Source organism: Haemaphysalis longicornis, unplaced genomic scaffold, assembly GCF_048455015.1.
Source record: "Haemaphysalis longicornis isolate Haplotype H1 unplaced genomic scaffold, Haemaphysalis longicornis Haplotype H1 scaffold_12, whole genome shotgun sequence".
NCBI classification, from domain to species: Eukaryota; Metazoa; Arthropoda; class Arachnida; order Ixodida; family Ixodidae; genus Haemaphysalis; species Haemaphysalis longicornis.
Window position 1 is genome coordinate 11020077 of NW_027526225.1, and position 72089 is coordinate 11092165.

At 47.4% G+C, this 72089-nt stretch overlaps 1 protein-coding gene and 2 pseudogenes across 1 annotated transcript; 2 read left to right on the forward strand and 1 right to left on the reverse strand.

The window, feature by feature from the left end:
• The first annotated feature begins 10536 nt into the window (after nt 1-10536).
• On the forward strand, nt 10537-24243 carry LOC144161868 (uncharacterized; annotated as a pseudogene).
• A 6280-nt stretch (nt 24244-30523) lies between these two features.
• LOC144162237 (uncharacterized) lies at nt 30524-43669 on the forward strand (annotated as a pseudogene).
• A 3426-nt stretch (nt 43670-47095) lies between these two features.
• LOC144162238 (uncharacterized) lies at nt 47096-49477 on the reverse strand. The gene is made up of 4 exons (XM_077692699.1): nt 49473-49477; nt 48385-48596; nt 47706-47858; nt 47096-47343 (listed from the first exon to the last, which is right to left on the reverse strand). Exons 1-4 carry the CDS (start codon nt 49475-49477, stop codon nt 47096-47098), a joined length of 618 nt encoding a protein of 205 aa, XP_077548825.1.
• Nucleotides 49478-72089: the final 22612 nt, after the last annotated feature.

Genomic DNA, 72089 nt, shown 5'->3' on the forward strand with positions numbered 1-72089 from the left:
GGCGCTTGCGCTCGGCCCCCGCAGCCCACCGCCTCGCCGCCTTCTCTTCCATCTCTTCCATCGGGTTTGTAGTATCACGTGTACACCACGCAGTTATCAAGCCGCTATAACGCCGCTGAGTCGCCAACGCACGCCGCTGACGACGTAGTTTGAATGCGTTAAAGATATAAGGCGCGTCACTAACACTGATATCACCGTCGCGTCCGTGGCTTGGTCGGTAGAGCGTCGCGCTGCGGCCGCAAAGTCCGCGGATCGAAACCTGGCGCCGGATGCTGTTTCTTTATAGAGGAGCACTGCGGACGCCGACGCCGCCGACGCCGGCGGTGGATGGTTTGGGGTCGCTTATAAAGTCGCACTTAAAACGGCCTGGCGCTTCTGGCGGCCCGCGGGGAGCCCGAGATTGCTCGACCCGAGAAAATCGAAGACAATCTGGCATGCGCCGGGAGTGACGTCGCGCTCCCCGAGAAAAACGAACGACCGGCTCTCGCCTCTGGCAGCCCGCGGGGAGCCAGAAGTGGAAAATCGAAGAGGCCCCACAACTACAACTACCACCGCCAACTACCACAACCTACGCCACGTGACCACCCCCAACGCTCTGCATTTACTCGTGTCCCTCGCGCGGGGGCATGCGACGGAGGATTTTTTTTTACAATGCCAAACGCATCAGCCCGGACCGGCCAACCAAGCCCTCTCCCTCTACTCCGGCCACTCTCCCCCAATCGCCAGCCTTCCCAGTGCTTTATTCACGTGACCGGTTCATCTTGGGCGACGCGTGGTGGAAAACGGCAACCAAGCTATTTTGTTCTGCCACTTCTCATAAGGGGCGCTGCAGTGTTCACATTTTTTTTGTATGAATGTCAGATTGCTGTTTCGAACCCCGCCATACCGGCAATACTGCTGTCGTCCGCCAACAGTGGCCGTAGACTCGGTGGATGCGCTTCAGGCCGTTGCAACGTGACGCGGCGCATCCATCGCCTCCGCTTGTTTGTTTTTTAAGTGCGAATGCACTTTATAAGCGACCCCAAACCATCCACCGCCGGCGGCGGCGGCGGGGGCGTCCGCAGTGCTCCTCTGTATTTAAAAAAGAAACAGCATCCGGCGCCAGGTTTCGATCCGAGGACTTTGCGGCCGCAGCGCGACGCTCTACCGACCAAGCCACGGACGCGACGGTGATATCAGTGTTAGTGACGCGCCTTATATCTTTAACGCATTCAAACTACGTCGTCAGCGGCGTGCGTTGGCGACTCAGCGGCGTTATAGCGGCTTGATAACTGCGTGGTGTACACGTGGTACTACAAACCCGATGGAAGAGATGGAAGAGAAGGCGGCGAGGCGGTGGGCTGCGGGGGCCGAGCGCAAGCGCCGCAAGCGGGCCGACAACCGTGCATTCGCACTTTCACATTCTCCCCCTCGGGGAAATGCGGGGGAATTTCTGGCCGACCTGTCTCCTTGATAGCAGCCAAGGCTAAAAATGACTGCTGGTAAAGTTGATTTAAGCACGGCTCGCGCTGTCGGCGGCTCATGTTGTCGTCGTCCTTCGTCGTCATATTCTCATGTGGTCCGCGGTAATAAAACACCAGGACACTCGTTTTCTAACGCCTCGCGCTAGAAATGTTTCATGTACGTGGGTAAAACGCGTCGCAGAACAACACACCGGGACACTCGCTTTTCGTTCGCGCTTCCTTGTTTACACCTATTCCGCGCCGTAGTCGCTTTTGTCTTAAAATTTGCAGTTCTACGTTTCCAATTTCCCTTCTCCACCGTCTTCGTAATTGGGATGTCTGGCGCTGTGTGCTAAGAGAGACTTACAATCTTTGAATACATGTATACAGTGCATGCTTCGCCCCTCTCCAGATTTTGTGTTAGTGGCCAGATGGCCCGGTCATTTTTTACTCATTAGGGCCAACAAAAAAAAGTTATCAGGTAAGTCTACTAAGAACCTCTGACGAACTATACAGGGATTCAAAAATAATAATATTAATAAAAAGCGACAAACATCGTGCTCCGCAGATTTTATTCGGACTAATATTGAAGCGGTGTGGAATTCAAAAATTTAGAAGAAAGTAATAGATAAGAAAAGCGCTTCACGTTTGTTGGTTCCGCAAAACATGCATGCCTAAATCGCCTAAAATGCAGACGGCAGATGGGGTTTTGTTTTCTGGTTTGTAGAAATGAAACTAGGGCAAAGTCTAACTGAAACTTGTGGGGACCAGGTTCTGACGGCGGCCTAGCTCGATCCTCGAGATCCGGCCGCAAGGCTAGCTCCACTGAACACCGCCACGGATCGCCAACTTGGCGTATCGGCAGCGAACAGCAAGGAACACAGGACACAGAATTCGCCCACTCCGACGTTTATTGCAATGCAATAAAGGGGGCGTCGGGCGCGTCGTTCTACACCACCCAGACCACCTTAGCCAGGGCGGGAGAGACAGGCGCGAGGGCGGACAAAGGCAGGCCAAAAAGGAGCGAGTCGTACTTACGGCCGCTCCCGACGATGGTCGCATCCAAAGAGGCCCTACCTCCGTCGTCCGCCTCGGACCAGGCCGCCGGAGCTTCCGGGCAAACCTGTCACGTGAGGGGGGTCGGCCGCGCCCCCTCGCTCTCACGGGCATCCTCCCGGAGGGGGAAGCGTGCGACCGCGAAGAGAGAGGTACCCCCCTCTCGCCTCCGCGGCGGGCCGAGAGGGATAGGAAAGATGGCGGAGCTCCGCAATTCCCACAAACTTTTACACGCTATTAATTGTTGTTGCATAAACGTGTATGACACAAAGAAAAAGTATTGCACTCATTTTATAACGGTTAAAATTAGTCTACTCGTTTTCACTAAAGCTCTTACTAATGACCGGCGTTGTCAGGCATAACGTCAGATGACCCGCCGACGGAAATCGTTCGCGCAATACTCCAGCAAACAATTACGCGTTATATCATTTTTCTATTTGTACCATATATTTTTTTTTGTTTGCCTCCAATGTAAATAACCCCCTCTCGCAGCGTGTTTGCCGCGCATCGCGCTTCTTTACAGCCGCTAAAACATTCAACCAGGTCGCGCAGTTTGAAGGAAATGCAAATTGGAACTCTCGCAATACGCTGGCACGGCTATATGTCCTCGAAGCGAGATTCGTCTCGAGCGTATGCAAAAAAAAAAAAAAAAACTTAGTAAATATAACTTCTGTCGGCGAGCATTGATAGCGTCGATATAGCTTTGAAGTTAGTTTACTGCCGTTAGTCTTGGACGCGCCACGCGCACAAATAAACCAAACATGTAGTTATTGATGGGTTTGGCGTTTGCATGGTTAAATAAAAGTACTTTTTTTTAATAAGGCGGGGCATGGACGGCTGCAGGTTTAATGGGAATCATACTTTCGCGAATGTTGTACTTTATCAAAGAATCGGTTTGAGCTTATTGGTACTGCATGATCAGCAACTTCAAGCCCGAAAATTCTCGGACGCAGGACGCTACGGGCAAGGACAGCTCATGTCCTTGTCCGGAATGTCCTACGTAAGAACTTTTTCCCGCTAAAATGGTTAATCACAATTTATGTTTTTAATAACAACGGCTGCGTGAGTGTCGTTCTTAGTATTTTTACTTTATTGAGAAATAAAAATCTTTCCATGCCTACCATTGCTTGCCGAGTGCCCCCACAGCCAGTACCGTGTAACACCCTGCATTTCCACAAAAAAATGCACAACTGGCGGAAATAACCCCCGTGTTTGTTTTAATTGAGTAGATTGAGATAATTGATCGAGCATAATTATGAAAAAATAAAAAGAAACACAACACAAAAATTTAACAACAGCGAAGTGACGAAATAAAAAAAAAATGTGCGCACCCTGCGCGCTGGCACCGTTTAAAAAAGCCGCCTGTACTAAAGAGTTGTTCAGCGCCAAGCAAAAAACTTTGTCACGGCGCCTAGGCGAACTGAAGCAACCAAGAAGCCGGAGCGAAGTGAACTGGCATCAAAGAGGGGGAGGCCTTGACAGCCACGCATCGTCCGCTCTCAAGTTGACTTGTTGCCCCGCTAGCCCGCTCCCGGCCCGGTTCATCCCGCGGCCCCATCTTGTGGCGAATCAGCGAACCAGGCGTACCCGGCCACGGCCGGGCTGGAGGAGCGGCGGGCGCGCACTTTCATACGGCCTGCGCTTCGGGTATAGTTCCCACCTTTGACCGCCGCTAGTTCGTGTCGCTGCGGACCAACCCTCGCCGGTTGACCTACAGCACGCGCGGGGTAGGTAGAGCGGCGACGCGCGCGCACTTGCCACTGCTCTAGCCCTGCCGTGGCTACACGCGATACCTGTCCGTGTAAATTTACATGTGCGTCATTAAAACAGGCGACTCCTCCCCCCTTCTGAATTTTCGGTTTAATAGGGTCAAACAGCCTAATATTATCACTCAGAAGCACCTAATCAAAAAATTGAAAGAAACATTTTAACTCGAGGCACATGAAGAAAAATATGCGAGGCCTTCATATCTTATCAGCGACTGTATTATATGAAAATGGTGAGACAGGCAAATAAACACGGCACTTTCCGTGACTGAAATATCATTTCTTATTCTTTATTTTTCCTTTCGGATGATGTCTTGGTTTGCACACGCACAGGGCACGACCAGTGACGCGAATGATTTCCCGTCGAGGGAGATAGGGTTATCGCTTAGTTAACGTGATTCTGCTATTCACGCTCCGGTCGGGCTGAGCGGCCCGCCGGCAGCGAAGCGCACTGTCAAAAACACACAGCTGTTCGGCGAGAGGCGATGCGTCGACTAACAGAAAGGCGGGTTGGAAGGGCAGAGGGTTGGTTCGAAGCGCCCCCACTGTAAAGAATCTGCTGTATTGGTTCCTTCTTGGGTGCGCAGGCCGTATGAAAGTGCGCGCTCGCCGCTCCTCCAGTCCGGCCGTGACCCGGCTTTCCCATTGAGAAGCGGGCGATGTGTTTGGCATTGTAAAAATACAGGAGGCGATGTTCCTAGTTTGCACATTCTTCTCTCCCTCGGTCGCTGTTCCTTCAAGCAGCTATCACTCCCGCGGCAAAACAAGTAGCCCTTTCCTCTTTTTTTTATCGCGCACGCAGAGACGACGTTCCACTTGTCGTATCTGCTTTAATAGCTGAGGGAGTAAATACTGTTTGAAGGAACAGCGACCGAGGGAGAGTAGACTGCATAAACTAGGTCCCAGGCCCGCCGAAAATGCCCCGCGGGGGCGTTATCGTCTTTATTGGCCGAAGCTCACGCGATTACCACGGAGCGGCCTCTTTAGCATCCACCGTGGTCCCGCGTAATTTGCACCAACAGCGCCAAATCCTCCCCTAGTGGTACGTGGTGTCTCAAAAACGTTGCACTTATCGTCATGGCAACGAGTGGCGAGGGGAGAAAGGAAGTTGGTGACGTCGCGCACTCTGTGACGTCATTTTTTCCGCGGAAGCCGGGCCGCCGCGCGCCGGCCACTAAAGCCGACGGTCGCCCAACTTTCGCGCCAGCCGCCGGTCGCTGCCTCATGGGCCGCTCGGCAATGGCACAATGGCACCAGGCGCGAAAGTTGGACGAGCGGCGGCGATGAATCGAAATGGCCGCCGCCTGTCGTTTGGTATGTGCGCAGTAACGTGTTTAACAATTGAACGAAGAAACATATAGGCAATAGTGTGTTTTCTGGTGTCTAATTGTTGTCTTTGTGGTGATATTAATTGGAGCGTTACACAAACATTCTTTTTGCTTTGCGTTTATCCAAAATTGATATGAGGACGTCTTTGATTCGAAATCATGAAAACACACGTACTACACTCATATTTGCACATACATTTTGTGTACAGTGCTCACGGATTGAAACGCGACACTGCGAGCGCGTGGCTGATGATGATGATGATGATGATTGCTATTGGTTTCCCCTTTGAAGCGGGGTGATGACATGTCATCTTACCAAAAAGGACTAATATAACCATGTTTTACACTCTTGGTTTAATACTAGAGCTGCTTAGGGCAGGCACTAAAGCTTATTAGGCCCGAAATACTTTCTTTTCCCTGTTACAGGTGGTAACTGTCCTAGGCAATATTCCCCTCTCTGCTTTTCGTCCACCAGCATTCTAATCTTCTTTTCGTCCCCTCAACACCCTTGAAGTTAACTTCCCCTCTGATACCCTTAAATCCTAGGGCTTCTGGAAGCCCAATATTCCCTTCATGTAGATTTGTACGGATACCCTCACATTCTAACACTATGTGCCGCATAGTTTCTGTTTCTTTTCCGCAGACCACACATACCCCATCATTTTGTGAATACTTCCCCACAAAACTCTTAGTTCGCAGGCAACCTGCTCTAGCCTCAAAAAGCAAAGCACTGCCCTGTGAATTATCGTAGAAATTTTCCTTTCTGATGTTCATTTTCTCAGCCCTGTACATCTCTAACGACGTTTTAGCTTCCATTTTTTCCCTCCATTTATTCGTTTCAATCTGCCTTGCCTCTTTTTTGGTTACCTTGCCTGTTTTGGATTCTCCACTGTTCTTTCCGTATTTCATCGTCAGCCTTCTAGTCTTTCTTAACCACTGTGTGTCCACGCTTTTCAAGTATAGGTACCTAAAAACCTTAGCTGCCGACCTTCGTTGATCCATTGCCCTCAACCTCATCTCAAAGCATATTTTACTCTGAGCTTCTCTAACTTCAAACGACGCCCAGTCCATATCTCCCTGAACTGCTTCGTTAGTTGTTTTTCCATGCGCGCCTAAGGCCAAACGTCCTACCGTTCTCTGGTTTACTTCAAGGCCTGATAGAACGTCTGATTTTAAGCAGAGTACAGCATTCGCAAACGTGAGACCCGGAACCATTACTCCTTTCCCCATTCCTCTGACTACTTCATATTTGTTATACCCCCCCAGAGCTCTATGCTTCATTATAGCTGCGTTTCGCTTTCCCTTAACCTTAAGTTGCTCCTCGTGAGTACTTAAGTAGTTATCCCCTTCGTTTATCCACACTCCCAAATATTTATATTCCTTCACTCTAGGTCATTCGCCTTGCTGGATAGACAGTACGTCGGTGGTAGCGTCATTGAAAACCATTATTCCTGATTTTTCTGCACTGAAATTTAGCCCGAGGTCAGTGGCTTCCTGGCCGCTAATATTTATTAGCAGCTGCATATCGGTTTGGTTATCAGCTAAAAGAACAATATCGTCTGCGTATAACATTCCCGGAATATGCTGTTGTACCACTTCGCCTTGCAGCATATGGGTTAGGCTAAACCCTACTTGACTTTCTTCCAGTTTCTTTTCTAACCCTGCCATGTAAAGCATGAACAGTATTGGGCTCAGAGGGCATCCCTGTTTCAGTCCCCGATGGATGTTGACCTGCTGGGCGCATTTCTGTCCTTCCCAAGTAAGGTGCACTCTATTGTCTTTATAGATTGCTATAAGGAACTGTACAAACTCGTCATCTAATCCCTCGAGTTTCAGCATTCTCCACAGCCGTTCTCTCTTTACGTTGTCATATGCCCCTTTAATGTCCAAGAACGTAATCCATAGTGGTCTATTCTGTGCTTTCGCAATTTCAATGCATTGCGTTATCACGAACAGATTGTCATCCAGTCGCCTGTCTTGTCTAAATCCATTGTGCAGTTCCCCAAGTACTTCATTTTCTTCCATCCATGCTTGAATTTCTGATTTTATCGCCTGCATTACGAAAGTATACGCCACTGACGTTACTGTGAGTGGTCTGTATGAATGAATACTGGCTTTGTCTCCTCTGCCTTTATATATTAAATTCATCCTACTTTCTAACCAGTCCTCTGGTATTTGTTTGGTTTCTATCACCTTATCTATTGCCCTCATAAACGATTCCTTACTTTTAGGTCCAAGTAGGTTTATCAGTTGCATTGGTATTCCGTCCGGGCCCACTGCTGTCTGGGGGGAAACCTTTTGCTCTGCTTTTTTCCAGTCAAGGTTGCTCAAACTTATTTCCCTTTCCGCAGTCTTTTGTGACGCTAATGTTATCGGTGCAGGTTTCCCTACCACTATTGTCCCAAACTTCTCACTAATCACTCGATTAATATGCGCCAACGCGTGCTCTCCTTCAAAATGTTCCACCTCCTCATCAATCAGGAATTTTTGATGGTTATCGTTTTTTGAGCTTAGTGATTTTACATGGTTCCAAAACTTCTTGGATGCGCTTTTGTCCTTCTTCCGTATTTCTGCCATCCATTGTTCGCTTTTCTGCTTGGTCTTTGCTTGCACCATTTTCTGCACTTCGTTTTTTCCCACGGTAGATATCCCACTTCTCCTTCACTACCTCCGGTTCCATACCAGTTCTTTTTGCTTCTCTATGTTCTCTCGACGCCTTTCTTCGCTGGTCAATACCTCTTTTATTTCCTTATTCCACCAGCTTCTCGGCTTTCTCTTCCCTTTCCATCGGTTTCGTTCCTTTGCTTCATTCATCTTACCCTTTATGAACGCAATCATTTCGTCGTAATCCCAATTTTTGCCTGAGTATTTATTAATTTCATCTTCGAATCTATCAGCGATGATCTTTAACTGCTCATTATTCAAATTATTTCCTCCTATTGTACCTATTTCTGCATTTGTCCGGGTTGCGCCTCCAAAGTGCAAGCTAAACCGCTTGTGGTCACTTCCTAAGCTGTCTGTTCCATTTTCATCTATCCTCATTTCCCGCAGCCTTCCGTATACTGTCTCGGATACTAAACTGTAGTCTATGCTGGACTGTCTGTTACCGCTTTCCCACGTTATTTGTCCGTCACACTTGGTTTCCGTGTTTACTATTACAAGCCGGTTTTCCTGACATAGATCTATCACTAGAGAACCGTTGTGGTCTGTGTATCCATCCAAACCTTCTATAAGGGCATTCATATCTCCAACTACGATTATTTCACCCGAATCTTTGAACCGTTTATATCTCTTCTCAAACAGTTTACCATTTCCTCATTTTCCTCCCTAGCACTACTTCCAGTCCACAGATACACCACTCCTAACCACGTATTTTTCCCCTCTATGGTGCCTCTAACCCATAGATGCTCTTTACAACTTTCATGCACTCTCTGCCAGTCGGTCCCTTGTTTTATGAGCATGCCAACACCTCCCCCTTTCTTCATTCCTGTGGTCCTGTTGCAACCTTCCCAGACATAATTGTCTATGATTGGTGGGGCCTCTAGGTCCCGGAGGTGAGTCTCGGCTAAAGCGTACACGTCTATTCCTTCCCGTTCAAGTTGCTTTTGAATTTCCACCCACTTATCTGGCTTTCGGCCTCCCTGCATATTTATGTAGCTGATTAAATATTTATTGCATTTGTTTTTCCCTTTTCGCTTACGGGGTCTGTTTTTGTCTTTTACAGAATTGTTTGCTTCATTGTTTCCACTTAAATGGCTTCTGTCGACGCTCTCAGTTACGTCCGTAGGTTCTCCGGTTAGCTCTAGGCCTGGCTGCCTCCCAGCGTTGAGTGTGCATGTGTCTCTTGCTTCCCCTTTGTCTCCTAGTTTGCCTTCCTTAGCTGCGCGGGGCCCCCTAAAAAAGCTACCGCTCTCCCACCTAAGCGCCACCCCACCATGTGTCCTAGCCTGGGGCTGAAGTGAATCCCGTCCCACTGAAAAGCTTGCCTATGTCCGATGCTGCCCACTACCCTGTTCACGTCTATCACTTCAAGCCCAAGTTCCCTGCCGCACCTCACGATCTCGCTGTTAGCAGCGAGTACTGCCCGTTCGGTGTGCACGCTCTGCTTCATCACCTCCGGCACGGTGCAGACTGCAATGCGCACATTTGGGGCCGTCGCCCGCAGGTCCTTTACCCCCTTCGCTATCTCCTGGCCAAGTTTTCCCTCCTCTCCCTTTAGAACATCGTTAAGCCCCGCGGCAATCACCACCAGGTTTCTAGCTTTACTAGACAAGGCCAGCTGCCCCTTCGCTGCAGTCATCACCGTCTGCATCGTTTGACCTGGGAAACACCCCACCTTCACACGCTTCTCCCCCTTTACCCTTTACACTATGGCAGCGCTGCTCCTCTTCATGTTAGAGTCACCCGCAATGATTACCACACTATCATCTGCCACGTGCCGCTCTTTACTGGTACCTGGGTTATCGACTGGTTTTGCTGTCCTATCTTGCAGCACGTGGGAGTAGCTGTTGCCTTTCGTTGCTCCCACCCCCGGTGTCACCTCGGTGCATGCCTCCGCTTCGCTGCATGGGCCGAGGAGGTCGTCATTTGTTGGCGAAATGACGCTCCATTCTAGCTTCCTCTCAGCTGCTTCTAACTTTCCCTCAACGGCCCTCCGTTCATCGCGTTCGTTACTTAGCGCTGCCTCCAGTTCTGCAACCCGCTTAGCTAACACCGAGCAGAGTCCTTCAATTTTGTACTGGTCACGAAACTGCTCCGTAACTCAATGGGAGAGCTTCATATGCTGCGCTTGGGTGCCGCGCGGTGGCCCCACCATCTCACTGAGGTCACTCGTCGGGCTGGTCGGGCGGCGTTGCGCTGGCTCGATCGACGCTGCGAGTTGTGTTTGCTTTGGTGGGAAACGTGCATATCGTGCTGTTGTGATGTGGCGTTAGGGCAGCGACGATGCCGAACGTGTGTTGTGTCCCGGGATGTCGTTCGGGGTACAAGGGCACAACAGAAAAAGTTTCCTTGTTCTGTTTACCCAGCGACGGCGTTCTGCGCGAGAAATGGAGGCGCGCCATTCCAAGGCAAGAAACGGAAGACTTTTGCTTCGACTCTAAGTATGTGAGAGTGTGCGAGAAGCATTTCGATGACAGTGACATTGTCCGTGCAGATGAATTTGTTGTAAATGGTGAAAAAGTGTCACTTCCGCACGACAAGCTGCTTCTGAAGGCTGGTGCCATTCCAAGGAAGTTTGACGGCTTGCCAGCGTATTTGACTAAGCCGAAGCAGCGGTCACGGACCCTGACAAGAAGGCCTCCAGCGAAGCGACGTCGTGAATCGTCCTCATGTGACCGTACACCAGACGTTCACGCCAAACCAGGCACGTCGGACGCCGCGTCGTGTGATGAAGGTGAGTTTACGTCCAATGTTGTTTTAAGTTTCTTGCCCGTGCAGTGATTATATCGGTGAAATTTCGAAGCAGTGTGTGAGCTGAAAATGCGCTATTTGAAACGATTTTTCAAATCGTTTTGCAGATATTGCGCTGCCCACAGATCTTGTCGGCGAGGGGCCAACGCGCACTTCAGACTCGGCGTGCCAAACATGAATATACCAGCCCTCTCGCCGAGGTTATACTGCTGAAGTGTCAACTTCGAGCAACTAAACAGCAGCTGACCTTGTGTCAAACGAAATTGGCAAAGATGAGAGTGCAAGCGAGCAAGCACAAAAAGCTTGAAGAAAGCCTTCAAAAAATGTCGGCCCGCACGAAGTTGATTTTTGATCAGTGCGTGATGAAGGCGAACACCAAGTCTGCGAAAGCTGCGAGGTAAGTTTAGAAAACAGGCCAGCGCGTGTATGATGTTTGGGAGCAGTGTTGGTGTATTTTCGGGTCAAATTTGGTTCTGTAGATTACCCCACCATCCTTCTTCGCTGAAAATACACTTTAATGTTAACATTCCTCGGGCATGTTGAGAATATTGATTCAACAGGCCATATGCGTGTCACCACATCGATTTTGATTCAGCACCACCTATTTGTTATTACAGTCAAACCCAGCTTTAACGGACCCGGATAGAGCGAATTATGCTATATAATGCCGCGAACCATGCATTGAGTTTGTTTATTTGTGTTTTGGTTTTACCGCCCGGCTGCGCCGGTCTTTGTTATCTCTGTGCCAAGGGAAGCGCGTGTTCCATTCTTTCTTTCTGTGCCGCAAGTGTTATCTGTTCTGATAGGGAGAGCATTCCGATCTAACGTGAACAGCCCGGAATAATCTTCTTGGATATACAATGTTCTTGATGCGAATCGACGGTTCGAGAACCGCGCGCGCCGAAAGATAAAACGCCGGCAGAGCAGACGCCGGGGTATTCGATTCTGCGACGTTCGCCGACGCACGTCACTTTGTAGACCGCTGTTTCGCCGCCTCTGTATTCTTTTGAGTTGTTAGGGCAGCACAAGTTCGCTCCAATAAACTTGTTTCTTTTCCAAAACACCTGCGTCGTCCCTGGCTTCGTCACATCTGGTGAAGGTGCGGGGTAGCACCCTTCATGCCCACTACAACCTCAGAAAGCCGCCAAGCCAGTCCTTTGTTCTTTCCAGTCTCCTTTGTTCTTTCTCAAAAGTTTTCGAAAAAGTAGTACACCGTTATCTCTTGTCCAAAATCCGGCCCCTCATTCATAGTAATCAGCACGGTTTTATACCTGCCCGGTCCGTCGAATCAAACCTTGCCTGCTTTCTGAGTGACGCCAGCAAGTACATACTTTCACGTCAACAAATGGACGCCATCTACTTCGACTGCAGCAAGGCCTTCGACCGCGTAAACCATGATTTGCTCCTTCGCAAACTGTCTTCTTATGGCTTGGCTCCTGCTTTCTGCGAGTGGTTTGCAACCTACCTCAAACAGAGAACAAACTTTGTTCAGTACGCTGGTGCTAAGTCTCGCAGCTTCACTGTACCGTCCGGGGTTCCCCAGGGCTCTATTCTCGGTCCTTTATTGTTTAACTTATTTGTGAATGATGTGCAGTTAATTATAAAGCATTCATCTCTATTGCAGTTTGCAGACGACATGAAACTCTATCGCGCAGTGGGATCACAGGCGGACTGCGCCCAGCTTCAACGCGACGTACAAGCAATCTCCCTCTGGTGCAAAACTAACTACTTAGATTTGAATCCATTGAAGACCGTTACAATTACATACACTCGAAAAACCTCTCCTTTAACCTTCCCATACCAGCTCGACTCTCTGACGATAAGAAGAGTAAGCGAAACACGTGATTTGGGCGTTCTGATGGATTCGAAACTACGATTCACACCGCATGTAAACTACCTCGCACGCTCATCTCTTCGGACTTTGGGCGCTATCTCTCGTGCAACAAGGGACTTCTCAGGAGGTTCGTGTTTCCTTGCTCTGTACAAAGCCCTTGTACTCCCAAAGCTGGAGTTTGCATCGGCAGTCTGGAACTGCATGAGTGCGTCGTCGTCTTTGCGCTTGGAAAGTGTTCAGAAAAGGTTCACGCGCATCTTCTCTCGCCGCTACACCCTACACGAGAAATACGCTTACAAGGATGTCATCACCCCGCACGGGGCACCTTGAGTATTCATGGTGACGGTGTTGGCGACACCGCGGACCCCGAGCCCCCAACATAAACTGTAACCTACCGTGGTGATGTGTTTAAAGGTGAAGGGTAGAAGCCTCAAACGGTGGCCGTCGGAGCCCAGGTCAAGCTCCGGCGGATGGGCTCCCTGTCTGTTTACCAGGCAGGGAGCTCCGGGACCTCTCAGGCTATCAGGGTAAGGTTTGAGAAGAAAGTACCCCCGTCCCCTGCTTTTTTCTATGCTGTATGGAAAATTCAAAACCCCCCTCCAAACGTGATCGGTCCCTGAAAAGGGGCCGCACCGAAGTATCTTTCCCTCCACTTCCAAGCATGAGCTTCCCAAAGCCAGACAAATACTCTCGTTTCCTTGTTATCGAATCTCTTGACTCAGCTCGCCCTCTTGCTTCACAATCAGTATTTTTAATTACAAAATACCTTGATGGAATAATTGGGAAAACCTACAATGCCAAAAAACAACGCACAGGTGAAGTCCTTGTAGAAGTAAAAAACCAACAGCAGGCAACCACACTTCTTGGTCAGACGAAAATGGTCGATCTGGACATCAGGGTCACACCCCACCGCAGCCTGAATAGCTCGCAGGGTGTGATCTCTGAGGCAGATCTTCTTAATGAGACAGATGCCGACATTCTTGAAGGTCTAAAGGATCAGGGTGTCACAGCCGTGCGCCGCATTACGATGCGTAGAGATGATAAGGTAATCCCCACGAAACACATATCCTGACCTTCAACTGCTCCTCACTTCCTGACCATATCAACGCAGGGTTCATCCGATGCTCCATTCGTCCTTACATTCCAAACCCGCGCCGCTGCTTTAAGTGCCAGCGGTTCGGGCACGGAACCAACTCCTGCCGTGGTCGTCTGACCTGCGCAAAGTGCGCTCAGCATGATCATCCTTCCGATAATTGTCCATCGTCAACCCTCACCTGCGCCAACTGCCAGGGACCCCATGCCGCCTACTCTCGAACGTGCGAGAAGTTTAAGCAGGAGAAGGCGATCATTAATGTGAAGGTAACTGAGAACATCACCTTCCCAGAGGCGCGAAAGAGGTTCGCCTCTTTCCCTCTGGGGAGGTACGCAAACGCGGCTCGCCGGGGGGCGGAACGGCGTCTGGTGTCCACAGGGACCCAGTTCAGCGAGTCTGACCTGGTCCCTGCCCCGCCCCCCCCCCCCTGGGTTGCCTCTGGCAGCCCAACCCGCGACCACGCCGCTTGCTGAGGCAGCAGCGGTTGTGGTGCAAACGTCTTCCGTCGGGACCGGTGCCGCTCCCGCCTCTGTCTCCCCGTCCTCCAGTGCGTTGGAGGGTACCGAGGTGATGGACACCACGGGCCCCGCACCGGTTCCCACCGCACCGCCCGTGCCACCTCTGGCGCCCCGGACGCCCTCGGCGGTGGCGGCTCAAACGAAGGGCTCTCGAGGGGGGGCCAAGTCCGGGGGGCCCGGTCCGTCGGGCACCCCTCGGACATCCGACGACGACATGGATGTCGGGCCGTTCCTGCTTGCAACGCAGCGCAAGGAACGCGTCCCGACGCCAAAGCCTCCCGACAAGCCAAAAAAGGCGAGAGTCACAGCCCCGAAAGACGACACATAAACAAACACACACACTCCAGTAGCTCTCACACTAAATAATGGGAAGAGAAAACATAATTCAATGGAACTGTAGAGGCCTTCTTAAAAATCTTGACGATGTATACGAAATACTGCATGCTAATCAGCCAAGTGTCATGTGTCTTCAGGAGACGCATTTGAATTCCAAGCACACAAATTTCTTAAATAGGTACATGGTCTTCAGAAAGGACAGGGATGGCTGCACACACTCTTCGGGCGGTGTAGCCATAATAGCCCGGAAATCCCTAGCATGCCACCCTGTCGCTCTCAACACCGTCCTTGAGGCTGTAGCAATACGCACAATAATTTTTAATAGGTTGATAACGGTATGCTCCATATACATTCCTCCTGATGTCACACTTTTGAGCTCTGACTTCGAGGCGCTGGTCGACCAGCTGCCCGAACCCTACATCCTAACAGGCGACCTTAATGCACACAACTCTCTTTGGGGCTCCTCCAGAACGGATGCCCGAGGTCGCCTGATAGAGAAATTTCTTACATCTTCAGGAGCATGCCTTTTCAACCAAAAGCAGCCTACATACCATAACTTAGGACATAATACGTACTCATATCTCGACTTGGCTATTGGTTCTGCAATTCTCTTTCCATGTCTTGAGTGGGGCGTGGGCACGGACCCATATGGTAGTGACCACTTCCCCACATCCCTAACATACATAGGTAAAGGCCCATGCAGTCCATCTTCCCATAACAGGTTTAATGAATCAAAAGCAAACTGGAGTACATTCACAGAAACATCTAAACTACACCACACAACCATAAAACACCTACACGTTGAGGAAGCAGCCCAACTCGTCATGGCGCACATAGTCGACGCCGCCGAAAAGTCCATGCCCCAGGCCTCCAGTGCGTCCCGCAACCCAAGGAGGCCCTGGTGGAACGAGGACTGCAGGCGGGCGCGAGAGGCCCAGAACAAGGCGTGGGGTGTCCTTCGCCGGTACCCCACGTCAGATAACCTCATTTCGTTTAAACGGGCAAAGGCTCTTGGGAAGCGAGTGCGTCGTGAGGCGAAAAGGGAGAGTTGGCGCACCTTCCTCACTTCCATCACCTCATACACCGACACACACAAAGTCTGGACACGAATACGAAAACTAAAAGGACAACAGACACATAGCCTGCCCCTTGTTAGTACAACAGGGGACTCACTGGAAGACCAGGCTAACACACTTGCACAACACTTCGAACACGTGTCCAGTTCAGCACACCACACAAAAACGTTCATGAAACACAAGACATCTGTAGAAAAGAAGTCCCTGCGTGATAACAACAAGTCGCACACTTCTTACAATTCTCCTTTTTCAATTTATGAGCTGAAGGTTGCTCTGAACGCATGTAAGCCTTCAGCTCCAGGTGCAGACAAAATCACATACACCATGATACAACACCTACACCCAGACACTCTTGAAACACTCCTACATCTATACAACAACATATGGCTTTCGGGGCACATTCCTCGTTCTTGGAGAGAGGCCATAGTGGTGGCTTTCCTGAAGGAAGGAAAGGACCCTTCCTCTCCCGCTAGCTATCGGCCCATCGCCCTCACAAGCTGCCTGTGCAAGCTCCTCGAGAAGATGATAAATAGGAGACTCATGTACTTTCTTGAGTACAATGGTCTTCTCGAGAGCTGCCAGGCAGGCTTCAGGGTGGGGCGGTCCACCAACGACCAACTCGTCGCGCTCGAGTCCTATATAAAGGACGCCTTCATTCACAAGCAGTTTTGCACAACGGTATTTTTTGACCTTGAGAAGGCCTATGACACCGCTTGGCGTTACGGGATCCTCTGTGACCTAAAGTCTTTCGGTGTTTCGGGCCATGTGCTCAACACCCTTGCTAGTTATTTGTCCGAAAGAACGTTTCGCGTGAGAGTAGGTAGCACACTCTCAAGAGTTCATGTGCAAGAAAACGGCGTTCCGCAAGGTGGAGTGCTAAGCTGCACTCTGTTCATAGTTAAGATGAACTCCCTTGGGAAGGCACTGCCACCTACAATTTCTTATTCAATGTATGTAGACGACATCCAGGTATCTTTTAAATCATGTAATATGTCCAGCTGTGAGCGTCAATTCCAGCTCGGTGTCAAAAAACTTGCCAGCTGGGCAGGCAAAACGGTTTTAAACTTAACCCAGAAAAAAGTACCTGTGTTATCTTCTCCAGGAGGCGTGGGATCCATCCGGACCCAGACATTATCCTTAATGGCGTATCGATTCCTGTGAGGAAGGAACACAAGTTTTTAGGTGTGGTGTTGGATGAAAGGCTTACGTTCATCCCTCACATTAAACTATTGAAACAAATGTCTAAAGGCTCTCAACATTCTTAAAATCTTGTCCCACCAGTCGTATGGAACGGATAAGCAACTCCTGTTACGTATTTTCAGAAGCCTAGTGGGGTCTAGATTGGACTATGGGAGTGTTGTGTATGGGTCAGCCACTAAAACAGCACTTAAAATGCTCGACCCAGTGCTTCACTTGGGGCTTCGCCTCTCTTGTGGCGCATTCCGTACGAGCCCTGTACAGAGTCTTTACGCAGAGTGTGACAAATGGTGCTTATCACACCAGCGAACCTATGTTGACTTGTTATATGCCTCTAAAATTTCATCAATGGACAACCATCCTTTTAAACCGGTTTTTATTGATACATCCACATCAAAGCTCTTTTTAAATCGCCCATCCATTCCTGTTCCCTTCTCGCTCAGAGTAAGGGACGACGTTACTATTCATGAGGTCTCCTTTGTAGACACATTCAAGTCATCTATTACCGATCTTGTAGCACCATGGCATCTTCATCCTGTTGCATGTGACTTGTCGTTCTTAAAATACAATAAGAACAGGACACCAAAAAGTGTGATTTTGCAGCATTTCATGTTTATACAGGATAAATACAAGGCTGCAGAGTTTTTCAGCGATGCATCTAAAACGTCCACTGCGGTGTCCTGTGCTGCGCATGGGCCCAATTTTGAAGCATGTAGAACAATGAATGTTAATACAAGTATTTTTACGGCAGAAGGATATGGCATATTTCTGGTTGTAAGTCACATAGTTGAACATCGTATTCTTACATCCGTCATTTATACAGATTCGTTGAGCGTCGTCCGTGCATTATCATCCGGAAAGTCATCAAAAAACCATGTCATTAATCTTGTATTCAAAACAATTATGGTAGTTTATTCCTCAAACCTTGGGGTGACTGTGTGTTGGGTGCCAGGCCATTCTGGCATTGGCGGTAATGAAGTGGCGGATGAAATAGCCGCCAATGCTGCACTCCGAAACTCAGTAGACATGGCAACACTACCGTACACAGACCTCAAGCCACACATTAGACAACAACTCCGTAAAACTTGGCAAGCAGACTGGAGCGAACAGACAGACAACAAACTACACGTAATAAAACCACACTTGGGACAATACACAACTGACTCACACAACAGGCACATTGAAGTTACCTTAGCTAGATTACGGATAGGCCATACACATGTGACGCACTCGCACCTGCTCACGGGATCTCCAAGACCCCTGTGTAGCAGGTGTCGGGAGGGCCTATCCGTAGTCCACATACTCATACAATGCAAGGCACTTGACACAACACGACACAAACACTTCAGAGAACTCTACAGACAACATATTCCCCTACATCCATCGTTTTTCCTAGGTGATGATGCCATTGTTTCCGTGAAACGTGTGTTTGAGTATTTGTCAGAAGTCAAGTTTTTAAACCTCATTTCCTATCACGCATCATGAAATCTCGCCCTATACACCAGCCATGCTCATTATCTTTATTGATCTTACTATGTCCAGTTTACTCTTTTTATACCTGTCCTTTGTGGTAATCACTTCTTTTCATTAAATAACTTCTCTGGCGCTCTTTGCCCTCGTCGGCCTTGCGCCATTAAAGAAAAAAACCATCATCATCATCAAGGATGTCATCAAGCGGCTGAAGCTCGAAGAACTGCAATCTAGACGCACAAACCGCGATTTAGTGTTTTTATTCAAGTGTATCCACTCCAGATTCGACAGCCCGAAATTAGTGAGCTCTGTTCGGCTAAGGGCACCAATTCGAGCTCTCCGCCCCCACCTTTGCTTTGATGTGACCCACCTTTGCTTTGATGTGACCACCTCAGAGATGCTGTCTCCAGTGTGCCGTGTGCAACGTGTGTACAATGATGACTTTCGTGCATCTTTGGACGTCTTTTCCGGCAATGTTAACTCTTTTAAACGCGCCCTGAAAAATGCATGCATTTGAAGCCGCTGTTGCCCATTCAGTATGGTATAGAAGTTATCTCGTGTTCGTGTTTTCCGTTCCCTTCCCATTTTCTACCCTTGCACCGTTTGCCGTACACATACTCCCGTGCACCTATGTATGTGTGTCCGCAGGTGTGTGTGCATGCATGCACGTGCGCATTTGCCTGCACTTGTTCACCTTCACATGCACCCGCGTGGGCATGCGTGTATGTATGTTTTGTTTGCACTCACGAGCGTATGTGCCGTGCATACATATACATTTTGCTTTATATGTACTTATTACCAGTATCCATGTTCCCCAGTAAGTTACGAAGGTGGATCGTACTGACTTTGCGTGTATGCCAATGTACTTTGTAGTATACCTTGTCACAAGCCCTGTCTCAGCGCGTGCTAATGCACCTGACTGTAATCTTAATTCCTTAAATGTATAAATTGAGTGTGTGTGTGTGTGGGTGTGTGTGTGTGTGTGTGTGTGTGTGTGCGCGTGTGTGTGTGCGTGTGTGCGTGTGTGTGCGTGTGTGTGTGCGTGCGTGTGCGTGCGCGCATGCGAGCGTGCTTACGTGTGTGTGAGTGCGTGTGCGTGCCTGCGAGCACGCGCGTGTGCGGTGGTACTATGTACTTTGTGATCCCTGCACTTCATAACCAGTCTCCATGTTTTACCGTTTGTTTATCTGTGTGTCGCCCTATCCTTTTTGTGTGCACCACCCAAGAAGGCCTAGTGCTGTTGGTGGGCACCACCCAATAAACAACAATAAACAACAAGAGCCAGCCTCCGCCGGCAAGATTTACCACCCGAGTTCGGTCTGCTACCGGAGGAAGCGAAGAAGAAAGACGTCGAACCAGCGACATGGTTCACCAAGCCGATCGTCCCGTCGTTCTGCCGCAGCCACGGGATCCGCCATCATTCCGAGGAGCCCCCACAGAAGACCCAGAAGAATGGTTGGAGAAACTGGAGCGTGTCCGGAAATTCAACAGGTGGGAGTCCGGAAATTCAACGGACGTTCAACCCGCTTTGTCCAAAAACAAAGCGGGTGCGAAAAGGTAATCGCCTATGCCAGCCGTGGTCTGTCGAAGGAGAAGAAAAACTACTCTGCCTCTGAAAAAGAGTGCCTGGCCATTATATGGCCGATTTCAAAATTTCGCCCATACGTGTATGGAAGACCATTCAAGGTTGTGACCGACCACCACGCGCTGTGTTGGCTCGCCAATTTGAAGGACCCCTCTGGCCGTCTTGGGCGGTGGAGCTTGCGCCTGCAGGAGTTCGACGTTACAGTCGTTTATAAATCCGGCAGGAAACACTCCGACGCCGACTGCCTGTCCCGCGCCCCCGTCGAACCACCAGCACAAGACTCTGATGAAGACAGCGCGTTCTTCGGAATCGTGACGGAGAGCGACGTAGCCGCCCAGCATCGTGCCGACCCTGACTTACGCGTTATAATCGACTACCTCGAGGGATGCAACGTCACCGTACCTAGAACATTCAAACGCAGCTTACCAGCATTCAGCCTGAGAAACTCCGTCCTCGTGAAGAAGAATTTCAGCCCCGGAATGAGAACAAATTACCTTCTTGTCATCCCCGCAGACCTTCGTGACGAAATTTTGGAAGCGTGCCCCGACGACCCGTCTTCCGGACATCTCGGCATAGCCCGCACAATTGGAAAAATCAAGGCGAAGTACTACTGGCCGCGCCTTACATCCGACGTCACCCACTACGTCCGGAGCTGCCGTGACTGTCAGCGACGAAAAACGCCACCGACGAGACCCGCCGGACTTCTGCAGCCGATCGCCGTCCCATCAAGGCCCTTCCAACAAATTGGAATGGACCTTCTGGGCCCGTTCCCTACGTCACGATCTGAGAACAAATGGATTGTCGTAGCAACAGACTACATGACGCGCTACGCGGAGACCGCCGCTCTTCCGAGGGGGACTGCACAAGAAGTCGCCAAGTTTTTCATAAGACAAGTTGTGCTGCGACATGGAGCCCCTGAAGTCCTCATCACGGACCGCGGAACGGCCTTTACTGCGGAGCTGATGCAAGGAATCTTACGCTACAGCAACACGGATCACCGAAGAACGACGGCGTACCACCCCCAAACGAACGGACTAACGGAACGTTTGAACAAGACGATTGCGGATATGCTGTCCATGTACGTCGACGTTGAACATAAGACTTGGGACGAAGTGCTCCCGTATGTCACGTACGTTTGCGTACAACACGGCTATCCAAGAAACCACGCCGACGACACCGTTCGAGCTCGTCTACGGAAGACTGCCGACTACAATGCTTGACCCCATGCTGCCTCACGTAGAAGACGACGACCTGAACGCCGACGTCCAAGGATGCGCCTTCAGCGTGCAGAGGAGGCCCGCCAGCTCGCTCGAGTTCGTGTAACGGACCAGCAGTTGGTGGATGCCGGCCGCTACAACCTCCTACGCCGAGCCACCGAGTACCACCCAGGGGATCGTGTGTGGGTTTGGACTCCCATCCGACGACTGCGAACTGAGTGAGAAACTTCTGCGACGATATTTCGGACCCTACAAGATTCTACGACGTGTTGGCCAACTTACCTACGAAGTGATCCCCGATGGTGACTCCGGCACATCACGACGACACACGCGGCCCGAAGTCGTCCACGTTGTTTGCTTAAAACCTTTCTACAGACGATGGCGAACTTTTACTTTTGTCGCTTATGTTAGCATCGGGTCAATGCACTCTTAGAGGGGGGTAATGCCGCGAACCATGCATTGAGTTTGTTTATTTGTGTTTTGGTTTTACCGCCCGGCTGCGCCGGTCTTTGTTATCTCTGTGCCAAGGGAAGCGCGTGTTCCATTCTTTCTTTCTGTGCCGCAAGTGTTATCTGTTCTGATAGGGAGAGCATTCCGATCTAACGCGAACAGCCCGGAATAATCTTCTTGGATCTACAATGTTCTCGATGCGAATCGACGGTTCGAGAACCACGCGCGCCGAAAGATAAAACGCCGGCAGAGCAGACGCCGGGGTATTCGATTCTGCGACGTTCGTCGACGCACGTCACTTTGTAGACCGCTGTTTCGCCGCCTCTGTATTCTTTTGAGTTGTTAGGGGAGCACAAGTTCGCTCCAATAAACTTGTTTCTTTTCCAAAACAACTCCGTCGTCCCTGGCTTTGTGACAATATCGAACAAAAATATTCAGTTACGGATATACACGGGAAACATATTCCTTATAACGAAGTTCACATCCGATATATCGAACTCTGGGCACCTAGAATGGCCGCCGAAATGCATCATCTCGGAGCGGCGATTGAGATGGGGATTGGCCCCGACCACGGAGCAAGAGCCGCGACTGAGACATTGAGCCTCGCACGGAGCGACGTGACGCCCAATACTTTCCGGAACTGTTTCCGATGCGCGGGACTCGCGACGGAACCCGCCCAGTCAGTGAGTGCGGACCAAGAAAACAGCATCGGTGAACTGTGGGAAGAGCTCGCCAACGTTCCCAATGATGTCTCCAGTGAAATCCGTCCGACGCTTATAATGAAGCGCTTTCGGCAGTTGACGTGCTCCGCCAGTGCGTCTTTGATTTTTGAGAGAAGGCTATGCTAGTTGAAGCCGCCAAAACGAAAGTGAATACGATAATCACCGTTTTTTTCTTTTTTTCTGCAACGTGGGCCGTTAAGGCGGAAAGTAGCTTTGATACTTGCAATAAATGGGTTATTTTGGTCTGGTAATGGCTACTGTACTGTGTTCGTTTCTACATACGCGGATGGCGGAGTTGGGGAGGAGGCGGGGGGCTCCCGCGGGTTGCGAAGTCGTAACAATAAGCTCGTTATAGGCGAGTTCGGCTATATCGAACTATTGGATATATCGAACTCATCGCGGTGCATATTGCAGTTCGCTATAAACGGGTTTGACTGTATTACAGCAGTTTCAAATAAAAGTTGTGTTTGCTTTCCACAGCATTCCTTTTATCCTCAATGTGCTAACAGTCTCACTTTGCAGTGTGTGCTGCTTATTGAGGATGAATACATTTACAGATGAATGACTTTTTATACATTTTCTTATTGCCCATACAGCAAGGTTGCAGAATGCGCTGCATTTTTGCAACGTGTCAAATGCTAGGGTTGCATAACAAACGATATGCCAGAGAAACACCAGATTGCATGAATTGATCCTGAACATGGTTTCTCTGTGCCACTGTTTATTGGGCTTTGAGCGCATGCAGTTCGAAAGAAGCACACAGCATGTCATGACATGGGGTATTATTGAAGCACCTATGCATGAACCTGGTATAATGTGCTTGCATCTTTTTAGCATTTTCGCTTCTGTAAATACATGTGAAATGCATTGTGAAACAACTTTATTATTTAATGCATGTGTTTGAGTACGATGAGCCCACTCTACTATTTTTGGTGTCTGGTGCACACACGTTATGCATGCATATAAAGGATCTTGTCTGTGTCATGTACATGCATGCAATTCCAAATGCACTGCACGGATGTTTCTTATCCTGCAGGCCCACTATGTAGCATGTTTCAAAATGTGAGAACAGTTTCCTACTTTTCTCTTTAGGTACAGGAAAGAATGGCTATATGACTGTCTCCTTCTGAAGGTTAAGTCGACGTCTGTGTACACGTTCCTTCATGAGAACGAATTTCTTCCTCTCCCTACCCCCGCACTCTGTACACTTACATGAAGAACCTGAAAGCGGACTTTGGGTTTGATGCAAATTTGTTTGCTGTTCTGAACGAAAAGCTTGCAGCGGTCCCAGAGAGAGAACGACGAGGTTTGGAGCAATATCTATATTTGAAATCAAAGTCAGCGCCTGTGGCTTTTGACATTGTTCCTAAGCCATTTCTTTTTTGCAGGAGTACTCATGTTTGATGAGATGAGTGTTCGCAAAAGCCTCCATGTCAGAGAATCTGATATGGCCCTGCTTGGAAAAGTCAACTTTGCTGAACACACCAGGCCAGGGGATAACGAGAAAGACGCTGATCATGTGTTGGTGTTCCTGTTTCGCCCCTTTCTTGGGGGCTGGTCGCAAACTGTGGGAACATTCTGCGCTTCCAGTGCTGCTCCTGGTTCTGTTGTGGCCAAATTGCTGCTGAAGTGCATTGTGCACTTGGAAAATTCTGGCGCTGTTGTCCAAGCTGTGACATGCGACAATTCTACAAGCAACCGGTCAGCCTTGATGTCGTTGGGTAACAACTTCTTCCTGTAACAATCCTACAGTACTGCTGTAATGTATGGTTATATAGCTCAAATGTATTCCTTCTAGGCATAAATGGGGACAGAAAAAACCCACAAACCTCAGGGGTGGTTGTGAGTGCCATACAAATTTAAGCTACCTTAAACACACCAACATCTAAGGAAATGATTATGATCTGTAGAAAAGGTGTGTATAAAGAAATGACTGTACGGCGGTTTAAAGAGCAGTAGAAATTTAGGTGATAAATGATTCACACTTAGTGAAATGGCAGGACAACAATAAAACAACAAACAACTTTAGAAACAACTTATTGAATTCTGGTTAGGAAAACAAAGTTGCACTATTTCAATATTTCACAGAAAGTGATATGATTTGGGAACAAACGAAAAAACGGGGAACACGGAAATGATTGAATTTTAGTTACAAGAAGACAGATTTACATGACTACGTGATTCACACCAAGTGATACGCTCAAAGAACAATAACACAAAATAAAAACCCATGGAAGCACGGAAATGATTCAATGGTAATTCAATGGTGCATGCCTCCATCATCAGTTATGGCTAGGTAATCCTTGAACAGTTTGCGTTCGTTGTGGTGCCAGAAACTGCCAAAATAGTTGCAGACCGGATTGGTTGGAAAGTGAGTAAACATTTCATGGTCCAAAGGCTTAAACAAATTTAATACCTCTTCTAGCAATAAAAACTAAGAAGCCGCAGGTTGTCGACAAAGCTGATATTTGCGCAGGATGTGACTGACAATAAAAATCTGGGCCCTATACATTGTCTGGTAAAAGAGTTTGATGTCTGTAACTACACGAAGATATCTAGTTACACACAATGCAGGATGCCACTCGCAGGTGGAAAAAAGCGTGTTTCCTGTTTCCCAAACCAGGAGTAGTCCTGCCCCAAGTTGACCGTCAACAGTATCTTGAGCAGGCGCCTTGTGCAGACTGTTGCAGTAGCACCTCCCTTGCAAGCCAGTTCATCAATCTAGCCATGGGTACTGGAAAATCTGTGTTCTTAACACAGCTTTTTAAGACTGGTATAATACAGAATGGCCGCTTACTATTGTTCCTAAAAAAGACAGTATGACAGCTGCATCCGACCGGTACTCGCCTACGGGGCAGAAACTTCCAGGCTAACTAAAAGGGTCTAACTTAAATTAAGGACGACCTAGCAGGCAATAGAACGCTAGAAGATGGGCGTAACATTAAGGGACAGGAAGAGAGCGGAGTGGATATAATTTAATGTCAGCACTGGCACTACTATGGCAACCTTAACACTAACTATGACAGCTAATGTGAGGTACCACTATATATAGGAACTATATTTCGTGGATGGGGACTCTGAGGACATTCTAGCTCAGCTACAGGTCCAATCTGAACTTGTAAAATATTTTTCTGTGTCTATCCTAACCGCTTGGTGGATTTAAGTGACAATATATACACGGATGAAGCCACGTCCACAAAATGTTGCAAAAAGAAACATGCACAAACCCGGACATCGTCACTGCCATGGACGTATACTTCCTGCAGCAGAATGGCGAGGTGGTCTATTTGGTATATATGCATAACTACACCTTCAAAAAGCACATCACTGAAAAAATCGTCATGTTGTCTTGTTCGCTTGTCCAGCTAGGCCTATATTTTTATTGAAGTAAACGTTGTACAGCAGGAAGCATCAAAGTAGTGCAAGAAATTTTTACAGCACAATCACATTCACACATAGTCTAAGTTGCACCAGTGACCAGCCTGCAACATGTAAGTTATTAGCAAACGACAGGCCATACACCAGAATCATACTCTGCCTTAAACCTCTGAAATCGCAAATGCTGTGTTACTCTTATCACCAAGGTGTGTTACACATTAAATTCATTCAGCTGAAGATTCCATAAGTGACAGAAATTTAACCATTTTTGAATATTTTTACTAGGTTCTGAAAGGTTAATTTACGTTTGCGATTCTGCAGTAAGAGTACGAAGCACAACCAGCCCTGCTCATACTACTGTACCAGTTACGACATGCGTGTAGTTCTGACGTTACAAATAAATTCGGGTTGCATACACGTTGTTCATTCCAACATTTTACGACCTAACTGAGCATGCGAAAAGATTGAACACTCAATCGAAACGGGATAAAAGCACCCAGATGGCATTTTAAACTAATGCTGTACTCTCGGAATTCACTCGGTTTATTATTTTATTTTATAGCTACACGCCCGGCAATCATTAAATTTATTGTGCACATTCTTTTAACGAAAACAATTATGACGAAAAAAAAAACGGCATCTGCAGAAACGAAACAAAAACCAATATCACGCTAAAAGTACACAATGTGCGTGTAACCTATACACGCATATATTCGCACACGCGCTTACATTCGCACACGCACTCATCGCACTCTCGAGCTTCTTTTATTTCATTTCATATCAAAACATTCGCCTAGCAAAACAGGACAGAACACAAACACTTCACCGAACACAGGTCTAGAAATTGCGCGAGAATTGAATCTGTTTACAAACGAAGCAGCCAGGTATAAAGGTCTACCGACAAATCTTCGCAACGCCAAAGCGAGTCCCTCAAATCGTTAGGGCTAACTGCTTACGCGTACCGAAGTTCGAGAGCAACTCTGCTACGTTAATACACATGACAAGAAAACAAGCTTCACTAGTACTCACTTACCTCCACTACTTGGCAGTATTTCTTCGTCCGGTAGATAAATCCATGGTAGTCAAATCACCGAAATAACGAAAGTTGAAGGCGTGCACACCCGCGCCGTCACCGCCTGTAGCACGCGTATCGATACGGAGTGCAGTTAATGAACAACTGTCGGACGATCGGTGTCGCCGCGCAGCGACTTCCTGACTCGTGTTCGTCCGAGGGAAAAACTGGTTCCTGAAAGACACCCAGCTTGATAAAACGCGTCGCGAAAAAGATGCCCAAGTTATTGGTAAATATAGATATTGGTCGCCAATTATATACAAGAAGAGCTTGAGCGTGGGTATTGTTTAAAGAAAACAGTAATTCTACCGACAATCTGAATTACGGCGGTCTGCGGTGGAAATACAGCTGCCGTGTGGTTGTGGGCGCTGTAATTTTACGGTTTGTTCTGAGGCCGCAACCACTTGCAGCGTATTTTCCACGCTTTCGCGCGTCGACATCGCCCCGCGTTGACGGCGTCGGCAAAATGCACGGCGACGTGAGCTGACGCGGGAGGAGGAGGAGGAGGAGAAAACTTTATTGAACAGGTAGATCGAGCTTCGAAGTGGGCGGGGTCCTCAGTCCAGGACTCCGTTGGTGCGGCCTGCTGTCTTCGCCCTTTCAGCGAGCCAAAGCTGCTTACTTAGCTCCGAGCTGGCAAGTTCACTCTCCCACTGCTGCTATGTAGCTGCGCCGATGTCTATGCTGTTCGCCAGATATCAGCGTCGACGCAGCGCCAGAAAGCATCCGAAAGCAGGCAGTGTTGTACACGTTCCTGTAAAATAGGAACGAAAGCTCGTTCCTCGTTCCTTCCCAATTTTGAAACGAGTTCCCGTTACAAGTTACTTTATTGCGAAAGGAACGCGTTCCAGTTCCACTTCGAAAATTGGAACGTGTCGTTACATTAACGTTACAATTAGGTTTTTAAATTAAAATATAGTTTCGGATAATCCTGGGGCGAAATTAAGTGAGGAATTTAAAACTGACATCTAACTACGTATATTATACGGATATTAACACCGCCGGCAGCAGATTATCTGGAGATAATAATAATCAAAAGAAAATCTCCAAGGCGAATTTTTTCAGGGAGCACCGGACAAACTCCAGACGGCGCTAGGACATTTCGGTGCAGGATGTTTCTGTGCGGAAATTTCGGTGTACGGACATTGCGGTGTACGGACATATCGGTGTACGGGCGTTTCGGTGCTCGGACATTTCTCTGTGCGGACATTTCGGTTTGCAAACTTTTCGGCGACCAAATTATCCGGTGCTTGCCTGTTTGCGAGAGCCGTTATATTTTTATTTCCGCTTAACGTGGGATATGGGCAACAATCTGGAGCAGTGAATTTATTTATTGATTGATGCCACGTTTGATCTTTTCCAGGTATTTTTAGAAATTCTACATTTATATATTTTTGCTTAATACCTATTCTTGGGGCACCTGTTTTGCAGCCGATTGAATTCTTTAACACACGTTTTTTTTTTCATTTTAGATTGGTTATTAATTTATATGCGCTCTTTTTTAGCTAAGACCGGTGTTTACGATGGTCCGACGCCTTCTTTGTATTTTTTTAAAATTACACACCCCCAAAATTACAAATTGCATGCACACTCTCAATATCCAAAACGTAAACATTAGCTAGCCCCCCACAATGCAGAAAACCTTATGAAGGGTATTACGTAGGCTGGGCTGCCTTGCTAAAATGAATTTGCGAACACTGGTCTAGGATATTGTCGTAGAGGAAGAACGGGCCTTTTTGAAAACAGCCGTAGCTTCTAATGTCCTAAATCTTGATTAAGGGCGTACAGGTTGTGCATGCAAATTCCACTCATCTTGTTCGGGAAAACCAACCTTCATTTTATGTTTACATGATTACATTCACCAGAATTTAATTCTATGTCCTAGCCCCCACCCCCACCCCCCCTTCCCCCTTCCCGCCTGCACGCTCGAATCTCGTCCACATTTCTTTTTTAGTCATATTATTTTTGGTTTCCCTGCAAATCCTACAGGCGTGGCGGAGTTCACGGTCTCCGAAGCCTCACCGCAGTGATACAGGAAAAAGCTTTACATTCACCAGGAGCTCACGAAACCTCTATAATGTGCAACAAAAAGCCACCCAAAAAGCCTCTGAGAACACAATGGCCACTATAGTTTGCTAGCTACGCCCTTCCGCGCGTCGCGGTCATACCGATGGCGCCCCCAATCCAGGAATCGCTCTTTCTTCGCCTTCAGTCTCCCCATTGGGAATCAACTCTTCAAGTCGCGCATATCATGGACACCCCAGGCATACATTGCTTTCTCCCATTATAAGGAGCAAAAAAATTGAATAAGGCAGTGTGACGAGAGCGGCAGCAGTCGTTTTCAAGTTTTCGAAGTCCAGTTGACGCAATGGTGAACCACAATGACACCCCTCTCTCTCTACCAAGGGGGCTTGTAGCCGCCGGGCTCAGCCTGCCCCTCCCCTAAGTAAGGCCACCGTAAGTGCGATCGTTGGTTGGTTAGTTTTAAGTAGAACCGACACCCAATGCAACAAATACGACATTGGTGGAGAAAATAATTAAAACGGAATGCACACGCGCTTACTACATCGTTTTTCTGTGGCTTTTTTTCTCAGATGTGTGTGTGTGTGTGTGTGAGGGGGGGGCGGGACCGGGGCAGAACGGACTAAAAGCAGCAGCGTCTTGCACCGTTGGGTGAAGTGAAAGCAAAGCGCTTCGATAACACTTAAAGTATTAGGGTTGTTCACATGAATGTTAAAATAAAAAAAAAAAGGTTGAACGCATGCAAATTAACAACGTTAATTTTAACCATCTACTACAGAAATTGGGTTTTACGTGGCAATGCTCCGCGAGGGTTTAGCGTTAGTTTTCACGCACGGCAGCGCAAGCACTAGTCTCGAACGCAAAATCATATCAAGTCACGAAATTACAATATTAAACCTAAAATGTTCAAAGAATGCCTGGGAGATCCGTGACTCAAAATGTCTGGGCCAAGACGTTGTGCACCAAAATGCCCGTGCACAGAAATGTCCGCACCGAAACATCCTGCACCTAAAGGTCCGACACCGAAATCTCTGGATCCCTTAGTAGACAATCTTTCCCCGCCAGGAACCATGTCTATCGGCCAGACGCGCGTCCAGGCCTCACCAGGCAAACGATGAAAGGTGAAAAGCATTCTCGCGGCTACGCTATTCACCCGTCGAACGCCGCGTAAGTTCAACCAGCATGAAAGCAAGCACAAGCTGCGGCCTGCTGCGTGGTTATTCTTCTGCCTTTGACCTTCGAGGAAGCACTTACGGCTGAAGGGCGGGCAAGTTGGCCAGCTTATAGGAAGAGAAATACAGTAGCATCTTGTGGATTTTCGTACTCGAGCCTTGGCATCAAAAACAGCCAAATCCCAGCGATGTAACGGCAGGAACGCCGTTCCTGCCGTTCCTTCAAAAACCTAACGAGTTACCGTTACAGTTCCACCGACCCTTAATGGACCGGCGGCGTTCCTCCGTTCCACCAAAAAGGAACTAGTTCCAGGAACGCCGTTCCTTGTAACGCCGTTCCGTACAACACTGAAAGCAGGCGACATCGTCCGGTTTCCATGTCCATCTTCTGCTTCGGGGTCATTACGTTCGCAGAAAAGAATCATTTTTTAACGTGCGGTAATTTGGTGCCTTGAGGCAAATTACAAGCTATTTCTGATCGAAAGTGCGCATTCCTCCGTGGCTAGCTTGGCTTTCATCGAGGAGATCGGGGGTTTGGGAGACCTTTTTGCGAGTTAAATACGGGAGCTCTGGCTACATCGCTTGCAGTGTTAGGGGCTTGCCAGCAAGATCGATGCGTAACGAACAAAGTTTATCAACGCCAGAAATCTAGCGGTGCATTCAATTTCATTCGCGGCTACCGTAGCTTGCATAGGGGGAACGATGAAGCGCGATAGCTTTTCTTGGCTGAGATAAGGGAGCTTTGGTTACATCACTTGCAGTATTAGCATAATTGACCTCGCCTCCAAGATCGGTGCGGAAGAAACAAGCGTTAGCACCGCCGAAATTTGTGAAATACGACCAAAACGAATCACCCAACAATATTCGCTGGCAGCCTCTGTTAGGGTACCAAATTCTTGGGCCCACGCATTGTTTTCCAGCGTGGTCGAGTGGATTGGAGCTTAGTTGCTGGTGTTGTGTTTTGAAAGTCTATGGTTCGAATCTTGGCAAAACCTCACGGATTGTTTAGTTTTTTTTGCAATGAGGGTGCCATCGAAATGTTTTTTTCAAGGCAAAAAAAGGCAGAGTACCTTGCCGTTTAACCTACAAGTGACGTTTGACGGTAACCTCAGTATCAAGGCAACCCCGAAATTTGCTTTGCTGACACTTTGAATCAATGAAGCTGCAGTCGGTACGTAACATCAAGGTTAAATGAAGTAGCAAGTAAAGTTGTGCTAATTGCGTCTTCGTTCATCATCCCATCATATTTTGTTCAGATTTGACGGCAATGACTCCCGCCACCCCCCCCCCCCCCCCCACTACCACCACCACCAAAAAAACCTTACAAGGCTCGTTGGCAACGTCGCTTGTAAACGAATTCTGCACTAAGTCCATGCCTCTTTCCGTGAGGTTCGTTATTGGGCTACTGTTTTGAAGGTCAAAGGTTCAAAGCAATAGTGGTGGATTACAATACTTGCACAAAACCCCTCGGTACAAAACCCTTACAAAACATACAAAACCCCTCGGTAACTTCAATACAGTACGCCTGAGGAGAGTTTGAAAATAAAGTATAGCAGATATTGCTAAAATAAATGTAACTGCGACAGACATGTTCGAAGTAAAAAACGGACATACCTGCAATATCTGAACAACGTCAGCAAAATATGTCTAAATACCGTCCCCAAATGAAGCAGCAGCAACATCGAGAGTACGTCTTTAGCAAAGTTGAAAGAACGTCCGACATTAAGGTACCAGCAACGTTATCTCAACATCCAAAAAATTTCCTTAAAATATTGCACGTTGTACGGATGTCTAATAGAGATGCTGCTGGGACATAGACGTTCGGATCTTTTCTGGACGTCGCAGAGATGTTAGTGGTTTGCTGGGAAATGAAGCGGAGCACATTGCAGTGAGAAATACCACTCGAGATTTTATATTTTATTGTAGCTATCTTGCTTTTATTTATTGTTACAGACGTAACAAGATTATTTTCCAGACACTAAAAGAGAACGTGACATGGCTGAACAAGTGTTGTGATTACATTGAGAGTTTGCCGAAGCAAAGGCAAGCCTGCTTCCTCACCAAACCCACGTCTGAAGCGCTGCGAGTAACCCTACTCAGTACTATCGCATTTGTGGAGAACCTTCTGGCCTCAGGTTTTCGATATGTGCTGGTGGGAAATTTCGGACAGGATCCTCTTGAGGTAAACATGTAAGCTTTTTTATTTCTGCATTGACTAATCTGTTGTCTCACTTTCAGAGGTTTTTTGGCATTGCGAGACACGTTGCTGGTGACGGAGGGCAGCCAACGGTTCAACAGTTCCTCTTCATATACCGAACGCTTTCGGTCAACAACCTTGTCCGCCCACCGAAGCGGGCATCAGTTGATGGTGACGGGCCACAGTTGCTGTTCAAGCTGCAGGACCTCTTTAACAAGGAAGCTGCTCCTGTCAATCATGTACGATGCCATATTGAAAACAAAACAGCTATTGATAGTTTCTCCAACTCGAATATATTTTCCGTCGGAGAGCTGCTCAACAGATGTTCACTCAGAATGTGCACAAAGTTCACCATTTACCTGTGCGTGATATTTTTCCACGAACGTGCATACAAGCAAAAGAAAATTCTCATTTCAGGTTGACTCCCTGGCCATTCTCCTGGATGACGTTCTTTTGGCGCCAACTGCGAGCGAGGAAGAGGCCCTTACGGACTTGTCTCCAAAGGAGTGCATTTTAGACTACCTGGCTGGATATGTTGCCCAAACATTTTCTAGCATGTGCTGCACCGACTGCCTGGAGTCTTTAAAAGGCTTGCAACGGTCACCAAGTGACCTCATTCTTGTGAAGTCGAGAGGTTACCTTCAGGTCCCCTCCACCAAACTGCTAAGCCTCCTTCAAATTGCTGAAGAACATGTAGAACAATTTACGGTAAAGCAAACTGCGTGTGCTGGTGTGTACATGGACATTGTTGAGCAGGTTTTGCTGGACAATCGTACAGCTTCAGCTGCTGTCGGCTGCCCCACCCACTTTGTTGGGACGACTGCTGAAGTTCTACATTTTTTCCTTCGGTGCCGCCTGCCTTTTTTTCACACGCGAGAAAAATAAGAAATCACGTGTGACAAAGCGAGCAACATGCCCAGCTGGTGGAGGGAGAAAGCCAAACTGAAGGAGGAGTGTAAAAGCAATGCACCCTTTTGCGGGCCTCCTGGACCTACAATTGTACAAGGCTCACTTAAAGGCAGATTTTTGTTTGATCAGTGAAATAGCAGCTGTGTTTCCTTACTTGTTTGCAGACTTGTATAACCTTGCGCTCAGGCTCGCATGCAAAAAAAAACTTTCTGGTGTCTTTATGCTTTCACTTTTAATATTTCCACGAACTATCGCTTAGGATTCGTTTTTTGTGTTTTGTAACCGCGCGTGGCCGCTTCCGGTTTTTTTATCTGGTGTTTCAACCCAAGCGCCAGTTTGCTCTTTTTGTCGTACGTCGCGTCGGGCAATATTGTTTGACATGGAAAGGTTGTCACCTTGCCACTAACTTGATTTCTTGTTTGTTCGACCCTATTTCCATGGATCTAAAATTAATAACGGCCCGAGAGTAATCCATGCATGGCAAGCGACGCGTGACTCGGACTTTATCGACGTCATCTGTGCAGGTCACGCTGCGGACTGCTGCTTCGACGTTTGTGTTTCATTCTAATCTTTTGCAGAGCATTAGTTCGCTTTAATAAACTTCATTCAGTAGAACTTCGCGTTTGTCTTGGCTGCGTGGTAATGTTCTGTTTCCTCCGTGTGCAACACATCACAGCGCAAACAATACATTTTTGTACGCTGGACCACGCTCTGTTGTCTCCCTTCGTAATATTGAAATTTTTTTGTAGCACGTGATAAAATTTTGCGCTTCCTTTTCTGCAAGGATTGAAAAGCGTGTTACAACGTTTTCTTTAAGGAAACAAACTAAAGACGCTTTAAAATCCGTAAACACAACGGCGCAGCGCTTGCGCCCGAAGACGCGAAAGCAGTTGCCGTTCGCGGTCGAGGTCTGCGGTGATTTATTCGGAAAAATAAAGCCTCATTGGAGGCAGGTGGTATACACAATAATTGGGCGATTCATCGCTAAAAACTACGAGAAAAGAAACTCAGCGCGCAGAGACCAAAAGCAGCGAGCGTTTTCATGCCAAGAGCCGGCAAATATGCCGCAGGCGCGGCGGCTGGATGACCTTCGTGCGACGGTGGCGCCAGTAGTGGCGCCCGCGGACCCAATATGAAACGAGCGCCGAAGTTTCGTGACCAGTAAAAAAATTGAAGAACTCTGCCCCGAGTTATCCGCTTCTACGTGTTCTAGCCGCGACACCACTACCCATAGCCGACACGTACCTGCCCCTTCGTCTGCCTCGCCGCCATTCCGCTGAAACTCCTCTGCGTCTACGTGCCGCGGACAGCTACCACACTGTACAAGCTTTCTACGCGTCATCTCGGCTGAAACCCCGACACAACGAGAAAGAAACCGTGCAGGTAAATACTCAGCTTCGGCTGTCCTCCGCTGTCTCTGCTGTTTCGCTGTCCTTCGCCGTAGACACACGCTGTCGTCGGAGCACCAGAAAAGCACGTCCGAACAGGTCGACTGCGCGAACGAGTGCCCTAACCTCTCCAAGAAATTCTGCATCAGGTGTGATGTGAAATTTGCACCTTGGTCTTAGTATATCATCTCAGAAATGCCTGTTCTGCTGAATATGGTGAAGAGAGCCTCGCAGGTGGCCTTCGCCATTAGCGATCTCAAGGAGACAACCTGGGCAAGCGAGTACAATGATCCGCAAGGCATGGAGCATACTTGTGGCCCCGACCTGACGGTACGTCGAGCGGTCCGATTATGTCTACGTTTACCACCTGAAAGGGGTAGTCCGGCCTCATTAGGGGGCTAATGGGGACCCGGTCACTAAGTCGCCTGTCTGCTCGAATTTGGCAGCTGTGACAGGTTTGGCAGTTGTTCGCTACGTCTGCCTCTTTGCCGTACCAGAAGGAGGTATACTTTATCCTAGTCTTGGTCTTCCTGGGGCAAAAATGGCCTCCCCAAAGCGACTAGTGTGCCAGCAAGAGCACCTCCTCACATCTGGCTAATGGCAGCACGAGCTGCCTTACTTTCTCACCGGCTACGGTACCTCTACGAAACAGGGATCCATCACAAACGAACATGCCCGCTTTAACCTGTTTTTGCATCGGCCCACGCTCTCTTTAGGCTCTCATCAGCTAGCTGGGACGACCGCAACTTTGACCATGGGCTTTTAACTTCGGCTACATCATCATCCCCGGGCGCAATCGGGAGCGCCCTCCCCAGCAATCTCACACACGGTAGCGGCCGGTTCTGTGCCGCCGCAGGCGCGGACGTCACAGTCGCCGCCAGACGAGGCGCAAGACTTTACGGAGTTGTACCTCTCTTGGGTGGGGTTACATTTTGTCAGCAGCTCCATATCCTACCGCGAAAGCAACCAGTATAAACTCTTTGCGAGACTATCGGTGACTGCACAAAATAGCTGCGCCTTCGGGCTCCCGACCACCGAAGCTGGCTGCCTGAAACTCACGGGCAAGCTGGTAAACGTTGGTAAACGCCCTCGCGTTTACCGACTCGCGAAACGCCAGCACCAGTTTCAATGTACCAGAAGGCTCCATAGCGAGCAGTCAAATGAGGCTTTCTCGGAACACGGTATGTTCACTTCCCATGTTAACAGTCTCAGTATCTGTCACACATGCGCATTCGAGTTCCACATGCTGCAGCTTCGACTTTCTTAGCTCATTCATAATCCAGGCAACATTACCTGGGTGACCAAAGTTCTGTGACCCTCGCTAGTCGGACCAGCATGTCGAGCTTCCTCAGCATGTGTACTTTCTACCATTACTCTCTGCACATGCGCGGTGCGCTCTGGATTTCCGGGCTTCGTAATTTTTGGGCACAATGGCAAATGCTTGCTCTCTCCCTGGTAGTCGCTACACGTCCACACGCGCTTGTCACTGTTGGTATTGCGCGGAGGGGCCTCATCCCTACGCCTCACCGTGCAACCTTTTCCATTGGCTTGCTCGAAAGTCTGCAACACGCTGGCTATCTTTAATTTTTATTTTTTTTATTTACAAATACTGCTGGCCAGAGGCCAAAGCAGGAGTGGGCAAGATAATACAGTTATTATGCACAACATTTCGATACAACATCAACAAAAGAACGAAGAAAATAGAAAGCGGAAAGCGTAACATTTTTATACAAAATCAATGAAAGGTAAGAGTGGGGAGGGAAACGCGGAACAGTTGCAATAGTTAGAAAAAATTTCAAATTTTGGCGTAAATAAGCTCAGGAGAGTGTAAACTGCTTGCAGGCAAACCGTTCCACTCTTCAATGGTACGAGGAAAAAAAGAAAATTTGAACAAGTTAGTACAGGCAAAATATGGTGTTAAAGAAAGTGCGTGTGAATGCCGAGTCTGACGTGTTCTTAGTGGTGTGAGTTAGGGGTTAGGGTTCAGAGCAAGCTTGCAGTTTGAAAGGAGGTGCAAAAATTTTAGGCGCCAGAATCTGCGTCTTGACTGCAAAGATGGGCTACCATTTGAAAGCATAACATTAGTGACAGAACTACCAGGCTTATAGAAAGAATAAATGAAACGAACTGCCCTCCGCTGAATTTTTTCTAATACATCAATATTTGTTTTAGTATAAGGATCCCAGGCAACACTACGTAGTCTAATTTCGGGAGTATCAAGGATTAGTAAGCTAAGTGTTTCACTTTCGTAGTAGCATCCTTAAGTTTATATCTTAGCATGCATAATTTGCGGAAAGCTTCGGAAGAAACTTGTTTAATGTGGGAATTCCAACCTAAATTATTTGTTAGAGTGACACCAAAATACTTGTATCCTTAACTTCATGAAGAGGTTGGTTAGAGAACGTGTGTTCAGTCTGTACTGGCTTTTTATTGTTAGTGACACGGAGCAGAACTGATTTATCCAAGTTTAGTTTCATCCCTCATTGGTTGCACCATAGACATATATTGTTTAGAGTGGACTGGAGAGCTGCTTGGTCATTAGGATTAACTGTCAAGTTAAATAGAATACAATCACCCGAAAAAAGACTAACATTAACGGGTGGGTTTACACAATTTACTACATCATTAGAGTATCTCAAAAATAGTAGTGGACCGAGTACACTGCCCGGCGGAACACCTGAAGTGACAGGCAGAAGAATTGAATTTTGATCCTTAATGCACACAAACTGAGAGCGATCAGACAAGTAGTTAGAAATCCAGCATAATAGAAAATTGGGAAGTCCAATAAGCTGTAATTTAACCATAACTTTATCATGGGAGATGCAGTCAAAAGCTCTGCAGAAATATAAGAATATGACGTCGACTTGGCCGCCCTTATCAATCACAGATGCAAGAGAATGAATGACTGTACATAACTGAGTTGTTGTTGAGAACCCTTTTCAAAAACCATGCTGGTACGGGGATAAAATGTTATGCTCATCTAGGTGTTTTGATATGAATGTTGTGACAATGTGTTCTAACATTTTGCTACCAGGCGATATATTCGAAATTGGCCGATAATTGGAGACAAGAAGAGGGTCTCCCTTTTTGGGAATTGGCTTGACACGAGCCATTTTCAATTCTTTAGGTAATGTTGCAGTGCGGATTGAAGCCTCAAAAATTGTAACAAGGTATTTGGAGAACGGCTCGGCGTACCGTCGGAAAAATTCATTCGGTATTCCCTCTGGTCCACCGGAAGGTTTTACTTTTATTCGAAGAACCATGATTAGAACTCCTTCATATGAAACTAAATTTCCTGGTGGAATATTTGGATCATGTGCAAAAGCTACAGGCTGAGAAGACTGACAGAAAACACTATGAAAAAAGGAGTTAAAATGATCAGCAATCGCTTTCGCATCCGATATCAGAGGACTATTCACGGAAATTTGTTCTACGCTCTTTTTGCGATGGCTAATGTAGGCCCAAAACTTCAGCGGATCATCTTTAATAAAATTAGCCAGTGTAATTTTGAAATAAAAGCTTTTCTCGTGTTGAATCGCTTCATGTAAAGCAGTTCGAACTTCACTTAGGCGATCGGAAGCTGCCCTGTTTTTCCTGAGACGTTCAGCCTTTCGTTTTAACTGCAGTATATGTCTCGTTACCCACGGAGTGAACAGAGTGCGTCTTAGATGCGACGCTCAGAGCATCTCTTGTCGGCGGCCCTGTCCTTCCTGCGTGCGTCTGTTGTTGTCCGCGGCGTGCGTCCGTTGTCCGCAGCCCCTCTCCCGCTCTCTTCTCCGATAGCGAACACTCTCTCGCGAGGGGCATTGGATTGGATTCGGTTGTATTGGCTTGGATTTGGATTGGATTGGAATAAAGTGGATTGTATTGGATTGTGTTGCGTCATAGCCGCGGCAGACGCACTGGCGCCGGCGCGTGCCCAGGTAAGAGCGTGTGCGGCCCAGCGCGCTCTCACTCCGCCGGTGGGCGGGGCTGCGCGCGGTGCTGTGCATGTGCAGTACTCTCTCTCTCGGCGGTTTCCTCTCCTTCGGGTGCGCTGCGCATATATAGTGCCTAGAATATAACCGTAAAGGAAAGTTTGACATCCACCTAAATGCAACCATACGGCTACAAAGGAAAGCTATACAGCTTCCTCGGAAACTTCGCAGTTGAAGAAAAATTCGTCCTGGTGTGCCGCTCTCCGGTGTGCCGCTCTCCGGCGGCCTTTCGGTCGACGGTTGCTCTCCGCTTGCGCTTGAACCCCCTCAGGGTCGCATCACACCAGGGTTCCCGCGAGGGGAGGTGGGCGTAATTTTTTTAGCTTGTTGGGAATGAATGTATCTAAACAAAACTTACAGATGTTCTTGAATTTCCTCCAAAGGTGTTCCACATTGTCGCCACAAAACTGGGCCACATGATCATCGAAAAACTCAAAAATTCGCAAATCTTGAGCGCGCGCAAAATTTTTAATAGATTTTGTGGCATGCCTATCCTTAGAGCGGTCTACATTCAACGGGAACGAAGCACTAACCAAACTTTGGTCCGATATGCCAGTGATCACGGACACGTCGTACTGGACAACTAATCGATGTAAAAATAGCAGATCAAGCAATGAAGATGTTGACTCTATAACACGTGTAGGATCAACCACAACTTGCGCAAGATTGTGGTCAATCATAATATCAAACATGCAAGAAATATTGACAGAGTCAAAGCCGGCTTCTAATCTTTCCCATTCAATACCAGGAAAGTTAAAATCTCCTGCTAATAATATTTTTCGATCGTTGAATTGTAGCATGTGCGCATGCAATTTTGTCAGATAATCGCTTGTTGAATCAGGAGCCCGGTACGCTGCGTACAACACGAAATTCTGGGCCCCAAGTGTCACGTTTAAACACAAGCACTCAAGATCGGGCACACGAGATATCAACGTAGCTCTTATACAGTCTTTTATAATAACCACCACACCACCCCCCCTAGTTGCCCTGTCCTTTCGAACAATTTTGAAACCCGGCGGCACCTCTTCATCATCACTGACGAAAGTGTGAAGCCACGTCTCGGTAAGGACAACTAGGTGAGGATCGTGCGCTGGATGTATAGCTTCAAGGCATACAGTTTTGTTTGTAATACTACGAGCGTTTATATTTAGTAGTCTTACACGTTGGTTAGTCACAAGTCATGCGCTTCCATTATCACTACCATCATGATCATTGGTCACAACACTTTCGGCGTTCTCTGTATGCGCAGGCTGTTTCTTTTGATTGACTTTTCTACGTTCATTCGCCGTTTCGTTCCAAACAAACACTTCTTTGTCAACATGCAATTTATCATGAACTAGATAAACGTTGTTCCCTTGGGATTTTTCATCTTGTCCACTGTCCAAAAGCGGTTTCCGTTTTTTTAAGGTTTGCTTGGAGTAGTCGTTTTGGACGAATATTTTAGTTCCCTTGAGTTTTATGGCATTCTTTAGTACAGCGGATTTTTCGTTGAAGTCTTGAAAGAACAAGATAACTGGTCTTTTTGCACCGGGTTTCCCTATTCTATGAATACGCCCTACCGATTTGCACGTGACACCAAGCTTATCTTTGAACGTCGCGCCAATTACTTTCTGTTTCAATTCTGCTTCAGTCTCTTTGGGGCTTACTGAAATACCAAAAACCACTAAATTTGAGCGCCTACTTCTATCCTCGAGGTCAGTAAGTTTATGTGTCTGAAAGCTAACTGATTTTCGGTATAATGAAACAAAAAAGTCAAGTCTCTGAAGGGTTTAGCCACGTCTCTGCCTCGCGCGAACGTACATACTATAGGCTCTCGGCACTGAGGCTGTTCTCAATTTGGTTGGCCGGCATGAGAGCCACAACTTACTGCTTTCTGTCGACTTTCCTTGACTTAATGTAATAGTCGAAATGGGTGCCGACGCGAGAGGCAAATTGCGCCCACGTTTCCTTTTTCCGCTTGGATGGTTGAGTGAATTGGTCGAGGTATTCCGCCGGGCTCAGCTGGAGCTGTTTCAGTACAGCCGCCTTCACTGCCTCGTAGTCGTTCACTCACTGTCTTTGAGGCCCCGTAACATGTACCAAACCCGTTTCGACAGCGCCGGCAAAACTAAATGCACCCGACTCGACTCCGGAACCCCGTACGTTAGAAACAATATTTCGACTTCGTCAAACCATAGTGGATTGTCCGCATCACACGGGACCTTAAGCCCCTTCAAGACCTTCGCGCACGGAGAGACCGGGTCCAAGCCCAACCGCCTGCTCTCCTCTGGGTCTGAGCCCGTAGGAGTCTGCGTGCCAGCCCTCGTCTCCACCTACAACCTTCGCAGCCGTTCATCGGATTCGAGGTTCAGTTTTTGCATGTGTTCTTCCGATTCCCGCGCCTCTCTTCTCTCACGCTCCGCCACATCGCGCGCTTCTTTTTTCCCCCGCTCCTCTGCCTCGAGCTTCAGTTTTTGAAACTCCAACTCCATTCGTCTAAGAATTATTGTTTGAGATTCCGCTTGGGCCACCCCTCCTGCCGCCGTTCCTTCTTGAGGGGGCGCCTCATGTGTCTGACCATTTCCCTCTCCTTCCGCCATGTTCGCCAGCATACTCCGCGTGACTACCAGGCACCCTAACACTCAGACTACACCGCCGCCACGAAGCGCAAGGAATCCCACTCACCCGCACCTTCAGTGGTTGGCTGCCACTTCCTTGACTCGTGCCGCCGATTTCCTTGCGCTGGCTTGGCTCGGGTGTAGCACGCCTTCCCATGTCGCATTTCCCCCGTCGCAGTTTTCCCGCGCCGCTTCCCCTTTGACTCAAAATCCCACTGTCCGCAATGCATGTCTTTCTTCCCACGTGTTGCGCCGCCCCCTACCACGAAAGCCCTCTCCTGGAGCTGGAGAGGGGAGCGGCCCTTTTAGTGGGAACAAGCGAAGGAGCCCTGCCTGGCATTGTGCCAGCTTGGCCCGAATGGGGGGCAAAGACGGTCATGCCTCCCTGCCTGCAAGTAAAAAAAAAAGAACTGCAGCAGAGGAATCACGTGTCTGTCATTTGTGGCGGAATCTAAACGCTTTGGTCCGGCGGGGTCGCAGTGTTAGGCCCGGTAAAGAGAAGGGGCAGTTAGGTTTTCTATTCGTAAGGGGCACGCCCTATAGGGGGCGCCCAACGCAATCCAAGATGGCTGTCCCATGGAGGATAGCAGCAGACGCCCCGTGTGCAGATCTGCGCCGCGTCATTTCCTTGTGAGAACTTGACCCCATGCACGATGCCGCTCCCCTTTCATCGGCAGCTGTCGTTAGGTGACATAATGCGGCACATAAAAGCCAGAGAAAAAAGAATTCGCTGCATCATCGAAGGCGAAGAAGTTTTGAACGCGCATCATATCATTTGTTGCGGCGTAAAGGCGTGCAGCTCCCAGTCTGTGACGATACAGGGCTGTGTGTACAGACATCCCCTGTCAAGAAAAAGCCGCACGAGCTGGAATTCATCTACGAACGCGACAGCTCCATCACGGTATGTGTGCATATTTTTGTTCGTTTTATCGTAGTACCAGCGTGCTTAATCCGGTATGTGGTCTAGAGTGAAGTAGCGCCGTCGTGACGCCCCGGTCAGGTCGTGCCATTGTTGTTGTGAAGTGACGCGGCGAGAACGTTTAATTCGCGTCAAACATGCATGTATTCACCTAATGGTCTGTTTTATTGTGGGTCAACTCAGCGACGTAAAAGCGCACATAGTGCAGTGGTCTGGGCTGGCGCCTCGTAGGCGTTGTGAAATATTAGCGCTTCGCAGCTTTTGTGCTCGTGATACCGGCTGCCGCCGTTGAGACCGTCCGCCTCGCGGCCCGTACTCGAGAAGCTCGGCAACGAATTCAGGCGCCGTGAAATTGCCGTACTCGCCCTCCATGCGCGCCCCGACAGCGTACTCGTCGACCGGGTGCTGGCGGAGTTGTGCTGGACGAAAAGAAGGCGAGAGATCAGGACGCAGGAGGCGTAGTTGTACAGATGAGAATTTAGAAATTGGAGGGCGGAGAAAATAATATGTAAGGGCAGGAAACGGTAAGAGTTCGGGCCGCGCGCCCGCAAGCGAGTACGGCAATTTAACGACGCCTGATTTTGTTGCCGAGCTACACGAGCACGGCACGCATATCACGACGCCCGTCTTAGAGTACGTAGAATTCATAAAGGCATACAGTTCACATGCGTGAAAATTGCTCAAGAATATTAGCGCTGAAATGCCGGCCACAATATGAGAATACACGTGACCAGGAATAGCGTCCGTCCAGTGTATTCCCACCCTGTGCCATGCCTTTCATCAAAATAATGTCACGCAATTAAATCTAACTCTTCCCGCTTGATTCCTTTACACTGCTTACGAGATGCAATTTTTATTATGTCTGCACAGTGGGTAGAGTGCTGCATAATGTCCACAAGTGTTTGATATGCTGTTTTTCATGCTTTGCAGGGTCATTGTTCATGCAAAGCTGGAAATTCTCAGCAGTGCAAACACCTCATCGCAGTGCTGCTCTTTGTACACAGGCAAGAATGACATTTTTTTCAATAACCTCTTTATTCACACAGCAGAGTATACAGGTCACCTGGTACAAAACTGACTTGCACGTCATATTCTTAAATGATTCACATCACAAACTGCCATACGCAGATTTTTATAGACCTTTGGGTGTGTGAAGGCCACCATTACATGTAACCCCACGTACTCCACAGGTAGCTGTAGTAAAAAGATAACTAAAGTATGATTACTTCTTTTGCATGATTAACAGGACTGGCATCCACAACCTGGAGCTTCTGACGTGTACCGACGTCAAACAGGCGTGGGGGAAACTGAAAGCATCGCCCATGTATCAAGCGCGGGAGCTCCAAGAACTGTGTCACGTGCAGCCTCAGCCAAGACTTCACTTTTCTGCAGAAGAGCAGCAAGCCATTCGGGAAAGACTCATCAAAGCTCTCCCTCAAAGTGCACTTGCACTGCACTTTCACGGCAGGATGCAGCAAGCGACTGGCCCTCCACCACCTGCACTCGTTCCGACAGCTAAGGAACATGCCTTGCTAGCGCACATGTTAGAGCAGGAGATGGATCCCTACACACAGATGCTTTTTCATGACGCAGCATTTCAAGACGCTCTGAAGCTGAAGATATACAAATTCTCAGCTCAGGACCTTTCAGAAGCTGAACAAAGTTTCTACAGCAAACACGTAGCTGTCAGTGAGGCGCAGGCGGTAACGATGCTTGCCGAGACTCGGTCACAAGAAAACACGAAGTGGCACAGAGAAGGCAAAGTGAGAATAACAGGCAGCAAGTGCCATGAATACTTCACGTTCGTGCCGAAAGAAACCCGTTCATAGGAAGAGAAGATTTCTGCTATGATGGCCGACACCTTCCGTGGCAATGATGCAACCCCGTACGGAAAAGAAAGTGAACCAGAGGCCACCACAACGTACGAGAACCTGATGGCTAATGAGGTCACGCAAGTTGGTTTTTATGTACATCCTTTACTGCCGTGGCTTGGATACAGCCCAGATGGTGTCATCTTCAAGGAGGGCAAGCCGGCTATTCTCCTTGAAATTAAAAGCCCCGTTTCTGAACAAGAAAAGAAGGCCGCAGAACTGGCTGCAGATAAAAAGCTCCGCTACATCAGGAAAGATGGAGAGAACCTTGTTCTCAACCAAAAACACAAGTACTTCTCTCAAGTTCAGCTTGGGATGTTTTTATTGAACCTAAACCTCACACACTTTGTTGTGTACTCCAAGGTGGAACCATTGATTCTGACCATTCCACGCTGTGACAACCACATCGACATGCTTGTGCGGAAGCTGCAGGCCGTCTACTTCAAACACCTTTTGCCGAAACTGGCAGCATCAGTTTAAGAGGGCTCTGAATTGATGCCTAAGACACAATAAACTGAACGTCTTGCACTACATGGGCATTTGTTTCAACATCATTTGCATTGGATTGGTAGATTTACTTAACAATGAATACCTCGGCAGCAATAAAAACAAGGGCAACAACACTGCACGACGCGAATAATATCTCCGGCTACATAAACTGCACATGGCAACACACATTTCACTTCTTTACATCTTGTGTAACAGACTGAGTAAAAGAGGAAAAACCCAGGACAGGTACTGACAAGTTCTGCTGGTGGTGCTGTTTCAGTATTTTCTCGGGAGCCGTAGAACATAGTCTTAAAGCAAAATGTTCTCTAGAAAAGGTTGGATCTTTCTGCTTAGGAATAGGAACAGTGAAATGAAGTCACTGTGGTAGATCTACAAAATGTAGTTGCTAAAATGCCAGATGCCATACAAAAAGAATGCATTCACTGCAAAATGACCTACAGCAATGTACAAGGGTCTACACAAGTATTAAGTTCCGGATCGTGCTCTACGGGCAGATTTGTTGCGCAACAATAAACTTGGTGTAGAGCAGACTGGAAGTAAGCAATCACTGGGGGAGGGGCCCCTTTGAAGTGGCGCCTACTCAGGGTTTCTGGCTTTGAAATATGCACACCATGAAGCATGCACTCATGATTCACATGCGATAAGCACAATCAAAAACACGTGTAGGGCTACCAACTGTCCTAGACTTTGCGGGACTGTCCCGACTTTTCATACAACGTCCCAAGTCCTGCACCGTTCCTGTAGGGACAGCTATTCTTCCTGGATCGTCCCGTTAGAAAATTTTATGCGGTTGCTGGTGTCGCCGCCACTGCTTCACCTGTTTTCCTTAATATCTTTTTTGATTGTAAAATTTAATGCGCCGACGCAACGCAGGCGATTAGGCGCGCCGTAGTGGAGGACTCCGGATTAATTTCGACCACCTGTGGATCTTTAACGTGCGCCGAAATCTCGTACACACGGGCGTTTTTGCTTTTCGCCTCCATCAGAAAAGCGGCCGCCGCGGTCGGGAATCGAACCCGCGACCTCGTGCTCAGCAGCGCAACGCCTTAGCCACTGAGCAACCGCGGCGGGTGCCTTAATATCTAGACGGTTCGTTTGAAGTATAGAAGGACTTGTTGTTGGGCGAGTTGGTGCATTAAGTTGCAAGTCTGCGCCTGTCTTTGTGTACCTCTCTCTGTGTAGCGTCTTCCTTAGCGCAGTTTGCCCCTTCCGAGATTCGTTTGAAGTGTACTGTAAAATTAATAGGATAGTAGAACAAGGCAAACTCCCGAATGAACCAAGCTTGCATTTTGTCTTTGTGACCGCTTAAAATTGACAAAATTATTCTACAGCCCTTTACTATTACATGCTTGTGTTGCCTGCATCTTTCAGCCCATAATCCCAGTTTTGAATGTTTACGAAAAGGCTAGCAACACTAACACAATTTGAAGTCGACAGGGGACAATGAGAACCAAGGAAATACACTATAGAAGTAAAAAGCTAATAAACTGTGTATAAAAGAACAACATGAATGAACGAGTACAATTTAGGGAAAAAAAGGGGGGAGGGGGAACCTGTGATCACACAATGGAAAAACAAACACGGACAGCACAATCAAGGCCCCAACACAACACACCCACAGGCCTCTAGCTGACACCAAATCGCTTTTCGCACAGTATCGGTGTCGAAAGGTTGACAATGCCTGTAATTACAACAAACACCTCGTCAAGGGCACCTACCATTTCCCATGGCACAGGTCCCCTCAACACCTTGAACACCTTCATTCGCTGAATAGCTCTCTCAACGTGCACCCGTGCCCTTGCTATGCTCAGTGTCTTAGCAGCTTCCTCAGCTGTAAACTCGGCTTTCTTTCGCAAGAAAGGTGGCTGCACAACACCAAGTCCCAGCTGCCCACACTTGTCATCCACATTAAATCCCTTGTCAACCATTACATCGTCTTCAAAGCTGTCAAGCTTATGTAATACAGCTGACTTTTCCACGCAAGCTTTGTCGGATGCCGTTCCTCCAAAACCGTTGCTGATGAACGTGATCAGCCCGGCGGGGGAAACACCTACAAGCACTTTTGCTGTATGCACCCCTTTATAGTGCGAATATGTCAGTATGCGACAAGACGCACAGTGCGACTTCTCGAGTTGCACTTTGGTGCAGTCAAGTACCACTCGTACTTCTCTATAATCAGTGAAGCACTGCGGTACATTCCTACTAATTTCATCCTTGTCAGGCCATGGTATGGCAGCTTCAAGAACGGCTGCCATTTTCTGCAGAGTGGCATAAAAGTGCCTAGTGACAGTCTTCCTGCTCACACCAAACAATGCCGCCAAACAAGTGAATGGCAAGCACGTTTTCAACCGCACAAGAACAAGCACAACGCGGTTATAAACAGGAAGTGTTGCGTTTGTTTGGTCGACTGCAGCCACCTCACTAACAATTGTTTGCAATGCACTGACGGACTGTAAGCCAGTGAAGGCAAGCACATTGCTGTCGGTGTCAAGCAGATCAACAAGTTTCGATATTTTCTGTTCAGGTGAGTGTGTGTTTACCTGCACACCTTTTTCGAGCAGACGTCCAGCAAGGCCACCCTCTACACCTCTGCTGCCCAGTGAAAGTTCAAGAAGAGCTTGTGCCACTTCATCTTCTTCAACTGGAACTTTCGCAGCAGCTGGATCATCTCCTTCTTCATCTTGAGCTGGAACGTTTGCAGCAGCTGGATCATCTCCTTCATCTTAGCTGGAACGTTGGCAGCAGCTGGAGCACCTCCGCTGGCACCATCCTGCACTGGTGCAGTTCTAGCAGCTCCACCGATGGGGCCTGCCGTCACAGGTGGAAACCCTGCAGAATAAAATAAAAAAAAAAAAACCGAGAGTCCCTTTTAGATAAAATAGATAGGGGCGTAGACTGCCATTATTCACTTGTTCACAACATCCTGAGAAGGCATATGCACCTCGTTCAAATGTGGCTATGGTGGCTGTTATTTTTATTAATTCAAAGAAAAGTGCATCAGTATGCTAAGTGGACAACAATGCAGTTGATGCTGACCATAACTGTGTCTCATATGCGGTAATTAACCACAAAAGTTGTAACTGCTACCTCCGTTTTGTAAATCACTTTCAGTACCACGAATGGCAATGGCATTTAACACACATTGAAGAGTTATGACAGATTAAAAAACGCCACCGTTTACGAAGGCATACCATGTGTAGTCCTCGAAGCTGCTCGTTCGGCGCGGGCTGTTGCTGCTTGCAGCCTGCACTGGTCTGGATGCTCGTGGCTCCGCACAGGAATGTACTGGGACGGCACTGCCGTTTTCTTGAGTCGCTTTCGTACAGGCGTCCACACCTCAGGGTCTGTGCAGTGCGAGAACCAAACAATGAGTTTTTGTATCACCAGTTCTAATTTGTGGTGACACTGCTTTACTGTTCAAGCATTCAAAGCTTAAATTCTGAAAAATATTTAAGCAACTATTCAACGTAAACATGCCTAAGGAAACGATTGAAGGCAGCGATTTACTATTTATCAGCGCTTAAAGCGTTTTAAACGAAAGACAAGATGTGAACGTAGCGTGCGTTTACGCCTAAACGGTAATGAACGTTTCCGAAATTCTTTCGGTGACGCGTAAATAAAGCCTCAGAGATACGAGGGCAAAAACAAATAAAGCTACCTTCGGAACGGCTCGGTTCTAAGGGGACGCACGGCAAGTGGTTTAATCTCGCAATACAACCATCCTTCCTACACGCGAGATGACGCCGACTTCAGCCATGTTTCAACAATACACCGCACTTGAGCCAGACCACAGACGGCCTCAGCTATTCACGCGAAAATTTAGGGTCTTTTAACACGGCAAACAGCAGCATCGAACGATTGTTTGCTTACCTGTACTGCTCCAGAAGAAATCCGATGCGACGAAATGCACACTGCACACCCGCATTGGCGGCGTCACGGGCTTCCCTATTCGCAGTTTCACCACCCATTCTTTCTTCATTTGCGGATCGTCAGGGAACGAGTGCAGACTTATTTCGTTGGGCACAGCTCGATTAGTGCACTGTGGCACGCAGCACATCCGGTTGCTGTTAAACTTCTTCGTCCTCGCGTAAAAACGAGGCGGGAAGAAACACTCCGCACGCTACAGACAGGGCGACCGCCGCCTCGATCCTCCATGCGCTGTTTCCCTCATCGGCCGCCGAGCAGCGCCACCATCTATGCGCCTTGCGAATAACGTCGGCGACGAGACCTAAATACGGGCTCATTGCTAGGTCCTGAGGCAGATGTGCACGCATGAGGCCAGTTACCCTCCAAAATGCCTAGAAAAAAACTTTCATGAGAGTCATAAGCAACTGCATTTCTTTCGATTAATTGAGAACAAGCAGGGAAGCCACACAGCAGTTCCGGAAGTATAAGGAACGCCCAACCACCGTGACAAAAATTTTCCCAAGACGGGCGTGCCGGAAGTTATGGACAGTCTCCTTCACAAGACTTTGTAAACACTTTCTGCACGTAGTCCGTCTGCATGATCACTTCCATAAAAAATTTCGAAATGCTTATTGTGTACTTCGTTGATTTTTACCCTGTTCTTTCCCCTGTTAACTTGAAAATATTTTCAGTAAATTTTCAGTCTACTCATCATAGATAAATAACTGTAGATAAATAAGAGCAAGACATATATAAACCCAGATAAATAAGAGCAAAGTTTGTCTGCATAGCGAGTTTGTTTTTTTAACAAAATGTTTGGTCGCAATATCTTTTTCCTCCACGCGTTCTATGTTTCTCTGATGAGCAAAGCTTGTGTATATCATTTTTTAAAGATTCTTCAATCCCCTTGCTTGCATCTCCTCTCCCCATCGTACGGCACACGCCCTCCTTGCTCCAATAACAAAATTAATCAATAATGTTCATGGCGCAGGTAACACTTTTAGAGCGAGTCCTTTTTCGTTCATGTCATTCCTGTGATTGCCACATATTACGGCATGGCGTGGTATGATCTGCTTGCTATTACTCCGCCGTTATTTCGACAATATTGTTGGCAATTATTTCGTCGCTTCTGTACTTCATCTGTACGGCCCTCTTTGACGCCTGTGTTTCCAATGTTTCCGCGGCTTAAGATGGAGCGAAAGTCAGGGACGCCTTATCAGTGAAAGGGACCCCCTCTACCAGTTATAGCAGGGGAGTAATCACTGTACGTCTCCGCGCACGCAGTGTACGCGCTGCGCCCCACGGCAGCCACTGCCCCTTTGTTCGTCTTGGTGGCAGCAAAAGCCGCGGCCCAACCTTCGTTTTCGCTCAGGAGAGGGAGGAGGTCGAGGGGACACGAGAGGGGCAATCGCTAACATGTGCATATGAGAAGAGGGATTTTGAACCCTAGGGGAAATAGCCAGTTTATTTTGAGAGTGGGATTTTGAGGCAGGAAAAACGGCTTCGGGTTGTTTCGTGGTCCACCACTCCGGCGCGAAGCTCCGTTGGAGCCGATGACGACGGGCTTGCGTCCGCTTTCTGCCCTTGGGTATGTCCTGGTGATTTCTTCTGTCAAATCCTGCCGACTGTGGCAGTAAAGATTGATCATGTTCGTTTCCCCGAAGTCCAGTGCCGATCAGGAACCCAATCTCCCGGGCTTCGGCTGATTTGGCAGGAGGCTCGTAGGGCGATGGTGTTGAAGTTCTTGGAGACGGATGTCGAACTGACGAACTCTAGGCGTTTGGATTTGATGAGAGAAACGAAGAATTTATATACAACAATTTACATTAGAGTAACTGGGTACATGAGCAATAAAAGCAAAAACCTCAAACTGCAGTTAGACGCTAGCTCGAAGTGCGAACAAGCCACTCGAGTGTTCCAGCTCTGTCTAACTCTCCTATGCTCGGAGCGTACAGGAACCACTCGAGAAACGACGGCCCAGACACTGTTCCTGCCCCAGGACCTGGCTAGTGGCCTGGTAAACAGCTGTACCCTAAACTTCCGACGCGATCCTCCAGCCTATCTCTCGCTTGGCGGCGCACAAATCGCAACCTTGCTTCATCGGTCAAGGCACCTTGTCTCGCCGGGAACTGCCGAGCTGAGAGCTCCGACAAGAATGCTTTCTAACAGCCAAGTTGCACCTTATAACACCTCGGTATTACTCCCTCTCGGAAACGCCCCTCTAGCATCCGTACACGCGCAAGGCAGGGCCCAAATTCACGTGAACGGCTGTCACTCCGCCATCTTCGGAATATTCAATAAGGCACCACAACCTTCGCGTCAAAAGCCGGTGAGCGGGCGAGCAAGCGCACGGCGGCAAGTACACATGCCTCCAAAAGAAGGGGTTGAAAAGCGGCGGCTACCGAAAGCTAGACGTTCTGACAGCGGCGCGCAAGAACGGGATCTTGCGGAAAAGCCGCCGCCGCCGCGCGGGCGGACGTCGATAGTTACCTTGTCGTTGTCCGCTACGTCCACAATTCTATTTCGGCGCACGATAAAGATTCGCACGTACTCGAAATTATTCCGGAGCCCTCCACTACGACGCGCCTCATCGCCTGCGTTGCGTCGTCGCGTTAAACCCTTGCAGTCAATCAGCGTCCACAATTCTCGGAACTTGGCGGGGCTGCTTGCATTCTTAAAGGGCATTATTCCCGCGGCATTCCTCCGTCCCGACATGCCGTCTTCCGAACCCGCTGCGGTGAATGAGTGGTTTCCACAGCGTAGCGTCGGCAGTGCTGTGTCGCGATACCGAGCGGCGGGAATCTTTCCTTGCACACGCGTGGCCGGGGCGCCTGGCTACTGGCCTTATGAGTGGACGCTACACCTGTTTTTTTCCGACAACCAATCCATAATCACTAATAAATCATTAAAACATTTCATCACTCAGAAACTGGAATAAAATTTGACGAGCGCGGATATGCGGTGATAAATTATTTTCGTGGATTACTCCGCGCGTGTTCACCCTTTTCACGTATTTTAGGTTTTGAATATTGGACACTCCCTCCCCGGTCACCTTGCAAGACACAGCATAAAAGAGACCACCGAAACGGCCTAACAGGTGTTGTCTACGCCTAGCCAAACTACCGGATCAAACGGCTTCAAATTTCATCAGCACATTGTGATTAGAGTATTGGAAGTGAATATCGCTGAAAATATCAAAATATCCATGACAGAGTGACAAGTGGTGAAATAATTTTTCAGATATTAATTTTATTACCGCAGGCCGCGTGAGATATCGAACTGGTTTTTGCTTAGAAAGGTTACTCACTAAGGTATATAAACACTTTTCTATAACATTCTTCTATGGCATCCGCCGTATAGATGCGAGCAGGATTTCTGGAAATGGTGCGTTTTTATACATTCCTCAATAACAACACAGCCCGCCTATATTCCAGTCCATTTTGTCTGGAAAATGGTGCAAATCCAATTGCCCAAAAATCGATTTCAGGATTTTGTTCTAGCATGCGGATAAAAATGCCGGTGAAATTTTTAATAGCGCTCTCAATCTGCTGGCACTTTCCGCCACGATGCGCCCCCAAAGGAACCCGTGTCATTTATACTATATAATGAAGTGGCCAAATGAATGTCTGGCTGACTGACTGACTGACTGACTCATAGGCGCCCAGCCAGCACTGGTAGATCTAGACACTTGAAATTTCTCGAGTACTTTTGCGTGATAGCGTACGGGTCCATTAAGGCGGGATTTTCTGAAATCGCGCTCCTAAGCGAGAAAAAGGGAGAAATTGTGTTTCCATAAATTCATGTTTATTTCAGTCACCAGTTCACATATGGATGTGCATTTTACTGATATGTTTAGCAGGTCTATCTAAAAAGTAGTTTTACTATTGTGCCGTAACCAACACTATCGCCGGTAGTCTCTATTGCGGAACAGAGTGGGTGTTTCCAAATGTTCTCCAATAAAGCTTCAACTGACTCATTTATCCTATTTTTTTTGCTAACTTCTTTTACTCATACAAATGCGGAAAAGCGAATTTAAAAATTTTGTGCTGCGACGCGGGTAAACGATCCAAACGTTTTTTTAGAAAATGACACGCCTAATGTGCCGAAAATACCTAACAGGTGATGCCAACACCAAGCCAAACTCCTGGTTCACATGGCTTCACATTTTATGAGGACGTTGTGATTACGGTGTTGGAGCTAAATATTGCAGAAACTATTAAGAATACATCACAGAGAGAGTGAAAAGCCGTGAAATAAAGTTTCCGATAATACTTTTTTTTAGCGCAGGCAATTTGAGATTTTGAACTGGTTTTTGTTGATATAGGTAACTTACTCAGGTATCGCAGCACTGTTCTCCAGCATTTTTTATGACACCCACCTAATAGGGACAGTCAGGATTTCGGAAAAACGGCGTGCTTAACACATTGCTTATTAACTACACAGCACGTTGATACATCCAATTCGATTCCGTTTGTAAATGCCGCCCATCGAGTTGCCCAAGAATTAATTGCAGTATTTTGTCTTAACATTAGGATAAAAATGCCAGCGAGATTTTTTAAATTTATGTCCATCTGGACGTGGAACTCAGTTGAATGTTCTCGCATTCACAAAGCGGTCGCCATCTGTTGGCAAGTTCTTCAACCACGCGCACCTCCTGTAGGAGTTCATCATTAAAGAAAGGAAAGTTTAGGAGAGAGCGTCACGTGACAATCGTGAAGCCTAGTCATGAAAAATGTAGAGGAAAAAAATAGCGGTGCCTTAGCTCGGCTATGGCAGGATATACCTAGCGTGAGGTAAGGTTCAGCTGGTTATTCTTAGCCTTCCGGCTTGTCTAGGATAAGCTTGATTATCACGCTTGCTGCTGCTTCAATGACACACACATGGTATACGCATTATGTGACACATGTATATTTATCAAGCGGCCCCGGCGCAGCGTCAGCAATCGCCCCAGAGCTAAGCTGGTCCCACAGGCGTACGCCGCTGTTGCTGCGATGCACCAGCGATCGATTCCACACCCGGCCACCCCTCGCATGGTCATCAAGTGGACAGGCCCGCCAGGTGCGGAACGCAGGTCGGCAAAGACGCTGGGAGCGTGGAGTGTGTGAGAGACACATCCGTATAGGGGGAGAAATGGCTGGAAACGCTGATTGGTCAATGTGTGTGACGTCAATAAAATATGCATGACGTCATTATTTTTATGGCGTTACAATTGTTTGTTTAGTTGTTGTTTCTCCCCAGAAATTTTTCCCTAGTCTTCGGTAAAGCGCTAGAATGCCTCCCTAGTCTGCCTAGTCCCCGCGCTTGGCCAAAATGGCGGAAAGCTCTTGCTCTTCAAGCGGGCTTCTTTGTGTTGAGATTGCAGAAGTTAGGAAGGGAAAATGTGTTAAAGACATGCATATACCTTAAAATTCGACCGATGCAATCGTCGCTTTCACGCAAGAAGAATCTGGTTATTCATCATGGTGTGGTGTGTTGAGTTTCAGCACACTGCAGATGCCACTGCCCGCAGTAAAAAAGGTGAGGCATCCATGTGCTCTGTTATTAGTGCTCGGTTATTTTTATTTTGGCCTTCTTGTTTACTTTAAACATTCCTTTTACGTGAACGTTTTGGGTCCGGTTGCTTTTCTTTTGCAGAAGGTGCACGCTCCACGTGCGTCATTTTTTGAACTCAGTGTTCAGGGGAAAAAAAAGGGAGATAAAACAAGTTTTGACGACAGATTTGTTCGTGGAGCAATCGCATTGTATTCCATATTTTTCCTGCGTGGCGTGTGCAGGTATTGTTGCGCCTGTGCACTGAAATGACGACCGTCCCTGTGGAAATGACGATCACCCCCTTTGTCCACCCTGTTCAGAGCCTCAACCTTAGCAGCAAGGCGTACTTTCTAATAACATTTCGAGACCGCTTCCAACATTCCACAAATAATAAGCTTAAGCGCTTGCCTATCGTGAAATTCCTGATAGCAGATTGAAATGTTGTGTTGACATGGGCAGTGCATGCTTTAACGGCGGCGCGAATCACGAAAAATGAGTTTAGATTGCGATGTGGCGTGGCTACGCAGCGCAAGTGTGAAGGCCCATTCGCACTTGCGACTGGAGCGATAGAAGCGACGCGATTGCTGTCCGCGGCGACAAAAATTGGTCGAGACCAAACGAACAAGGAAAGCGGCAGAAATTTCGTCGCTTCTACCGCTCCAGTCGCAAGTGTGAACCACTTGCGACTGGAAAGAAACATATGTAGGTCATGTAATGGTCCTGTATTTCCCATGAAATACTCTGTGTTTGATGCCTAATAAAATAAGCTGTATCCAAAAGCTGAACCTAATCGGTGGGGGCTTACTGCGAATGTATGACACGCTTCTATTTTTGTGCGCCTTCGGAAAACCCTGTTGCAGTAGACGATTACTTGTGGCTTCGCCGGAATGTTTTTTGTTGTTGTTTTACTCACAGAGCCTGCCTGACAGCACATCCGCCAGGTGGTAAGTGCGAGGCTCCTACAAAATAAGGCAAGAGCAACTCGCAAGCCTTGCCTAATTACCTGGAATAGCACAAAACTTTATATGGCTGTGGCTATTCTCATTGCATCCGTGATAATCCCTTGTATAAATTTTTCGCGGCAGTTGTTTCTGGTTAGCCGACTGGGACCGCATGACAACCTGCGAGTAAATTTCTTTTGAACCCACTCTTCCGGCATCCGTGAAAATACCTTTTTAAAATTTCAGTCGGCTCCCGTTTGCTGTCTACAGAGATGTTTTCTTCCACCAGCAAGGCAGACAGATCTGCGCTGCCGTATGCACAAGCGATAAAACTATATGTTTCAATGGAGCCAGGCATACATCGCATTTTGTGATAATGTGCTCAGGCAAGCCGAACAACAATGTGCATAGTGAAACTAGTAAGGCTTGAGCCTGGAGATTAGCTATGTCACGGCTAGCAAGAAATGAGCAACCGCGGGTAAATGTAACAAAAACGTTTTCAAGGAGGGACTTGCAATAATTTATGTGCACGCCGCCATTATTGCTGCTCACGAACTTCATGCCCCTATGGATGCAGCACTAACGTATCTGGTAATACTTCAGGGTCTTGGGCATCTTGCTGTCAATCTCTACATCACGCTTTTTCACTCCTGTGATAGTTCTAGTGTCCCTCTTCCAAAGCTGCACGTGGTTTGCAGCGCGGTATGCAGACATTTTTGCCCTGAGCTCATCAAATGTGGCAACCAAAGGAAAGTACCTCGTGGCCAGTTTCCTTCATTCCTTGCGATGGAGCACGTTGGTTGTGGCATCAGTCCTTAATTGAAGTGGTGTGGTGGAGCAATGAACGAGTGCTGGTGGATGCGCAGCTACTGCAGAGGAGGCCTCCCCCTTTGGCGCGCTGCAGCCGGTCGATGTGGCCCAGGGCCTGCTGCTCTACCGCCATCCCGATTGTCCACACCCCCGCCTTGGCCAGTGATTTGTGGCACTGTGAACTCCAAAGCAAGCACAGGCGCCTTTGCGGTAGTCACCCTCCAACTGCCACCAATTTGGTTTCGGCAAGGTGACCAGCAGCAGCGCACACACCAGCAGCCCTACAGCCAAAGGCTGTCTGTTGGGAGCAGCCACAGTCTTGGGCGGCCACCTTACTCACAGCCGAGGTGGCCATCCGGTCCTGGCACGGAGCTGCTTGGCGGCCTGGCAGAAGCCATCTCGGTGGTCCAGCATGAGCCCCAGGTCGCGCACCCTGGTCTTCCACCAGAGCTGCTCGCTGTCAATTTGCAGGCATGTGACCCTGCAGCAGGCCTGGGTGTCCCAGTGAACAAGCATCGCCTCCATCTCGGTGCCCGACAGCTGCAGGCTGACATTGGCGAGCTTGGCCCGCACTGCATCCGGGGGTGCCTGCAGCTGCAGCACGACGCCTCGGCAGCCCGCCATGGGGCCTAGTGCCTACAGGGCTGCGTCGGTGGCGTACACAGACAGGTACACCCTGTGCGCCCTTCTACTTGGCAGGCCGTCTGATAGTGCCACTGTGACCATGTTGAAGAGTCCGGGGCTGACGACTGTGCCCTACAGGGTGCCCACATCCACTGGTTGAGGCACCGACAGGGCGTTGCCTACCTGCCTTTGTGCCATGAGGCCCGTCACGAACGCCTCGACGGAGCCCCGCAGCTTGTCCGCAGTGCCGGCCTCCTTTATGGCCAGGGAGATGACAGGGTGCTGGAGGTTGTTGAAGGCACCCTTTATTCCCCCCCCCCCCCCCCCGATAGAAAAAAAAGCGCGGAAGTTTGCAAGCGCCCTTAAAGGCTATGAAGATAAAATACATGTTTGGTTCATTAAAAAGACTGCCTTGTCCGGATAACAATGATATCAGTCTTACAGCAAACTTCAAAGGAATTATCGATATATTAAATTAAACATTTGAAGCAATGGCGAATCCCCGCCCACTTTCCGGCGGCGATTTCACTATGACAGCACAGGATCTTGTTGGACGATTGGTGCCCAACGACCTAAGTCATCGCCAAGGAACATGATTGCGCGATTGTAGAGGGGCCTTCATTGATCTTATCATTTGAATTCCAACGTGCAGTTAGCACACTCACAATTACGTTTTAGTGATAGCCTATATATATATATATATATATATATATATATATATATATATATATATATACATATACCACTCCTGCCGATGTTACTTCACTGCAGCGCTAAATTTGAAAATTTATGATATTTGTTGCATTGCTTCGGTTGAAAAAAAGCGTCTGTAATTAGAATGGAGCTGTGCGAGTTACCAAAGGCTAGTGCTATTAAATTGAACAAATTAGTGTTTTGTCTTCAAATAGGCCCTTTAAGGTTCTCTCATGATATTGGTGTTGATTATGATTGTATTTGTGCCAGGTTAAGTTGTAAATTGGGCGAAAATCCGCAGACCGCGTGGTACAAATCTATGCCCGTTATACAGGACGTACATTGTACACACGAGAACATTGTGCAGGCATGCATTAACCGGCCATAGTTTCATGCAATTACTTGCTTTATTTCAACGTGTGGAGTATGATGAGTGTGACATCCGCAATAAAATGACGTAGGCCGTAAGAATTAGATTTTTTTATTTAGTTCTTGCCCAAAATGCAAAGTAAAATGTTTTTGCATTCAACGTCCGTACATTAGCTGCCAGTGTAAGGCCAATGGAGCTCATTCTGTGCAGTATACATCGAATCTTTGCACTTGCGTTATGTGTAGCGCAGGTCTTACCTCCAAAAAACGAGAGGCTATGAATTATGCATGCAAGAAGCGTTATATCACTAACAATAATTTTAACAAATATCAACCCTAAACAGACAGACATCACGCGCAAGAACAGCGCTGTTAAGTGCGAAAATTACATGAACGTGGCAGTATTAGTCCACACGCAAAGCGGAATAATTCAGCCATCGGCATTTGTTAAGTCGTGCCAGTTTAAATTTGCGCTTCTGTTTTGAGTCTCATCGGGGCGGAGAAGCTTGTGCTTTGTAACATAATGAATCTGGTTGACATTTCTGCACAACCCAAATGTAGAGTCTGCTGTAATGAGCTTGGTGTTCTCAAATAGTTGCATTCTTAGCAGTCAAGTTGTCAATGCTTCGTGCATAAATGCCCTATAATCTGCCTGAAGGCGTGTACTATCAAATTAGACCTTTTCTGGAGCAGCCACCCCCTTTAGTTACCACTCCCAGATGGGGTTGAGCAAGTCACTGCAAAGTTCGCATTCAATGCTGTATCGAACTTTATATTTAGCAAGAAAAAATAATAACGCAAATACGGCGATGTCTGACCATACTCATGCGGGTAGGCATGTTCTGTGCAAGGTGAGCAAAATATTGCTACATTTTTAATTTTGTCGTGAGATCTGATGAAAGAGTTATAATGCGGTCCTACCATTTTGGTTTCAAACTTTAATGAAAGGACATACTTTTTAGCTGGCGCGTGCGCTGCCATTTTTCAGCCGAGTACACACTGCCGGTTTTAAAGCTGAACGATAAAAAAAGTATTTGCAGTTCATGAGCATGGGCGGCTCTGGAATGTATAGGGCGCACAGAAGTTTTGTAGTTTTCGTTGCAGACGCGGGAAATGGAAATTATGTCTGAAATCTTCTTGGTCCACCAGAAAACGGAGGATTGGGCAGCTGTGCAGAGCCAGCATGACCTTCGGGCATGGTGCGATGCCCGAAACAAGTCAGCATTTTGTTTCCCGGAGTGCACCAAGAAAACATGCGTATTGGCATGGCCCCGCATACAAAAAGACCAAGGACTACCATGCTTTAGCATGAAGCGAACAATAATGACACAGTTAAACTATTTCCTTGGTTGACAGCGACCGTGATGTTCAAACTAAAGCATGGTTTCAGGCTACGGCAGGATAGATTGGCTAAAAAATTGCAAAGTGGTTTACCGTGATAATTCCTTGGTTATTTCGGTTACTTAAGAAATGCTGACGCTTGCTCAAAATGTGCTTCATGCAACATTATAGAATGTATCAGTTGTGGATCCGGGAAGAATCACATTGGCGTGCACCCGTATGTGTGTGTGCGTGTGCGTGGGGGGGGTGTGAGGGGAGGAGGCTGGCGGAGGTGTGTTGGTGCTCTTGTATGTGGCCGTTTATTTAATTAGGAAATTCTGTTGTCATGCACGACCGATTGAGCCTTGAAAGAACGATAGTCCCGCGCCCACAGAACTTCAAAGAAGGACAGGAAGCGTTAAAGGAAAATTCTACCAGAAAGGCACCCCCCCTACCCGAGCAATGGGAGATCTTGATGTCCAGCCCCGACCTGTCGACGCAGCAAGAGCTCGCGTCCAGGAGCCAGGAGCTATTGGACTCATATGGGACTCGTGAATAGGGTTCACACCGTCTGACGCCTGCGAGCGTCACCTGAAATGGGCTCAACAAAAGTTGTTTCTCTCTCTCTCTCTCTCTTCTTTGCCACCAGTACGAAAGTCCTTCACTTGCGCTGCGCACACTGCTATGGTTTTAAAATTGGGTGTAGCAGTGGATGCTCGCGTCGATATGAAACGCGGGAACAAAAGTCCCGATAACAGGCACATCATCCGACAGCGGCTACCTCACGTGTAGTTTCGTCCCAGTAAAAGCAATCTATTAAAATTGCAGCCAGAAGAAATATATATTTCACTCTTCGTGTACTGAAACTACGCTGCCCCGGTACACTCTGAGTAATCCTCTCCAACTTCGTGCATAATAAAATATTTGGGCCTTTACAGGAGTTTAATTTACGTTTTCCCTCATTAAAAGTCACCTATCCGCTCCACCGTGGGTGCTTTCAATTACCAATTCAAATGCAAATACTGCATTCGGAATAAAACGAGATAGGCATTTTTTAGCTCGGAGACACAAGGTACTGTGGTATCGTGTAAATATTACGAAGTGAATATTTAAATATCAAGGAATGCATAATTGATCTGCACCGCACAACTTAACGTACAATGCAACCTCCATCGTCAAAAGACATCAGTGATCATGTAAGGATTAGTCACTGGAAGAAAAGGACTTACAATTCGATATCGCCGTTGTGACTCCGGCCCCTGAATATACACTGCTCTGGGCAGCCGCCGTCCAGGGAAACAGCGGTCGTGGACGCAACGGAGGTGCTTTAGTTGTGATAGAGGTCGAATATGGCCATCTGATCATTGTTACTTTCGCGACGCCGTCTGCCTGTGGCAGGGCTGGTGACCGTCGTGCCTTCACATTTAGGATAAAGTCTGGAACTGGCTCGGGGAGCCGCAGCACGCCCTTTTTGTCGACCCGCTGTTCTGCAGTTTCCTAGGTTAGGGGAGAATACCGCCGAACAAATCTGCCTAATCGCGGGGGTGAAATTGACTGTCGCAACATCGCCGTCGGAAGGGGACAACACTCAGTGCGCGCAATCTGAGCCCACTCCAACAAAACCCTCCGGGGCTTGACAGAAACGTGAAAAAGGAAGAATGAAGGGCTGACGCGAGGAAGAGGGGCATACCTTGCGGTGTGTCTCAATCGCAAAGGCCCTCTGCCCGCGCACGGCATTCATTCATCTAAACTGCACATTTCACCCATTACGTAGCCCCATCGCATTCTTCAGTTACCTTGCATGAGTCTTGAATGTGTGCCCACGGCCGCTTGATCTCCCCCTTTCTAGGAAAGGGAGCGGCCGTGATCAGCCACTGCCGCTTGCACATTGTTCTGCTTAACATACAAAGATCGTCTGTTCCCTTTCGGGCCTGCATTGTACCAGTCTTCAACCATCAATGGCCGGCGGTCCCTCTTTTTTTCCGCCGCGAGTTAGTGCGGACTGTGGTGCAGACCACTCCATGCTTCCCCGGCCGAGTCAATCTCCTCTGCTGAGAACAACTCAGCCGGCCAATTATTCTAGGTCTTGCCGCATGTCTCGCACAAAGGGATACAACGCATGCCTTTGGCGTCCCGTGCGCTGAGCTTACCCGAAGGCGTCGTCGCTTTTGGGGCTGCACCCCTCCGAAATCATCCCTCAGCGGTTCGCACCCTTCAGGCGCTTCGTTGTGTCACGGCCAGACTCGGCTCCCTTCCATGCGAAGGGTAGACATGTACTTTCGTGGCATTTTCGTAGCATTTCGTGGAAAGTGCCATTAGTGGCACTTTCGAAAAATATGCCGCTTTGTTCACAGGCGACGTACCAGGCATACAGGCAGCATGGCGATGGCCGGAAAAATTTCGGGAGGGGGGGGCTGAAGCCCGGTCACCCCCCCCCCCCCCCTGGCTACGCCACTGCATCAAGTAGCACGACGGCTGCCACCTGCCTGGTAGTCTGGGTGTGCTCTAGCTCTGTCATTACGTTGGCAATGGAGTTCATCGCAGCCTGGTGCTACCGGAAGCCTGTGAGCTGCTCTGAGATGTACATGTACTCCTTGGTTCTGCAATTTCGTGTGCCTGCTGCCAAAAACTTTTTGCCCGTGCAACAGCACTACGATTGGACTCGGCTTATCCACATCAAGTTGGTTTTTATCATTCTGAGTGCTTACCGGAGTAACTTCTTGCACAAGAAGGTATTGCAGTAAATCCCACCTTGAAAGCTTTTTTATCGTATGGCTTTACGTGTGGTTGCTCATAGTTTACTAGCTGTAGCATAGCCAATCGTAACATATCCAGAGGGGTGAGCTGGGCGAGTTGGTATGTGTCATCTTAACAACAGCACGAAAAAGACTGGGACGAAGGAAGCAGACAAGTCGAGTGATGATTCACAACTAGTTTTTTGTGGAATGCGCACTGAACATAAACGTTGGCATCAACAGAAGAAAAGAGATGGAACACGTTCCACTCGAACCTACTTCCTTGCTCTTCTCCCCCCGCCCCCCTCACATAACAAACACTGGTAAAGCCTTTTACTTGACACACATGATACTTCAGCTATGGACCACTGCCGAGCTGATAACAGAGTTTCATAAAGGAGGAACATCAAGTTCAATGCGCACTTGTGTTTGGCGGCATGTACTGGTTGAGAAGGCGAACTCTGTCACAAAGTACTGGCGATGTAACACAATCGCCTCCCAGTTTTCAAATGTTACACGCTTCGATTATCTCTCGGCCTGTCTGCCTGGCACGTCTGGAAAGTACACAAATGGGTCCCACCGTTGGTGTGCATCGTATACACGACTACCGAGCTCTTCTTACAGAAAGTGCTCTATGGGTCAACAATAATACTGCATGAAACCTGCCCTGTTTCAGTGCCTTTTGTAGCAAAATGCCTTAGCAACCCATGCTGTTTCCTTGTCAATGAATGATGAGCTTGTCATTACAGAACACTTGTGGGTACCCTGTATTTTGTTTCCTTTCAACATTACAGGTTTGCAGCATGACGGGAAGGAGTGCAGAGACGCCTATGCTGCGATTGCTGGCGTTGTGCAAACAAGGGTACAATGAACTATTGCCTGCAAGACTGCAAGAGGATGGCACTGCCTAAAGTTATTCTTTGTTTATAAAGTTATTCTTTGTTTGAGTATAAATACATTTCAAGGTCTGAACCCAATACCCATGTACCCTCAAAAATAAAGTGTGTCCACATCTTTTGACAGCTGTGTCTGTTTACTTTTCATGCAAACCTGCGACCACTGAATATGTAGCCATGCATGCAAGCAAAAAAGAAAACTACCCTGAAAATGACTGTGACTAAAAGATGCATCCCGTTCCCATCATTAGGTGCAATTTTCAGTGCACTACCACTTCTAAACGTGCTGACTTCTGTTAATCATTTCAGTTTGCACCATGCTATAAATGGCTGTTGATACATGTGTTTAAGCGAAGTCCTGGGAACAAATAGAATTCTTTATTCAATTTCCTGTTGACCTGAGTGGAAAAAAATACAAACTGCAACTGATTGGTTAGCAAAAAACCTGCGGTGTCCTTGGACGTATCCAACTGAAAAATGGTGTGCCACAAGTGGGAAACTTCAAAAAGAATTCTTTGCTTTTGAACACTGAATAGCATTATTGACAAATGGATTAAGTGAAAGTAACTTAAAACCTCAGCAGCAAAAATACGAACCTATTATAGGAAAGATCGTCAACAAATGGTCAGAAGTAGAGTTCATCAAAGAGTACAATATCCCAGCATCCACTATGGCATTCCCTGTAGCCATTTCAATTTTCAGCATGTAAAACTACCTTGGCTTTTTTATCCGAAGACGGCAATCATATTTTTGCACACAATGGAAGATCAGTGCAGTTCATACTTACATATGAAATGAGTGAGTATATATACTGTTCTCTTCATGCCTGACCAGAAGAAAAGTGCAATTTGCTTCACTTCAAAGTAGGGGCTTTAGTCTGAAATATCCTGATGAGTGGAAGCTGAATTGTCACACAATTATAGTTTTACTGCAGCGTCACAGAAGAGTTTAGGTTGTCGACAAAAATTGGAAGCTCATCACTGCTGACTGAGGGCCATCTTTCAGGGAAACCTACACAAATATTATGAGCTTCATATCGTCTAAAGTCGCACTAGTGTTTTCCTAGTTTCGATATGCTGGTGCATTCTTCAGAAATAACACTTCCCTGCAGGAACGTCTTACTGTCATTGAGAATACCCCCATGATGGTGGTTATGGCCATAGTAAGAGATTGTAAGAATTCTTAAAGGAAACTGCGGCGTACCATTTTCTTTGGGACTTTACAAGGCAAATTTCTATATCAAGCAAATGCGTACTCGGAACATGTACAGATGCTGTGAGTAGCCGTACTGGGAAATGTATGCAAATAAAATATAAGGCATATTTTATTACTGCAGTTTCATAGCACATTCACCATGACTGGCTTCATAGGTCATGATCTCAATGTATATTTTACATCTGTGCAAAAGGAACGGAGTGCACGGATCAAAAATACTGTGTGAAGTAACACTTAAAATCAATTCTAACTCACTTGAAGTAACTCAGTTAAAGTAACTCACTTAAAATCAACTCTACAGTTTACTTATATGTTCAAGGCAGTAAACCCCTGAGTTTATGTTCGGTTGATTGATCAGTTAATAGACTAACTGAAAGAAACTGAAAGTAACTCAGCAAAAAAATGCGAACCTATTTTAGCAAAAGCACAATGCATCATGGTCAACAGTACAGTTGTCATCCAATACTACGATATCTCTAGCACTTTACTGTGGCATGCCTCATAGCCTGTACCTGGCTTCATCGCATAAAACTCCCTTAGTTTGATTCCAAGACTGCGGTCACATTTTCATACGCGTTACCTGATAGTGCATGTCATCATACGTGAACATGTATTCATGTATTACGTACCTCAAATAAATGGTGTCTAAATAAGTAAACCTCTAAATAAAAGCAAAATATTGCAATACTGTAGCATTCTTTAAATGTAATCTGGTAGCTTTCGTGGCACAGAGCACCTGTATCAGTTCCCTGTGAAGAGGGAAGCAATTTATCGTATTACATGTCTTATTTTGGGTAACACAAGGGGTTTGGTGCCTCTCGGTTTGCCTCCCCCCTCCACACTTTTTTTACTCACATCCAAAGTATCTATAGGTGACAGTGATCGACTTGCTGTGGTGAGAGACTCAGGTGGTTTTCCCTCCATAGAGCAGCAGCATTTGCACATAGCTGCCCTTGTCTGTAAATTAGCAAATTGAATCGTGGTGCTTTTAATCAAACTTATCTTACCAGGATTATAATATAGTCCTCCTTGCTATAAATTGTTTGCATAGTTTTTCGTATGTATAGAGAATCGCATTTTGCTGACATCAGTGGGATAAACAGGATGAGGTAACAATCAATTACACATCCACAAAGCACACAGATTGTGCCTTAAACTGAATTAGCTTATAAAATAGCTAGCGAGAAGCATATATAGCACACTTTTTCAGTTGAAACTTCCTAATTATCCACTCATGTTCAAACATAACGCCGAATGCAGGCTATGCATCTTTAAGCTAGCTCTTACCGTTTAGCATTTACACTTTATTTTTATCTGAGTAGAAGATTTTGGAGCTTTCTTTTTGCTGCAGTTGTAATTGGTGCACTTGAGCCCCACGATGTGCATCATGGGACGAACTGTCGTATCATGATTTTAAGGAATATATACGCAACCATGCATGTACGTTGGAAACTGAGGTATGTTTTGAAATGCTGATGTTTTGCCATCTGGCCCTTTTATCACGTTTTAATAGCGGTCGGTAGTACGGCTCATCTTTCGCCCCCAAAATAGAAGAATTATGCAGAACTGGGGCTTATTTTGCTGAGGCAATCGAATAAAATACAAAGCAAACACGTGCGCGCTCCGTGCTTGTTAACGAAAAGTCGGAAATGCTGATGAAAAGTGTCGTGTCAGCTCATAGGAACCTCAAAACTTGGAAAGCGATGTGCACAGCACGCTTGACGCTCCTTTGGGGTGGGATGTATGCAGAAACGGAAATGTTATTATTCATTTTTTTGCGTTAGGCTTAAAACACGTGTGTTTACTCAGCGCCCCCAGTACCACAGGCGATAGTTCATTTCTTCATCTAATAGCTAGGAATGAAGGTGGTATTCTGTACACTGTTTATACCTCTTGAAATTACGATGCACGGCGACCAATGAAGGTCATCAGCTTCAAAATGAGTCAAGGAAGTTTAAACTGAACAAAGCAAACTCGATCATCCTGTCCAGACGCTTTTTGAATTTGTAAAAAGCTTGCATTGCACACCGCTAAGACGAGGGAGGACGGGGGGAGGCTAGGTTGGTGAGTTACAGTGTCATTATTAATACATTAATACGCGAGCGATGAGCGAGCGATAGCTTCCGATCGATGCATTCGTGCACGAAGCGAAGCCGACTTTCTGGAAATCAGTGGGAGCGGTGGTTGTTGTATGCTACCAACTGTCCCTGTTCTCGGTTCATTCGATGTCCAAACTATTTAGGAGTCACCGGCTCTCCTTTCATCTAAAAATGGCTCCGTCTGGGAGTCCAGGCACCAGGTCAAACAAGCATCTGAACGACGTGAGTCCAAATTGGAACTAGTTTTGTTTTAAATGGTCCCAGCAGATAGATCTGGGGGATAAAACCTGGCCCCTTAATTTTACTAATATTAGCTTTAGGAATTGTCATGCTCAGACAAAGCAGCCTAATTTTTTTACCAGCATTGTTAGCATATTTATGCATTTTTTATTTCCCATATTCATTAGAAGTAATTCCAAACACTGATATTACAAAGTTCCAGCCAGTTTGAGTTCAAACAGAAGGCACCGTTGCAGCACTTACACAATAGGCAATTAAACAGCATTTGCGCACCTTGATTGTACTGTTAAACTTGCTCCACTTTCGTCAGAGTTTTTTTTATTGTGAATGATGCATGGTTCCACAGCTGCAACCACTCGTGAAGGACCATGTCTTGGGCCATAGCAATTGTATGATGAACTAGGTAGTAAAGTTATAAGAAATTGTAATATACAAAGGATAAAAAAGGCAGGAAGTTAAGAAACATCTTTAGTTGGTCTGAGGTTCGTATGTCATACTACTACTCATTAACTTGGGGATCATAATTGAAGAGCAGGATCATGATGGTACTCTCATTTGGTGAACAGTGGTGTTTAGCAATGATTTATCGTGTGATGAGTGGGATTCCCTTCTCAGCATCAAATAGGAAGAATCTGAGCCAGTTGTTACATGTTGAATTCTACGACAGTCAGCCTGAAGACTCAGACAAAAGGAGAAAAAACAGAGCCGTGCACGGTGTTGCATGGTGCATATCATCCCTTCATTTCCTTGCCTTGTGTTTGTTATTCGAGGCTGACCATTGAAGAGTTGAACTGCTCCTCATGATGAACTTTGCATTTTACCCAACTCCTTGCTAGTATGATCAAGGAAGGAATTGAGGAGCAGGATCTTGCTTTTTGTGGTAGACAATGGTGCTTCGTCTTGTTCCTCACTTATGTGAAGAGTGGAATTCTCTTGATATTGTTCACCGGTAGTGTGAAGAACAGAATGAGCAGAGAGATCATGACCCTTCTCTTATGAGGCACAGAGGTCATTCGGTGTGGAGTGCAATACTCATGTAAAGAATGGGATGATCTCCCTTCTGGTTTGGTACCAAGAGATACATGCGGATGCAGAGGCATAAATTTAACCTTTTGATAAGTACGATACCCAGAAATGCTTCAGCATCACAAGAGAAAAGAAAAAAAACAGCCTAAAGTTGTGCATGCTGCATTGAGACTAGGCATTTCAGCCTCTTCGACTGTTTCAGCTGTTGATAGCTGTGTGAGAAGGCGTTGTTTTTTTAACCGGCAAACGATTCCACGGGGGAAGTTCCAGAATCAGCTGTATTGACTTGAAAGGATGTGAAAAACAGATGGGAAGATTCCTGTCTACGTGGCCAAAACTGAATTTCCTTTCACTTCTGTACTTGTTCATCCCTATACGGTGAAAGGGAGCCAAGCAAGAAAGCCATTCATTGATGGCTTAAGGGGTGCATGACCCTTCTCGTAGACAGCAGTCATGGACAAAGTCTCCTCACAGTTCAAGATTCAGAAAGAAAAGAAATGCACATAAAATGCATGTTCAATAACTTGAGGAAGAAAGCATCACATTCTTGTGACATGAACAAAAATTAGAAGTCAATGTGCCTTCTCGTAATTCCTGTTCCCTCACTTTCACTCCTATAAAATAAAGTTATGATTTGATAATTGAACTCAAGAAGCTCTAGTCAAAGAGCGTATATAGGTGTTTTACAACGCATATGTTGTATGTTTTATTGTCTGAGCACACCTAGAAGCAAACATCCAGCTTCAGTATTGCTTTCACGCTTGAAGGCACAGTTGACTCCCAATAATATGAAGTCCACAGGGACCAAAATTCAATTGAACAAAATGCACATGAACAGCATTGTCATTAGTCCGCAACTCGTTCTCTTTTTCATTTCGTTCAGAATCTTGACTTTTGTCGTGAAGTCGAGCTTATATGTCATGGGTTGTCGTGATAGTGCAGACTTATCGCTAAAATCAAAGCCTCAAATGTTCACCTAACTGCTCACACAGTGCTGTGAGAAACAAAGAAGGTTGAGGGCCTCACAAGAGATGTGAACATTGGCGTGAGTCTGAACTAGCCTGCTGCTTTATCAACAGTGCACTACCTTAGTTGTGATGGCACCGACATCAGTAGAGAACAATTAGGGCGCTGTTTCGACACTTGAAAATGGTTTTTTATCGAGAAATGACAGTCACCTTGATGTTTCTATTCAATATAACTTCCAATTAACTGATATAATGGGTTCTAGCTTCAAATTATTAAGCAATTTCTTCCGTTGAATTGCATGTAAAATGCCGGAACCAGCACATTACTTCCAATTAAGTGACTTCAAGTTATTGAGAGCCTACTGTACTGTCAGTGACAAGATATGTCAGCCTGGGCGTTCTGTATCACCCAAAACTCCTTTTACTTATTCAATAATTACAGCAGAACTGGAGCATTGTGTTTCAGTACGCATCAACATTATCTTTGTTAAAAGTACCATCCAACAGCAGGCAGTGCTCAACCGTGAATGTTCAAGAAAGCCAATTTGTGATACCACAAAAAATTTCCATTGGTTTGATTGATTGAAGGGTTTAATGCGCCGATGCAACACAGGCGATGAGGCATGCCGTAGTGAAGGGCTCCGGATTAATTTTGACCACCTGGGGATTTTCAACGTGCGCCGAAATCTCGTGCACACGAGCATTTTTGCTTTTTGCCTCCATCAGAAAAGCGGCCGCGGCGGCCGGGAATCGAACCCACGACCTCGTGCTCAGCTGCGCAACGCCTCAGCCACTGAGCCACCGCGGCGGGTAAATTTCCATTGATGCCACTTCTTACCGCATTTGGACAGTGGAGCCAGTAAATGTGCCAGGTTAGCCTTTTCGGAGTGTGCAAGATAACATTATTCTGCCCACGTTGGGGCACGGTGCCTGGCAATGTGCCAGCAGGAATGAAAACACAACACATGAAGGAGGGTGTCTACTACTCAGTGTTAAAAACTAATGACAACAAAAAAGAGGTGTTAGGTTATAGGGGCAGATGCAAGCATTTTGGCTAGAAATGCTCCTCTGCAGTTATTAGCATACTCAGTCATGCATTTTTTGTATCTGATGGCAGGTCATTTAATGGCAAGCTTCCCAAAAAGACTTGTTATAACACGAAGCTTGCAAATTCAATGTCAAACAGTGCTATGAAACATTGCCAATTCTGCACTATCACAGATGACTAAATTAACTCCAAGGATTTGTGTTTATGTCGTCAATGCAACAACTACATGCTATGGGCTTGTGTGGCACGCGCTATGCACGATCAGGTACGTGTTGCGACTGAAGTACCGCTAGGTTGGACATGTTCAATGAAAACCTCTTATTAAACAAGAAAAGAATTTAAATGAAAGGGGGGGGGGGGCTTGCCAGCTACGTTTTTGTGCTCTGTTCGGGACACCACAGGGACTAGGTGAAGTTGCAAGCCACCAACAAGTGATTGCATTATTGCAGTGGGGCATCCGGTTTCATTTGATAACTCCGCTATAATGCTAGCATGAAGTTCACACGATAACAGCATGCCTGCCACCATCCTTCTGTGCCAGAATAAAGTGCAGCTGGTATTATTTTTCCTTGACATGTTTATCCCATATAGAGCTGGCTGGGGGCCATGGGATAGAAACGAAAGCGCAATAGCTCGTTTGTTGATAAGATTAAATTAGGCAAAAAAAAAGCATTGCAGCAGCTCTTAAGTTCTTGCGGGAGTGAACTGCCTCTTTTGACGGTCATAATTATATGTGGAACATATAAACACCCAGTGGGGCTCATCATACCACTAAGGAAGGACCACAGATAAGCACTTGACAGATTTATTGTTCTCAAGTACACCAAACAAGCAAACACAAAAATTCATTCCGACTTTTATGCTAATTCTCGTGATACGTAATTATTTTCACTCGACGGACAAAAACATAGCAGATTTTTGTTCTGTGAACGCGTCAAAAGGAGGTGCCACTTTACGTAAATCACCGGCTTTTAGCTGCCTGCTACCTAGCTTGAAATTGTTGCAGATTTTCTTCAGATCCAAATTTTGCCACGCTGGACGACGACACGGCACATTTTTCTGTGGTCACGCCAAACAAAAGTGCCACTTTGCCTAAATCGCCGGTTTTCAGCCTGCTTTCCAGAATTTTGTTGCGCGTAATACCAGTTGCTGGGGTGATAGCCGTACTCCAGGTGGCACCTTGAAAGGGAAGGATGCAATAAAACAAAAACAATATTGTGTATACACAGGACAGTTTCCAGCCGCGCGGGCTGCTGTGTGGCTTAACTTGGTTTTCGGATTTTTGCGGTCGTTTGCTGGGGCTGCTCAGGGAACGCCACGTGCGATACCTTGAAAAGAAGAATTATCACCGCCACCAGCTCCACGCAAAAAAAAAAAACTTCGTTCACAATGCCATGGTCAGTTTGCAGCAGCATGGACAGCTAGCGTGACTTACCTTGGTTTTTAGATTTTTGCGGTCCCCTGAGGCCGCCGATGGAACGCCACGGGCTACGCCTTGCAAAGAACAAAAGATCACCGCCACCAGGTCCACGCACAACGTCAATTTTTAAGCAGATCGTTGCTGCGCAGGCTTTACTTTACCTCCGTTCTTGGTTTTTAGATTCTTGCGGTCCCCTGCGTCCGCCGATGGAACGCCACGTGCTACACCTTGCAAAGATCAAAAGATCACCGCCACCAGGTCCACGCACAACGTCCATTTTTAAGGACATCGTTGCTGCGCAGGCTTTACTTTAGCTCCGTCCTAGGTTTTTGGATTCTTGCGGTCCCCTGCGGCCGCCGATAGAACGCCACGTGCTGCACCTTGAAAAGAACAAAAGATAACGGCCACCAGCTTCACGCGCAACGTCCATTTTTTAGCAGATCGCTGCTGCGCGGGCTTTACTTTACCTCCGTCCTTGCGGCTCAGGCTCAGCGCGCGAAAACCATCACGGCGTGCCATGGGGTGGCACGTTTTGCTGCAGCTGAAAAAAAAAGGCAAAACACATGAAAGCAAAACCCTTTCGCCGGGAATATGTACTGCTTACCTTGAGATTGTTGTGCGTTTCCTGCAGAACCATAATTTCGTTCCGACGGGCTTTCGCGCCAAAAAAGGGGCACTGGCGAGCAGCACGTCGTGCACCTGCTGCAGCTGGGAAAAAAAAAAGAAAGGGGGCAAAACCCCTTTGCCGGGAATATGTACTGCTTACCTTGAGATTGTTGTGCGTTTCCTGCAGAACCACGATTTCGTTCCGACGTGCGATGACAAAGCAATTTTCGCGCCAAAAAAAGGGGCACCGGCGAGCAGCACGTCGAGCACCCACCCGCCGCAAGCACCGGAGCCGAATGAATGAATGAACCGGCAGGCTCGGCCGGTCGGCCGCAACGCGGTGGCGCCGCCGTACGGCCAGGGACCTTTCTGGGGAACTGTTTTGGTTCCCTAGGCACCCTGGGTCGCCTAGGGAGACGGATCGCCTTCTTGAGCGTTGATTTCTGTTAACCAATCAGCGTTTCCAGCCGTTCCTCCCCTTATACGCTACTTGAGAGACACCGGGGAGTGAGCAATGTTCGGTGCGCCATGTGACGTCACGGCTCCTCGCGCATGCGCTGCACGGCACTCCAGAAGCCTCGCGAAGCTGCTAAACCTCGGCCATTGTAGCTGACTCTACAAAACTCATGGGAGCTCCCTACCTCACGTGACAGGAAAGCGGTGATCTTTGCGCCTCATCAGGCAGCCCAGCCGCGCGGCGTGCGTGCGCCTGTCCATGCGGTTGCCGTGTCGTCCGGGTATTTGGGTTTCGACGACGAGTTCTCGCCCGGGTATTGGGCACACAGCTGCCTGCAACCTGAAACGCGCAGCGGGCTGATCATGCGGGCGAAGTGATCGGACGGGAGCGACAGAAAACATCTATATATTTATTGAGATTACGGATCCGTCGAAGTCCACGCCATAGTGGTAGTGTTGTGTGCCGCCTTCATGCAAAAGTGGGATGACGGAGCACGACACCCTTGCCGTACATTTTATTTCACAAAGCACACCGCACTTTCTTGATTCTGATCATTTTATATTTTCAACTTTGCCGCTCAGGTCCCACTCTAGGTAATCCACTGTATTTCGAATGCTGCAATCCGTCCAGAGCTAACCATGGTCCCTCCCTCCCAGGCAAATCTAGCATT

Excerpts from the sequence above, each read along its gene's own strand:
- LOC144162238 (XM_077692699.1), bottom strand. Across the intron at positions 47,859-48,384 it reads TTTCTTCTGGAGCAGTACAG|ACCCTGAGGTGTGGACGCCT; the intron begins GTAAGCAAACAA and ends CGCACTGCACAG. Across the intron at positions 47,344-47,705 it reads AGCTTCGAGGACTACACATG|GGTTTCCACCTGTGACGGCA; the intron begins GTATGCCTTCGT and ends TTTATTCTGCAG.